This window comes from Vicia villosa, linkage group LG6 (assembly GCF_029867415.1).
Source record: "Vicia villosa cultivar HV-30 ecotype Madison, WI linkage group LG6, Vvil1.0, whole genome shotgun sequence".
Classification (NCBI taxonomy): Eukaryota; Viridiplantae; Streptophyta; class Magnoliopsida; order Fabales; family Fabaceae; genus Vicia; species Vicia villosa.
The window spans coordinates 696,654-767,398 of NC_081185.1; the positions used below are offsets into that span (position 1 = coordinate 696,654).

Consider the following 70,745-nt stretch of genomic DNA (forward strand, 5'->3'; position numbering starts at 1 on the left):
CTTCAAATCGGCAAGTATGTTGCGAGGCGCCACTTTGACTATCGTTAGGTCCGATATCACATTCCTCTCTTTGCGGGACAAACGGCACGCCATTGGATGTCCGTGTAACTTGACATCCAAGGCATGATTATGAATTCCACAAATTACGGTTAACCGCCACAAATCATCAACCCCCCGAGTAGCACGCAACTTAAACGGAAACCCGCACTTTCTCGATCCCGTGTCCTCGTGTTTTAGCACCCGGTTTGATTGTACATAACTACCACCCCGTTCGCAATTCAAAACAACGAAAGCTTTCCGCCTACTATTTCCGTTGTCCGACCTTAAAATAACAATTCCAAATCCGTGTTTGTTAGCTTCCTTCCGAACCCAATCAATCAATTGTTCGCGACTACCGAAGCTCCGATCATTTGTAAAATGTTGCCGAACATCGACCGCATCGATCATAGGAGTAACGTCAATAACCGGATCATTATTAACGTTGACAATTTCCGGAACTAATACTCCATCGTCTCGCACAATGTTGTCCGGATGCACCATACCTAACAAATGAATAAATTAGCAAAATTGGCCAAAACTGTTTTTTTTAACTGCCAGGGCATATTTCGGAAATTCATTTCCGAAATTTATTAGGTAATATATTTCGGAAATGAACTTCCGAACCATATCAGTTTTCAGCAGAAATTTCTTCAATCAATGTAGTGAAATAGGGGATGAAATGAGTGATGTTTACCTGAAATTGTAGCTTTCTATGCTCCCTTTAACGTGATCAACGGTTTGAAACTTGATTTTAGGGCGAAAAATGGATGGAGATTGATTGAGTTTTGGAGAGGGTTTTGAGATGTTTTGGAGAGAAATGGTGAAATAGTGAAGGAGGGAAATTTGTATATGCAGGAATATTTTCGGAAATGAACTTCCGAAAATATTCACGTTTTTAAATTTTGTTAACTTCGGAGATGCATCTCCGAAAACACCACTTTTTTGGTGTTTTCGGAGATGCATTTTCGAAATGTATGAAAATTCAAAAAAAAAAAAAAACTTCGGAGATGCATCTCCGAAGTAGGGGCAGTTTTGGTTTTTTGCTGGGGTGACCCCATAGGGAGGTGGGTAAAGAAATTTTCTTATGTTAACTAAGGTGATGATACTACTCTCATTTTGCTCAATGTATCTGAGCTGTTTAGTCTCATTGTTTTCGTGAATTTGTATTTTTTTTAACACACTTTATATTTTGAATAATTTAATTAATATAAATTATTTTACTTTTTTTAAAAAAATAAACAACACACTACTACTATAATTTTCTTAACAATAATCTAAATACTTATACACCAATACTTCATAAATTACTGCGGAAAACAAAAACAAAAATACAATTGAATATATGTTATTTGACAAAAACAAAATTAATAATTTATTAGAGGGGTCCTATTTTTTTCTTAACCCATGTGGCACGTGCTTATTATGAGAGAGAATTTGATACGAAAATCTATGTGTCAATTTAATCTCAGCCATCCATTTGTACATTTCATACTTTGCAAGCAACTTTGGTAGGCCCCACATGTCCTACTACCATGTTAGATGTTAGGAAGTAAAAGCTAAACCCTAACAAAACTAAAGAAAGCTGTAAAAGATAAAGACATTAAAATTAAACTAATAAAATAAAGACTTTTTCATTTCATTTGATGATCTCAAAGGTCTCTATGAGACTACAATATATACTACTCTTAATGGATATTAAACATAAAAACCCAACACCTAATAAAGGCCCAAATACAATTAAAATCCAATAACAATATTAATAAATAATAACTATTATACCCTTCTATCATTACTCACCCCTTCAAAATCAACCTTGTCCTCAAGGTTGTAAAATAATATCAAATCCAAGCCAACCCAAAAAATAAAATTTCTAGATTGTTTCTTGTAGTGGGTGAGCTATTTCGTACTGTTGTTAGCAGCTGGTAGTATCTTAACGTTGGTAACAGCTGGCATCAATTTCCATGAAGTGTCATGCTTGCATAGAGAGCTAAAAGACAAAACAATCACATAACAATTTTACTCTCCACCTACTAGTACAACTTAAATTTGACCAAAGCATTTAAAATTAGTGAAACTGTGAAAGTGAGAGTCTGAAGAAAAATTAATAATTATTATAAAAATAATAATAATCATTAATAATAATACTAATGGAAGGAGAATGGAAGGAGTAAAAGGTTCTTTTATGGGACTATCATCTTCACGTGGGAGAGAGAATTTGAAACAAACCTAGCACATTGGTTTTGAATAAGTGTTGGTAGTTTTGATAAAGGAATTGAATTTTGGACAAGTGTCGAAACCTTAAAGGTACTGAATTTGTTGATGGGATCAAGGAAAATAATATTTTCTTCTTTCTCTTTCCTGTTTCCACCCGCCTCCCTCTTTCAACTTTTCTTCTTTCTCCATTCTTTTTCTTTTTCATCAACATCATCTTCTTGCTTCTTTTTTTTTTTTTTCAAATAAAAATGATAAAATTGAAAACCATAGCAAAGATAAACGTTATAAAATCGCAAAAATGGTGGTGGTTTTGCCGGAGGCCGATTCAAATCTAATAATTTTTTCAGAGAAGATGACAACAGAGATGATATCGGAAGTGTTATCAGAGATTTCGTCAAAAATGAAGACAGAGGTGTTGCCGGAAAAGTCATCGGAAGCAACGACCGAGATACTGTTGGAAAAGTCATCGAAAGCAATGCCGAAAATTTAGTCAGAGGTGTCGTCTGAGTTCTCACGGGAAGTTTCAAAAGTGACGCCGGAGTTGTTGATGGAGATATCCTCAAAGCTCTTGCCGGAGAAAACGTCGGAGTTATCGCCGGAATTGATGTCGGTATCGTCGTCGGAAATGTCACCGGAGTTTTCGCCGGAAAAATTCCATGTGAACCAGAACTTTCTTTTTTTCTTTGTTCTTCTGTCTGTTTTTCTGCATACCTCTTGAACATATATTTTTCTTTGAATTTTTCTTGTGTTTTTTTGAATGAATCTGAAAGATTTTGAATTTGTTCTTTCAACTCTTCTCTATATTTGTTTGATAACTCATGAGTTTCAATCAAATATTGTTTTAGAGTTTCCAAATCTTGATAAAATGTTTCTGATTGTGAATTGAATTTTTGAGGTTGTTGTTGGTATGAAATGTGTGGGTTATGTGAAGGTGTATATGATGTGTATGGAGGAGATGCTGAAAGTGGTATTGTTGTGGAAGGCAAGGTGAATGGTGGTTGTTGATGTGGTGTGTATCCATGGTTATAAGAGAAGTTTTGTGATGGGGTAGTGAAAGGTATGTTAGGAGAAATGATGTGTTGTTGTTGGTATGGAATGAAGGTTGAAAATGGAGGATTTATGGATGGGTAGTAACATGTAGGATATTGGTATTCGGATGGAGGAATGAAGGTGTTGTGTTGTTGTTGGTATGGAATGTAGCAAGAATATACCATAGAAGAGGTTGAGTGCAAGAATGAAAGCACCAATGTTAGGAAGTAAAAGCTAAACCCTAACAAAACTAAAGAAAGCTGTAAAAGATAAAGACATTAAAATTAAACTAATAAAATAAAGACTTTTTCATTTCATTTGATGATCTCAAAGGTCTCTATGAGACTACAATATATACTACTCTTAATGGATATTAAACATAAAAACCCAACACCTAATAAAGGCCCAAATACAATTAAAATCCAATAACAATATTAATAAATAATAACTATTATACCCTTCTATCATTAGAATACTCCAAATAATAGTTTAAGTTTGGGTAAAATCCAAACACATCACAATCCCATTCATATATTCAATAATGAACCTCTTTAATCAAATTCTTTAAGATATGTTCTTCTAATACCTTTCTATGATATATACTTAGGTTAAACTTTTAAAAATTTAAAATTGAGAAATATATAAAAAAAATGTTTTTGAATATTTTTAAATATATTATTTAAAAATAATTATGAAAATATTTAAATAGTAAGAATTAACAAAAATAGTAAGAATTAACAAAAAAATGTAAATATTTATTAGATTTAATTGCAATTTTAGTCTTTCTATTTTGTTTTTTTTTTATTTTGATTCCTCTATTTTAAAAACTATTATGTTAGTTTTTTTTAAATTTTTTTGTGTAATTTACGTTTCCTATTTTGTTTTTAATGTAAAATTAGTCTTTATTTTTATTTTTTTCTCAACATAAATTCAAAAGAGATCATAATCGTGTTTTTAGAAATGAGACCGAAATTGAATAAAAATATAACAGAATTAATGTTGCAATTAAACCTATTTATTATTAACAATATTTCAAGAAAAACTAAAAATTAGGAATGAATTGAGAAAGATGTATTAAAAATACTCCCTGACTACCGCCATCTGAACCGTCAAATTTAATTCAGGATCAGTTCTAATATTTATCAAATACTTTCAATCTATTCTCAATCACTATTGCATAGATCTAATAGTTATTCTTTATCAAGTCTAACGTTAATATACTTTAATTAATAAGATTATTTGTTAAATATATTAAATTATAAATATATTTAATTCATAGTTCAAAAACAATAAATATTTAGTATATTTTAAAAATATTTTTTTAAATAATAAAAAATAAAGGGGGAGTAATAAAATAAAAAATAAATGAGAAATAACAAGCTTACATCATTTTCTACACTTACAACGTAACCGAATACATACATTGCACAAGTTTTATTTTTTAAAATAATTTATTTTGCCATGAATTTTGTGCAAGGAAGTTTTCCTTTGTTATAATTTAAAGTGTAGAATACGACATATCAAAAATGAGTGTGAAAATAACATGACTCAAAATAAATATAAGCAGAAATAATGAGGGAAAAGCAAAGAACAGAAACAAAGCAGTAGCAGTAAGCACGATAAAGACGTGTGACAAGTAAAGAAAAGAAAAAAAGAAAAAAAAAAGTCTCGTGATGAGTAGATAGTAAGTAGATAGAGATTAAGAATTTGAAGACACGTCGGCCATTGGCTGTACAACTGCCACCTGGCTCATCACTATCGGCCATTTTTATTTCCAGTTTTATCTCTCTCTATAAAAGTAGGTTTTTATTTCTCTCAATTTTCCACTTTACCGCTCTATTCAATTTCACTCGGAATCGGTAACAGAATCGGAGTTAGTTACAAAATCCGATGACGGTTCCGATAGCGATGCAGTCCACGCCGGGAAGTTCAGGTTACTTAGACATGCATCCTGACCGTAAGATGTCCTTTTTCAAGAATCCTTACATTCTCGGTCTCGCCGCCGTCGCCGGAATCGGTGGACTTCTCTTCGGTTACGATACCGGTTAGGTTTCATTTCGTGATTTTAACTTCAATTTAGCTTCAATTGATGCTCGTAATGATGATAATCGTAATCGTAGTTTTTGTTTTCGATCGCAGGTGTTATATCCGGAGCTCTTTTGTATATTAAAGATGATTTTGAGGAAGTCAGAAACAGTAGTTTTCTACAGGTACTCTACTATACTAGCCTTTCGGAATTCTTTGATTCTTCTAAAGTAAAATTGATTCTGTTTCCAGAATTGATTTTACAGATTTTGTAGCTTTTGAGTTTAAAGCTGATTTTTAAATAATCAGCTTAATCATTTTTGGACAAAGTCAAACTGTTTTCGATTCATATAAGCTGTAAGCTGATTTTATAAACTATCTTAGAGAGTTTATGAAAATAAGCTGAAAATATCTTATAGATGTGTTATAAGCTATTTCTATAAGCTGTCTTAAAGAGTCTCACAAGTGTTTTGTGGATAAGTTCAAATAAATAATTCTAAGCAAACCACTGATTAACACTTATAGTAGAATCATTTATTATATAAGTACTTAGGTAGAAGTTAATTTCGAAATAACATATATTAAAGTCAAGTTGCTTTCAAACTTTTCATATAAGTTATAAATTGTTTTTATAAGCTATTATAGTCTCGCAAGTGCTTATGCTAGTAGATAAGCCAATCAAAATAGGTCCAAAGTCATTCTGTTTTCTGATTCTCAATTTTGTGTTTCTCAATCTCAGGAAACAATTGTTAGTATGGCAATTGCTGGTGCAATTGTTGGTGCAGCATTTGGTGGTTGGATTAATGACGCTTACGGAAGAAAGAAGGCGACACTCTTAGCTGATGTTATCTTCATTCTTGGAGCAATTCTCATGGCTGCCGCACCTGATCCTTATGTTCTCATTGTCGGACGTCTTCTTGTTGGTTTGGGTGTTGGCATAGCTTCTGTTACTGCTCCTGTCTACATTGCAGAAGCTGCGCCCTCTGAAATCAGAGGTTCATTAGTCAGCACCAATGTTCTCATGATTACTGGTGGACAATTTATTTCCTATCTTGTTAATCTTGTTTTCACTGAGGTTAGTGTGTTAGTCTTCCGCGCTCTTCTTCTCTGTAGATGGATATGTGTGCATTTTTCATCCACGTGTTTGCTTTTTAGTTTTGTCTCATTGACCATATTTCATATTCTTAGTGACAGTTTACTTCCATTGTTTCTTGATTCCATTTCTACCGATACAAAGAACATTAGATATAACATTTTTGAAAATTTCATAAAAATTTCAAAACATTGTGTTTCGTGTATCTGTATCCAGAAATGCATTTTCTCGAAATAGCTTCCATTTTCTCTCTATTGCAATTAAAAATAAAAAACAATAACCAAATGTCTTTTCAACCATTCACATACATCATAAAAATATGAAATGTCTTTTCAACCATTCACATACAATGTAAAAATATGAAATTGAAAATGTTGTTAGAAAGTACAAATGTCTTAAATTGAACAGGTTCCCGGGACATGGAGATGGATGCTTGGTGTTTCAGCTGTACCTGCAATTATTCAGTTTATTCTCATGCTCTTCCTCCCCGAATCCCCAAGATGGCTATTTTTAAAGGTACAAATTTTCTCTTCTCAACAATTGTGTCCTAGATTTATATGTACTTCAGAAGTAACTTGTTTATAATGCCATTTTAAACTTTTGTATCTTGGTGTACAGAATAGGAAAAATGAAGCTGTTGATGTGATTTCTAAGATCTATGACTTGTCTCGTTTAGAGGATGAAATTGACTTCCTAACTGCTCAATCCGAACAAGAGCGCCAAAGAAGGAGCACTATCAAATTCTGGCATGTTTTCAGATCAAAAGAAACCAGACTCGCTTTCCTTGTTGGAGGAGGACTTCTGGTAACAGAATAAAATGTTTGCATTTAAACTGTTTTTGCTGAACATAACTTTATCGTAGTTAAAGGATCTTTGTAAATGCTCTTTTCTGTCAATTTGCTAACTATAACATTCTACTTTATTAAACATATGTAAATATGAGTCATTGTTGCAGAATCAGTATTCCGCTTATGAGAAATCATTGGCTTGTGCTAGACATGTTGGTTTACTCAAAAATAGAAGTGTGTACTTGAAATAACCAAGTTAAAATAGAATGGCTTGATTACATCGTTATAAATCATTTAGAGAGATTTATAGAAAACGGTTTTTCTTTGAAGTTGATACATATTTGGGAATATGACATGGTTAAATTCATGTAAGTGGCTTCACCTTGTCTGTTAAGGCTTGGTTGTTGTTGTTGCTGCACAGTACTTTTATTGATCTTTTCCATGCTGAGTGTTTTCATTACTTTTCACTTAATTTCATTTTCTCATGTATTCAATCAATGCCGTCCTAGTAAAATTTTGTTTTATATCTTTTCATTTCAGCTTTGAATTGAAACTTCTGTCTGAACCCCTAGCTTTCTTGTTTTACCATACTTTGTTGGAATTAGGCTCTTTATTTGAATATAAAATGACTTCGAATCTATGGTTGTGCAGGCTTTTCAGCAGTTTACAGGTATAAACACGGTCATGTACTACAGTCCAACAATTGTTCAAATGGCTGGCTTCGAGGCCAATAAGTTGGCTATTCTTCTCTCCCTCATTGTTGCTGGCATGAATGCTGTCGGAACAGTTCTCGGTATTTACCTTATTGACAATACAGGGCGGAAAAAACTTGCCCTTTACAGTTTGGGAGGAGTAATTGCATCCCTTATAATGTTGTCCGTAGCATTTTATATGCAGTCATCATCTTCAAATGCAGTGTATGGATGGCTCGCAGTTATCGGTCTAGGCCTTTATATTGGTTTTTTCTCCCCCGGAATGGGGCCAGTGCCTTGGACTGTGAACTCAGAGATATATCCTGAAGAATATCGAGGTATATGCGGGGGCATGGCAGCTACCGTGTGTTGGATTTCAAATTTGATTGTGTCAGAGAGCTTTCTTTCGATTGCTGACGCTATCGGTATTGGGCCAACGTTCTTGATTATTGCTGGTATAGCTGTGGTGGCATTTCTGTTTGTAATTCTGTATGTTCCAGAGACTCAAGGATTGACATTTGATGAAGTGGAGTTAATATGGAAGGAGAGAGCTTGGGGCAAGAACCCAAACACACAAAGTCTTCTTGAGCATGGAAGTCAATCATAAGTATTCACATGATTAAATGTGTTTTGTATTCCGATGGAGTGTCATTTATTCAAATACTTGCTTCATTCCATATGCGCATGCATCTTGGTTTGATATATTGTTATATCTATGTATGTGTATATGTATGTATTGGCATGTCGGATTTTTTGACATTAAAATTTTGATATTGAATATGACATTTTTTAGTTTGTGTTGTGAACTATTGAGTAACTATTGAGTACTTCTGAATGTATGAACTAAAGTGTTTTTTTAAGCACTTGAGAACCATTGATTTATGTAATGTATTACTATCCATTTTTTAAATGCTTGGATGATGAATAATCATATGTGTAACTCTTATAGTAACATGACAAGTTAAAAACAGAGAAAAATAAATCTGAAGATGACATATCAAACAAGAGTTATGTCAATTTTCAGCAAGAGAATATGATATTATTAATTTGTTAGTTTCCTACAGTTACTAACTATATATACTGTAATTAAAATTCAAATTAGAATATATAATTAGGAGTGATAATTATGCAATTATTTGTAGTTATTGAGACAGTCTTTTTTATTGACAAATAGAGAAGGATAGAAGGTATCAAGCCTGAATTCTTTTTACATGGAGCTCTTGAATTTGAACTGTAATTTTCTTTTTTGTTTGGGCAGTGTTTTTTAAAAAAGACAATTTCTCATCCATCTTTATACATTTTCTCAGCCTTGCGCAAAATTCCTCAAATACCCTTAGTTTTCAGAGATGTATCTCCGGACGCATCCTTTTTCTACAAAATACTTAAATTCGGAGATACATATTCGAATAAACCTTATTTTTTACGAAAAAGGGTATGTTCGGATATGCATATCCGAAAAGTTTCTTGTTTTTTTAAAACTAAATATTTGATGTACACGGATAGACACACTTAGTAGCCATGCATCAGTAATAGAAATCATAGAGGATAGAGGGACTCTTCATTTCACAACTGATTTTGCATTGATGAAAAGTTAGTTACAATATAGATGACAAGTTGTATTTATAGTTACAACTTAGGAGACCTGCTATAGCAGGTTAGCTACTGATAAAGCCTACAACTGTCTATTTATAAAAGTGTTATCCTACACTACTCTATAATACTCCCCTTTTCAAACTCATGAGGAGCAAGCAACCCTGAGTTTGTGCTGAAACTCAAGAAATTTGGTGGAGGGAAGAGGCTTTGTAAGAGCATCAGCAATCTGATCCACTTCAGGGATGTGTGCAACAGTGATATGCTTTGCAAGAACTTTTTCCCTTACAAAGAAGAGATCAATCTCCATGTGTTTGGTCCTGGAATGTGTTACTGGATTGTGTGTTAGCATCACAGCAGATTGGTTATCACAGAGAACTACAAGATGCTGAGTAGGGATACAGAGTTCAAGTAATAGGGTCTGTAGCCAAAGAAGATTAGTTATGGCCCGGGCTAGGCTTTTGTACCCTGCTTCTGTGCTGGATCTGGCAACCATAGGTTGCTTCTTGGACCACCCAGACACCAAGTTACCACCAAAATAGACTGATGCCTCTGATGTACTTCTTGTGTCATCAGGATCAGAGGCCCAGTCAGCATCACAAAATACTTAGAGTGTTGAAGGTTGCAAAGGAGAGTGGGGGGACAGATGCAGTCCATACTGAATTGTGCCTTTAAGGTACCTAAGAATTCTTTTAACTGCAACCCAGTGAGTTTCTAATGGGTGAGACATAAACTAGCAGACTTTGTTGACTGAGTAAGCAATTTCAGGTCTAGTTATGGTGACATACTGAAGAGCTCCTACTACTGATCTGTACATAAAGGGAACAACTATGGTAGGGGAGCCATGTTTGGTGAGCTTGCAAGATGACTTCATAGGGGAATTAATAGGACTAGATTCATCCATGTGAGTCTTATTCAGTAAGTTCCTAATGTACTTAGTTTGTGTAAGCAGCACAAATACCTGAGCAATTTTCTTGACTTCAATGCCAAGGAAGTAATCTAAGTCACCAAGGTGTTTGAGAGAGAAGGCAGAATTCATCTTGTGAATAATGGTATTAAGCAGAGCAGAGTTGCTGCCAGTGATGATAATCTCATCAACATACACTAGTAAGTACATAATGTGGCCTTTGGAAGCAAAGATAAAAAGAGAAAGATCACATATGCTAGGTTTTAAGTTGGACAACTTGGGAAAGTATCTTTCTAACAAAGATTGCGCTAACAAAATTTTAAGGTCTATATACAAGGAATGACAATCGAAGATTACAATCATTAAAGAGTCAAATGATATTAATAATTTGGATATTACTAAATTGTTTGGAAATTTGACCGAACATGAGAATGTTCTAAAACGATTTGGTGCAAATGAATTAAGCTCGAAAATAAAAGAGAAGGTCAAAGAAGAAAAGCATGATATGTCCTTCAAAGTTTCATCGTCAAAGACAAAGAAAGTAGAGGATGATAGTGATATTTTTGACGAAGACTCTTCCAAAGAAGAAGAGACGAGGTTATTTGTCAAGTGCTACAATCAATATATAAAGAAGCACAAGCTCAAGCATTCCAATAAAAACTTGATCAACTTTAAGAAGTCACATCCGCGTGAAAAGGAAAATAGGAAAAATAAAAAATATGTCACATGCTACAAATGCAGAAAGTCTGAACATTATCAAACAACATGTCTGGGTCTCAACAAACATAACTAGAAGAAGGATAAAGACTCCTACAAGACAAAAGGAAAATATGCCAAAGGTCGTAGGTCTTATATAGCTTGGGAAGAAGAAGATGAGAGCTCCTTTCTGTCTTCCAATATCTCAGATGATGAAAATCTATGTTTCACGGTACATAAAAAAAGTAAAGAGTCATAGGTATATGATTATGATCCTGAATTTAAACCTTCTTACAAACAATTTGTGAAACCTTTTAGAGAAACGCATGCATTCATTTTAGACGCTTTTAAGAAAATTTCTATCCAACAAAAACTTATTTCAAAACTTGAAAATGAGATTAATGATCTAAATATTGTTTTATATTCCTTAAATAAAGAACGTGCATCTCTTGCTTGTGAGCGGTTTAATGTTTCTAAAGTTTTAACTGAAAAAGGTAGTAAAAATAGATTGTGATACTTGTCCAATTTTAAAACTTGAAAATGAAAATTTTAAATGATAATTAGCACAAACTATTTCTCTATCTACTATTGTTTCCTCTTCTTCAAGTGAAAGAGGGGTTCGATTTTAAGAAAAACCCTCATTTTGCAAGGAGAGATAGAAATAATACTTCATCTAAAGCAACATATTATTATTGCGGTGATAAAAGTCACATTAAGCTTTTTTCTATATTAGAAATTTCAAAGTTGCTAATGGTACAATGCTCCGTCCCATCTCGTTTTTCGTGGATTTTAGCGAACGCGTGCATTAAATTAAAATTTTCCTTTTTTGACTTAAAAGAAGCAATGTTTGCGCTCCGCCCCCATCCCACCCTCACTTTTTGTAGATAGACCCAAGTTTTAGGGTCGCGCCCTTAATTATGTCCATCCCGTCCCACCCTATTTTTTGCCAGTTTTTGCGATACAAATTTAACAGAACGAGCATGCCCGTTTGCCACCCCTACCCCCACCCCTTGTTCTTGCGTTTTAGTTCTACCTGCGTTTTAGTTCTACCTAAACATGTGTTAGGATCAATTCTTTTTGTAAGATTCCATATTTGCAATACAATTTATTAGTAGTTTTCTCGTAACATGGTTATATCGTCCGAGCAATGACTTGGAGACTCACCGAAGGGTATCGATGACGCGTAAGGACTTTAGTTAAAAAAGAGGGAACCTCCACTAACTCATGAAAGATAAGTGGTCAATAACCTCCCCTAATGTGAAGGGAGCAATTGTCGCGACAGAGTTACTCAAACCCCAGGCCCAAAGGATATCTATAAATACTTTTCCCCCCAAGGGAGAGGGGAGAATATTTTTGACCCTCTAAAAGCATGGTGCTTAACAAGGTCACAACACACCACTTAACGTATTTATACGCTTGTTTCCAAACACCATTGGTTATTGACATAGTCTTTCACCTCGTGTGAGCAAGACACATAAACTACCTCAAAACACCACCGTACAGGACTTCTCGTTGTCGCAGGCAAGCCCTACCTAACCACCTTTCAGTGTTATAAATCTAATAAAACCTCTTAAACTCTTTACCCTAGCAGAGAATACACATGTACTTTTTAACTGGTATAATATAATTCGTAACAATAAAATCATAATTGACTCAAATAATAAACAGAACTATTATTCTCATATTGTTAGATAAACTTGACCAAATTGATTTACATTTACCGCAACTCAATTTCAACTCATAATTTACATTTCAACTCAATTTTAAATAAAATTAAATTTTATCACCGTATAAGAAACCTACACCACAAAAATACAATACACTCTATTAAATAGAAAAAACAACTAAATCATTTTTTATCACTAAAAGCCAAAAAAAAGAGTTATTAACATTCAAATAGCTTTCACTAAAATTAGTAAAAAGATGAAAAGAGACATTATCGTAACTTATTCAACACAAATACCTATACATCTGCATGACTCATACCATAAAAAATGGCAAAAAAAGATAAACACTAGCCACCACATCATAAAGCATAAATATTAATAACAAATTAACTAAAAATTTGGATTACTATTATAAATTAAATAAAATTAATTCATATAAAAAAATACTTGGCCAATTATAATAAGACTAATTCATTAGTCACTAAAATTTCGATAATTAGTTACACTTAGTGATTAACTAAGTTACTTAAGATCCAAATTAATAGCTAAATTTAGTACTATTTAAGTTAACTTGTGCTACAAGTTTGTTACTCAAATCATAGTTGTAACAAATATATAAGCATAAGCATAAGCAAGAATCTCTCTTATATTGTTTCAAGATTTGTTTCAAAAACAACAATAAAAAGTGTTGTTTAGATTGAAACTAGTGTGATCAAATAGTTTGAACCATAAATGACAAAAAGTTTATGTTGTTTTTCTGAAATTTTGTTATCTTTTGTAATTGTTGGTTCTCCTTCACCAGAGCAATCTGGCACTATTTCTGAAGAATTCACTTTATCTGTCACGAAATTTCGCAAAAGGTTTGTTCGATGAAGCCTCTTCGTTCGAGTATGATTATGGTTTACACTGACAGTGTATATGAATTAAATCTACGGAGTAACTTATAGTTTAAGTTTTTGTATGTATGTATGTGTTTGTAGATGGAGCACGCAGGATTGGTCGCCCCGAACGCTGTCAATGTCGATCTCGAAGTAGTCGAGGTGACGAGACAGAATGAAAATCATGGAGAAGTTGAAGAGGTGAAGAAGATTAAAGGAGGATGGAAAACTGCATATATCTTGTTAGGTACTCTTTAAACTAATTTTTTTTTTGAAATTTCGGTATCTGACTCTAGGACGGACTAATTGAATTGAAAGAATGAATGCAGCGAATCAAGCATTGGCGACATTAGCATTCTTTGGAGTTGGAGTGAATTTGGTTCTGTTCTTAACGAGAGTTCTTCGACAAGACAGTGCCGATGCTGCGAATGCGGTTAGCATGTGGACCGGAACGGTTTACTTATTTTCACTTGTGGGAGCATTCTTGAGTGATTCTTATTGGGGCAGATACTTAACTTGCACTATTTTTCAGCTCTTCTTTGTTCTGGTATGCTTCTATAATTCGGTTCGGTTCAGTTTTTCATGATTTTATTCGTGCTATAAACGACACTGACACATCGATATCAGTAATAATTGAAAGTAATCACATGTGTTATGTTTTCATTCAGAAGTGTTTCGAAAGTTAGGGTTTTTAGTTGTTTCTTGTTCTTCAAGAAACAAGATACAAGTGCGGAAATTGAAGATATAAGTGTGTATTGATGCAGGGTTTGGGGCTATTATCGATGACATCGTGGCTGTTCTTGATCAAACCGGAAGGTTGTGGCGGCGAACATTCGACATGCATGGAGCCGAGTTCGTGGGGAGTACGGCTATTCTATTTGTCGATATATATGGTTGCGTTCGGATACGGTGGACATCAACCTACGTTGGCGACGTTCGGAGCAGATCAATTTGATAATAAGACTATTAAAAACAATCACTCTAGAGAGGCTTTCTTTAGTTACTTTTACTTTGCACTCAATGTTGGATCACTCTTTTCCAACACTGTTTTGGTCTATTACGAGGATTCGGGTATGTGGACGATGGGTTTCGGCGTTTCGTTAGCGTCTGCTGTTATAGCCTTGATTTCGTTCTTAGCCGGACATCGAAGATATAGATATGTTCAAGCGTGTGGGAATCCGATCATAAGGGTGATCCAGGTGTTCGTCGCTACCGTGAGGAAGTGGAAGGTTCGGCCAGCCAACGGCAGCCAACTTTACGAGGTTGATGGCGTTGAATCCGCCATTAAAGGAAGTAGAAAGATCAAGTACACCAACGAGTTCAGGTACTTATGTTATTGCAATTGAAAACTAGTCCGATGAATTTATGTGATTAGATGTTTGTATATTGTCGGTGTATGATCATTAAACTCTTATACGATATGTGATCGCGTGTTGAATTGAGCAGATTCATGGACAAGGCGGCGACGATTACGAAAGAAGGGAGTGAACCTGAGAGTCAATGGCGGCTTTGCACGGTAACTCAAGTTGAAGAAGCCAAATGCGTGTTGAGAATGATGCCAGTTTGGCTCTGCACGATTATTTACTCGGTTGTATTCACACAAATGGCGTCTCTTTTCGTCGAACAAGGCGATGTGATGAACAACGAGATAGGGAAGTTTCATTTGCCAGCAGCTACAATGTCAGTGTTTGATATATTCAGTGTACTTATATGCACCGGACTTTATCGCAGTGTCCTTGTTCCGTTGGCCGGAAAGTTAAGCGGTAATCCCAAGGGATTATCCGAGCTTCAAAGAATGGGAGTTGGCCTAATCATCGGGATGTTAGCGATGTTTGCAGCAGGCGTAACGGAGTTAGAAAGGCTTAGACGAGTTACGCCGGGCGATAAATCTAGCTCATTGAGTATCTTCTGTCAAATTCCGCAATATGTTCTCGTTGGTGCATCAGAAGTTTTCATGTATGTTGGTCAATTGGAGTTTTTCAACGGACAAGCCCCCGACGGTATAAAAAGCTTCGGGAGCTCACTTTGCATGGCTTCGATTTCGTTTGGAAACTATTTTAGTAGCATAATGGTGAAGTTGGTGATGGTAATCACTGCAAGAGACGGAGAACCGGGATGGATACCGAACAACTTAAATATAGGACACATGGACAGGTTCTTCTTCCTCATCGCAGTGCTAACTGCGCTCGATCTTGTCCTCTACGTGTTCTGTGCTCGGTGGTACAAGGGCTTCGAGGTGGACGAAACTGAGAATATCGAAAGCCAAGAGGACAATGAGATGGTTAATCGAGTTTGATTGATTGAGAGAAGCTTAAGATGTTGAAACACTTAAGGTCATCGATGAGATCAATTTAACATTTGTTTATTTTTCTTTCTAAATTACAATAAGAATGTACAATGTTGAAACATTTATTTTATCCAACATTCTATATTTCATCGATATCGTAACTCCTAAACGAAGAATCAATGATATATTACATCAAAATGGCATGCAGTTTCTTCGCGGTCCATATTACATCAACTAGTCCATGAAGTATCGGAGCAATATCTTGCGCCATAATCTTCAAAAGTGTTCGGCATTCTACAAACAATTTGCAAAATATTAAACAACATAATATAATTTTTGTTCAATCGTCGCATTATAAGTGTCACGTTCAAATCGGCGATGTTGTTATCACAAACTAACAAATAAATGTCGAACCTGATATTTTACTGAAGTTAAACAATGACATAGATGCGAGAGTTTTGAGGTCGAGTTTGCCATTTTGTAGGATTCCTTTTAGTTGAGAGATGACGGCTAAGAATGCGGGAAGATGCAATCCGGCGTTATATTGTTTAGAAAGTGAGGAACTCAACCATGTGACAGATATGAGACAAGTCCTCACCAAATCTATATGTCTAGATTCTAAACATCTAGATATGGTTTTCAAAAATGGACTCTCTCCATCGCCGATAAACGATTCCAACAAGTTTATCATGAACTCTTCATTCCTTTCTTCTTCCTCATCTTCCTGCAAGAAGCAACAATTCATGATACGTCAATATCTATGAATCGTTGACACAGATACTAAACACGACACTAACACATTGCCACCAATAATATGTTCAAAAAATGAATTATTCGATAGTAATCATATGTTTCACACTTTCGATCAGAAGTGTTTGTGTTTCAAATATCAGTATTCTTAGTTGTTTCTTGTTCTTCAAGAAACAAGATAATTCGCACTAACTATTAATAAAGAAAACTTACCGATGAAATGGTTACGTCTAACTGTTGATCCTCTTCATCATAGCTAGGAGATTTCAATTCCGAGCTACCATTTTTATAACCAGCTTGCTTTAAGACGGTGGTATCGGTCATTATTTTTCCGTTGGAAGAAAAATGGCCACACAAGATTAAAAGAGCTTTGCAACACTTGTTTTGGACCTTCTCATCATTTAAGCTTGCATCAAGTGCCTCGGCAACGGTATTCACAGCCGTCTCGATGTATACGCCTAACTTTTGAGGCTCAACCTGCAGTGCAAATATCATATCTTAATTTGTTTCGATTGAAAAGTGAGTGACCTACGATACAGAAAACACAAACATTGAATACACGAGGTTTGTTAATGAAGTTCGGTCAATCGTGCCTACCAGTAGATCAAAGTGTAATAAGAGAACCGCAACGAGAGGCTTTTCAATTGGAGAACAACTCTTGAGATGCATGAGCACAGTATGCATTGTACTATATACATCTTCACCCACCAAGCCACTAAGGAAAAAAGTAACATCTTTTCTCCTACAAAATAACTAGTCTAGTTAATAATATTTCAAAAGCATAGTGATATCAATCGCGGATCGCTGAAAATAGTAGTTTGTTCAAATTTCGCTACGTTGCAGTTATAGTTAGTATTGAATCTAATATATATTGTCAATAATTTTACACTGTCATCTAATGAAAACAAAACTCGTGTTACTATATTATAAGTCCGTTTTGAAACCATAATTAAAAAGTAACTGTGAAATGGTGCATTCTTATTAGACGTAGTTTACACTGACGGTGTATGTTCCGTTTTCTATACAAAATATGCATGTTAACTAATAAGCAAAATAACTTTTCGAATAAATTGATCAAATTTACACTAGGCTAGTTTCTCTATTTGAAGAAAAAACCGAAATTTCATAAGCCTCACCTCTTCATGGACAAAAGTTCAGTAAGGAAAACTATTGCATTTGTTGACGGAGTAACCATTTTGCTATGAAGAAGCTCGAGAAGCATTTTTCGGTCGACGCTTCTTGCGATCTTATATACGCAACTAGAATCAGCTTGAATACAATTTAACAAAATCTCCAGCACATGCGATTTTTCTTCGACGTTTCCAAGTTCAAACCTCTTAAAAAGAGACGAAAAAACTCCTAAAGAGATTATATGCTTAGCATAAGTTGATTTTTCTTCTTCTTTCAACGAAGTGAAAAGACTTCGTAACTTGAAAACGATAGCCTCATCGCGCTTTTTCATCTGAAATTCCTTTAAGTTTTCCACCGTTTGAGAGGCGAAATCAAGAAGGCGGTCGAAGTCTTCTGTCTTCCAGTTATCGATCAAACGCTTCAAGATAAGGTTGGTAAACGGCATGAACACGCATTCTAAAGTATTTCCTGTTACCGGACATGTTCGGTTTCCCTTTTGAAACCATGCCTTTATAGCTTTTCGTTCGAAGGTTTGGCCAGACTCTAAGGTGACCGGTTCCTCGAAGATCTTTCGTGTCAAAGGACAAATAAATTCCGGCGGAATACTTGGAAAATATGATCCTACACCAAAATATTTATGTAAAACTCATTATCAATCGGCTAGAAAATCGATACGTTATCAAAGAAAGCTACATAATCCAACATGTTTTTCTTACCTTCAAGATTAGAGCTTATCGTATTCGGCTGCACCTTTCTGAATTCATGAGTTTGAACACTTGCAGTGAAATCTTCACTACTTTGATCAATGAACTTAACAGTTTCGGATTCGTATATTAACGTTTTTTTAACGACGGTTGAACCATAAGAGCCTCTCTCACAATTTTCAAAACTATCTTCATCCTTATCATCTTCTTCAACTTCATAAACTTCAGGTTTCCTATATCCGCCAAAGAACGAATCATATAGTTTCTTGCTTACCATCGCCTGTGGCGAGAATGGTTCGTTCGAGCTACCAGACTCAAAAGAATGACCGAACGAACTCGCCTGTTATTACACATGAATTCGGTTAATAGTTAGTTAAGTTAGTTATCTTGTTATAGAAGTTAAGTTATCAATAAATAAGATATTTTAGTAATACCTGTCGACTCGTAACTGATAATGATGGAATTCCAATAGAAGGAATAGTTGGAGTTTCGACTCCTTCACCGAGCCAATCTTTGTAATATAAAGCGAAAACTCGAGTTCCTGAATCCAAGTTTTCATTATACACTTTTTGAAGAATCTTTAGCTTTCGCGCTTTGGCTTGCGTATCTGCAACGATTTCACTTTCTTTACTATTATACCATTTCTTCAAATGCGAAAGATTTGGTGAAAATAAATGCTCCCAAAGTTCAGGCAACAATATCGTCCGCGCCTGAAAAGACGAATCGCAAAAGACTTGCAAAAGATGTTTCGCGGAAACTTTCTTTTTTCTTTGCATCAAATATACCACACTGAGGTAAAGATGAGCACAGGCCGATAACTTGAAATTCGGAATCCCGCACGTGAAATCGTATTTGAGATCATTCAAACTCAAACCTGTGATAATACTAAGCTGCATTGTTGCTCTTTTCAAATGTATTGGAGATATGGATTCGTCTTTCTCAGCGGTTTTCTCTACGCAGTCAATAGCTTGCTCGAGACTCGTGATCACCTTGGTCTCGGAGTTGTTTTCTTCCTTCTCGAGATGAATGAAGTTCAAGGAGGAGAAACAATTGTGGCGTAACGCGGACCTAAAATCTTCGTCTTTTAGAAAACTTTCTATGTATCCATTCAGAATTGAAACTAGTGCTTTTACAGCAATTTCATCAATAGCAAGATTAGAAGGATCTTGCGAATTCGTAACTTGATTGTTATTTTCATAGCTCTTTCTATTTCCACTTGATTGTCTTAACATATATGAATCCTTCATCGGCTTTTCCACGATTTTTTCCTTCTTGTCTTTGCCTCTTTTCGCATTAGACACTCGATTTGAATAAACATCTTCGAATCCACTATCACTCTCTGATGAATCGTGAGACTCGTTCTTCAATCGTTCATGACTTATCTTGTTTTGGACAAAAACATTATTGTTATTAACCCTTGGTCTTGTGTTCTTACTGTCATTTGTATTGCTGGTTTGATACCTTGAGGCTGTTTTCGACTTTGTTTTCTGTGTTTTGATTCGTTCGCTCGATGATACGCAGAGTCTGTCTTCCAAGGAATGAAGTGGATCACTTGAAGCACCATGGTGGAAAGAAGATCTTGACTTTAGCACCTTTTTGCTACTTCCTTTGAAACCTTCCTTTGCAAGAAGCTCCTGCAAAGATGAAGCCATTTATACCGATCTCCCAAGTAATCAATCTGAATTGTAAGTAAGTCCTCCTGCAAACAAACATCCGACAATATGATACACAGACACCAGACACAATATTTACTAAGAACAAACATCCGACAATATGATACACAGATACCAGACACAATACTGATATAAAGAACAAACATCCGATAATATTATACAACAGACACCAGACACAATATTAATACTAAGAATAAACATGCGACAATATGATATACAGACACCAGACACAGTACTGATACGAAGAGAAATCAAAACGTAAAAATGATACTATACCTTAAGCTTTGTCAACAAACATGTCCAAAGTGAATGGAACTAATAACAGCACAAGACAGAAAGATAAAACTTTTTGGTTTGGTTTTGAAAGAAATGTAGAATGATGGAGGTGATGATTGGTGAAAGAACATGATATATATAATATAATAAAAGGGTTGGTTGATTGGTTAATGATTATGATGAAACAAAACAAAGGAAGAAACATAAAAAAGAGTGAAGAAAAAAAACAACAACTGGCAACAAAGGAATGAGGATGAGTTCATTTGACAAATGAGTGAAAGAAAAGACTTTTGATATTGACACATATGAATGTTTCAAAGACGGTTGACATTGTTTTTTTTTTTTTTTTGGTTTTTTTGTATTTGCAGGCCATGTTGGTTTGGAATATAATAATTCTACATGTTTTATATCAAGGTGGCATGAACTTGTCAGAAGAACCGTGAACAAGAATTTTGTTCGCGATTATTCTAACAATAGACAAGGATTTTTTAAAAGCAGATGTATTTCGGTGTTTGATATGTCTCCGTGAGAGTCGGTATAACATATGTTGTTAAACTAAAATAAATGTGTCAAATATATTTTTCTATATCTACGTCTCTCTGCATAACTATCAACTGAAACAGAACAATGAAAGATCGCTGTTGTATTATTAATATATGCTAACTGTCACAATTCACTTTGTGGTCCTACCAAACTAGTTTTATAAATCAGTGGCAGTGGATTTATCCTTTGACATGTTTCTAAATGCCACTGCCACATGGAAATAAGAAGAAAAAAAATTGATCAAATCAAATTCTAAGAAAACAATGTTAAAATAATGAGATAGTTAAATGTTTAAGTACATGGAGTAAAATACAAAAAGAAATGTTTGATGCATTCTCAATGTCTCACTTGTTGGAATATACTACTATGATAGTAATGTGAAATTGGACACCAAATTATTATTATTTTATTGAACAACAAAGATAGATTTATGATAGTGCTAATAGTTGTTTGAAGTGTGTTCTTTTTTAGCATTTGAATCTGGTTGTGGAAATCAAAACGCTAATCAAATTCTTAAATGAGAAAGCAAGAAAAAATAACTTCATGTCTCTAAAATCATAATATTCATCTTGTGCATGAAGACTCATCAACGTATGTTAACATGTCCACGTCATGGTCTATCCTTTTCGGTTCTTCTTCTAGTAACTCTTGATAAGTTGGCCTATGAGGATCTTCTTTTGGCTCAGGTGTCAAGTAAGGATCGAACACTCCATAAATTATTGGATGTAACAGTATATTATACTCCATGGACAAAAATATGACATACTATGCACATCCTCGCTCGTCGGATTACCCGTGAGTGGGATAATCGAGCACTTACGTGGCAAATTCTCAATGTAATCTTCAACATAGTCCTAACCTGCAATACGTGAAAAATGCAAGAGGATCCATGTTTGAAAATGATTCGTAGGAAATATCAATAAGAATGTGACACAATTGTATGAAATTAATATCAATAAGGGTGTAAATAAATTACCTGAAATAGACATTTTCTTTATGCATGTATCTCGTCTTCCATAAACTACCTTTAGGTAACTCAGAGTAAAGGTAAACCAAATAAGATGTCCCTAAGTCCATGAAGTGTTTAATTTAGACAATATCAACATAGATCGCACTTTTGTGTCAACAAATATGCATGTACTAGCCAAAATTAGGAAGTATGTCCTGAAGAAAAAAAAGACAACCGTGTGCAAGCTTATCAAAAAAAAAAAAAAGACAATGTGTTCAACATCACACATAGCATCCACATATGTATTTAAGTGGTTAATATAATTTTTGGATAGGAATGAAAATTTACATAAATTTTTTTATTATCTTTTATCTCCCTTCCGGCTTTATCTGTATCAACCCCTAATTATGTCATCGTTAAGTCGAGTGTCTAAGATCTATTAATTCTATAGTGATCCTACATTCTTCATGTGATTGGAAGATGTGGGAGACACAATTTATCATCAGGGGTGATAGTCATCTCAGTGATTAGAAAATGAAATGACAACGTCTCTGCGTGTCATCTCTCAACAAATGCAGACAATAGACCATGATCGATATAACCATATAAGCATGTCGGGAAAACCAACCATATTTGTATCGATTTTGTTTGTCAACCATTTTCTTAAAATCAATCACGAAAATGCATATCATAATTAAAGAAGCAAAAACAATTTATAAGAAAACAAAATTAAGAAATAGAATGACAAAAAAATCTGAATTTTTTTATTTGTACTCGGGGTCGCAAATTTGAAATTTAAATACACACAAAGATCACAAATCAGACCAAACATCAACGTTTGTCCTCAAATGTCCAAATTCATACCAAATCTAGGAATGAAATACAACATCAACTCTAACTCTCAAATGTCCAAATTCATACCAAATTTAAGAATGAAATACATTTTTATTGGATGTAACCTAATCAACTCTAACTCTCAAATGTCCAAATTCATACCAAATTTAAGAATGAAATACATTTTTATTGGATGTAACCTAATGTAGCTTAACTATAACCTATTATGCCGTTAAGGAGTTACATGCATAAAGAAAATATGTACACAAGTTGAAGTTGATTAAGTGATTGATTTAAATGAAGATGAGGTTATGCCGTTAAGGAGTTACATGCATAAAAAAAAATATGTACACAAGTAGAAGTTGATTAAGTGATTGATTTAAATGAAGATGAGTAGATATTGATAGCAAGAATGAAAAAGATATTAGATTTACGTGAGTCAAAGCTCTCTGTTTTCATTCTTCATAGAAGTTGAGAAGTTGATTTCAAATATATTCTTCATAGAAGTTGAGAAGTTGATTTCAAATATAACGGAATAGAGATTGTTTGCCCACACTTAAATGTGTCCAAATTTCATTTCAATCCAGATTTTACTTGTATTTCATGTAGTGTTGAGATTGAGTTTGTTGTTTTTAGAGTGCGTCAAATTCCAATTTCCAAATTCTAAAGAAATTTTGCCAAGGGGGGGAAGGGGAATAATGTATGGGATGCAATGAACAATGCCCTAATTTTTCTTTTCAACTCAATCTCCTCTTCACTTGAAAATCTATATTATCAACAACTTTAACAATAATAATCCTTACTAAATGTCACTTGCAATCCAAGTGAACAAATGGAAAGAATGAATGAAACGTGAGGGATAAAACAGAACGTGTGGAAATGATCGTGTTGCTCTTCTATATTGTATGGTTTGTACATTAGTTTGATTTTTACAATACAAATAAATTTATTATATTGTGGTTTAGCTATATTCCATATAACATCTATTGGGACTGTTGCACAATGTTGGTTAGATAAGAATCAATTTTGGACTTGAACATTGCACAATTGAACAAAATGCTTGATAATTTTGATACACCAAGGTACTAACTACAACAACAACAGTTTTATTCCACTAAGTGGAATCGACTACATCGTTAAAAAATTAAAGTAATGCAAAGATATCAGTATCAGATGGTTGTGGAATAAAAAAAAGATTAATCCTAATTTTAAATTAAAGCAAAATCATCAAATGCTAAAGCCTAGAATTAGTGAGTTCATAATTACAGCTACTTACAAACTGCAACAAAGGATGTCAGCCTCTTAATATCGAAGCCTTTTGTAGCCAAACTATTCTTTGTTGCGAGAAGCGCGCTCCTTCCTTTGACCTCCAAGAATACGAGAAATTTGCAAACCTCTGCTGAACGCTTGGTTGAACAGCATTCGGGTTTGAAATTCTGAAACAAAAGGAAACCAAGCCAGAAAAGCAACAGGAGTGAACAAAAGCAAACCCATGACAATCTCATAACCGCGAGCAAGAGTTTTAACAGATCCCCAAAATCCAGCTCGGCGTACTATAGGTTTTAATGCTTGTGCAATCTGTAAGAAAAAAAAAAAGTAACAACAATGACAAAGAAAAACAAAAAACAAAAAACAACCAACAAATCAAAGGCAATAAAGATAACGGAATGATACAATAAATCTACCCTGCTATACGAAATGATGTTTATTGACTATGTAGGAAAAAAAGGAAAGAGAGCTCACCTGTAACATTCCCCAACCTGTTGGCATGAAGGCTAGAATGCAAACAACAATGTCTTGCAATGTCATATGTGGAAGGGCAATTAAAATGACAAGAATTGCGACAAAAGTTACGAATATCATTCCCTTGATTAATCGGAAAACAAGCTGAAAATTTGCACTGAATTTACGCCTCCCAACAGATACGGTCTGAAATAACCCGGAAAAAAAAAGAAATTTGTTAAACTATAAGAAACTTAGTATTTACATTTCATACATGTATAAATTATAGCATAATCCTAACAGTTAGGAGGCAGCTAGCTACTAACCTTCATCACGAATAATATTACAAAGATCACCAACCACGAAATGCCATAGACCTGTTATAGCCAAGGAAAGCTTTCCATTATTCCATTCGATTCAACTAACAAAATAATGGATAGCGAAAAAAACGAAGGCAAAGGTAGACAACATAGATGAAGACTTACCAGAAAACTTTTAGAGCCCTTCTTTGTAATATTCAAGTGATATACAAGACCATACTGGTAGATAAAAAATCGCAGCGATAGCACTATCTCCATTAGGATTCCCCGGATTCCTGAATACTGGAGATGATCTTGTTCCTCTTCCCACCAAGATTCCCAACTTTTGTCCGGTGGTACACCTATACCTCCTCGGTTACTAATCCATTTATTCCAATCAGTCCAATCATCAACAATTTTTTGCCATTCAAACCCAGAGGGATTGAACAAAAAGGGAGCAAACAGCCAGGTTCCCACCATAAACCACATTGATACGGTAATCAATATATATGCAACAGAACTTCTGTAAGAATGACTAAAAATTTCGTATATGACAAGTAATATCATGAGCTCAATACCCTTGACAAAATGGCTTCGCGAATAAAGTCTATAATTGTCAGCAAACTTAGCATGGAAAACCACAAACCCTCTACCAGTGGATCTATATTTTGCACCTCCATGGAGCAATGTCCTTCCAAAATAGTGAGTCTTGGTGCCTAGGGAAAAGGTGAAAAATACTGGAGCAAGCTGCAATTGCATCAATATAAACTCGCTAAGTGCAGTTCGAAAGCCCCTTTCCAAGCCAATTTCCATAAGCATGGGCAAGGCCATTAAAAACCCAATTTGAACAAATGACTGAGAAGCAAGAGCTACTTGAAGAGGCTTATTGTCCCGGATGGCTTTTTGTGCACTCAAACCTTCTTCGAGCCCACTGAGAACAAGATAGAGGCGACCATAGAGAAATACGTATACAGTGAGAACAGTTATCTGCACAAAATTGATGTGGAAGAAAGAGATTCAGAAGCAGATGATATTAAAATTAACATAATATGACCAGACTCTATAGATCACATGGTACCTCCCCAAGACTTCAAGATCAGGGGGAAGAAGTTAGCTAGGGGGTACAACTACCCACCTGCCATTTCCTATTCCCCCATAAATCCAACTAGCGATATTTAAGGTTAAAAATAAGAAAACAAAACAAAAACTCAATGCACGTAAAAGCTAACTACGGGGATACATACAAGAGTGCTGAAATAAAACCCAATTGTAGTAAAATAACAGGACAACATTCTGAAGAAGTCAAATCGGTGCCCAAGCCGGTACACGTCTCGACTTAGAGTCTGCTCTCCATTTCCATTAGCTATCTTTGCTTCAAACATCGAAATTTGGTTGAGACCCACATCTCTTCCCTTCCCAACTTGTATGTACTCATGATGAGTAACACTTCCTTCACGGAGTGTAGAGTTGAAACCTGAAAACAACAGAAAAAATTCCCATGAATATACAATCATGAGTATACTGTACCAGCTAAAATAAAGAGGAAGTGGACTATACTGTACCAGCAAAAATATCTTCACTTAGATTGATAACCTTAGAGGCTTTACTGACGCCCCCTCTTGTCAGGTGAAAAATCCTATCGAAGACATCAGGATGACCATAGTGGAATCGAACCCTGCATAAGCAGAAAAATGGGAAGATTAAACTTTCAATTATTTTTAGGTACTCAGGTTTCCCATGAAGATGATCACATCCTGAAGAAATTTTGTATTAATTATTATAAGAAAAGTCAGTCAACAGAACTGATTCAAATTAAAACTGTAAAGATTAAATTGATTTCAGTTGAGATAAAAAATTACAAAAAACAGAATCTGCAATAATCTATATTAAGATCAATCAACCAATTTCTAACAAATTTTAATATTCATTCGCAGTATATTTTGAAGCTCGCTCCAATTCAGTAATTCTATTTCTGTGACATTTGAAAGCCATGGGTTTATTACAAATCTAAATTTGTGTCCATATTATCCTTTACATGAAAAAGAACCAGTAGAACTTACCTCAGGGGATTAGCTAACAATCTCTGACCAATTGTCACAAAACTTGTCTCTTGATTTGACATAAACCATGCAAGAGAAGAGACACTAAAATCAAAGCAAGACAATAGTAAGAAGCATAGAAAATATGACTTGTAACCCAAAATATATTTTGATGAATCTACCTTCCGGTAAATATATGCTCCCTAAGTCCAAGAATACTTGGGAACCTCACACCGTCATGCTTCTTAAGAAACTCTTGCAACAAATTTCTCATTTTCAAAGCTTCTTCCATGTAGTTATCCTATAAAAGATTTAACTTAGTTGCATGACATGATAAGACTATACAATGATCAGCTTCACTCATATCACCTATCATCATCATACCTGGTTCATATCTATTGTTTGCAAGCCTTCTCCACGTGTGAAAATTATGGCATGATTTTGATTTTCAGGCTTACCCTCTCCTAAAATCGCTGGTCCAGGAAGCTTTATTTTATATATGACCTGATTGTGCAAATAAGATACAGTATATTAAGAAGAAAAAATGGCATCTTGGTTAACAGTTCATATCAAGAATTTTTTTTTTTACCAAATCAAGAATTGTATTTAGCTCCATAGAAATGGCATAAATCACTTTTCCTTATCTTCAATTAAATAAAAATTGTTTCTTTTTTCGTGTCTATATTCCATTTTATTAAAATGAAATTTACAAAGCAGATCGAAGTTGAATGAGTTAACTAAGACACTGTTTCTCCATAGAAAATTTTACATATGTTTTAATCATGGAGAAGTTTCCTCAAAATAAATAACGAGAAGTTTATCAACAAGTACTTAAGAAGTTAATTCACTCATAAACGCTTAAGTAGAGGTGTCCTTTCGTAATTTCTTTGATAACATAAACAGCATTACCAGTAGGAAAAGAAAGTAACATACACATGCCTCAATAGCCAAAATCCAAATACCTGATCCAGATTCTGCTCGGGCTCTGAAGAACTACTGGATTTCGGCATAGCCTTCACCAAGCAAGAGTAGTAAACCTTGTTGATCTTTTTCTTACTGTTTTTGATAGGTTCCTCTACCTCATCAATATAGGCAACTCTAAGTGAAGGATATCTACCAAATGAAAAAATACAAGGTAATTCTAATAGGCATGATACAGATATATATAAAAAAAAGGTAGAAAAGAACAAAGTTTTAAATTAGAGTCCAATGTTTACCTTGTCATAAGCCTTAATATATCCTGTGCGCGGAGAGAACCAGATCGCTTGTCAATGCCATATTGTTGGCATGATACAACATAAGTGAATTTCATATCAGCTACCGCTTGGCACTGTGTCCACAATGACCTCTCCCCCTGTGAATTATCATCTGAGTTTTCCATGGCTTTGTAGCCTTCCATCAAATCTAGCCAATCATAACAATTAGGCAAAACAAACCCAAAAAAAGCTTCAAGCTGTATGTTACATTAAATAGTACATTGGTAACCAAGGTAATGAAGCTAAAGAAATTTCATTCAATCATTTCTAAGAGATGGAACAGTCACCTTCGTCTTTGGCCATATCAAGAAAAGCCTGAAGCTCCAAAGCTTTTCTATAATACATCATACCCCTTACTGCATCAATAATTATTAATGCAATGGTGAGCTAAATTATAATTTTTGAGGCTAGAATACAACTCTATATTAAGTAAAAAAATACACTTGAAACCATTTTATAAGCATGCTCTTGTGTGTGTGTGTGGTGGTGGTGGGGGTGGTGGTGGGGGGAGAGGAAGAGAGAGGGAAAACCAGTTCTTGTCAAAGTCTGCCCTCTATATGATGCCCATAGACGAAGCTCTTCTTCCAACTCATCAGATTCATTCCCTTTAAGTTCCTCCTCACTACGGCACTTCACTCGCTCTAGAAAGTTGTTCCACTCATCTGCGCATCAATAACCCAGATAGAAATAATAAATGCTTCCATTTCTCATCTCACAAAGGTATGCATTTATGCAGCAAAAAGGTTTGGGGTTAATGGTGAACCTGGAAATATCTTTTGCAAATAAAACAGTATTGAAACACCGTCTTCATTTGGAGAATCCAAATCAAGCAATGAGAAGAGAACCTCTTCTGTGTAGTATGGTGTTAAAACCCTAAAAACAAAATCCACAATAACTAAAATATTAGCAAAGATGTAAATGAACTTATAACAAGGGATAATAATCAATAGAAACTCTAGGTGCATCTACATATCAAATTAATACTTTTGATGAGTTACAAGCACCATCTCAAGCTGAAATACTACAAAATAAAAGACTGCAGTTTTTAGTGAGACACTTCCATAGGTAACAGCTATTTATCTTCTTTGACAATCAACCAAGAAAATATCTTGTCCTTGAGAAAATTTAGAAAACTAAATTAAACATTCAAATCTAGCTTCATTGGCCTTTAACATTGGTAAAATAGACCATTATATTTACTAACTACAACATTTTGCCAAAAAAAGTCTTAACAAAACTCCTTTAAATGCACCAAACTGAAGAGTTAATAATACATATTGTGAAAGATTGACAAATTTAAGGCATGGTTTTAGGGAAATGAACTTGAAAATTGCATGTTTTTAAAGGTAGGGAACTTGCGAATCGCATGTTTTTTTAGTCAATAACAGATTCATAAATTTCAACAGGAAAACGAAGCATGCTATTAGGGACTGAATGATAGCTTACGAAAATGAAAGCATGTTGCGAACTTTTGGTGCCAGAGGCATGTCCATAAACAGTGAATTTGAGAAGAAAGAAATACGTCTTCTTGCTTCTAAGTTAGAAGGTACATCCATGGCAGATTCTTTTGTTGTCAGCAGCAAGTGGAGTCGTTTAATCTTCCCAAAACAAATTGAAAACAAGTCATTAAAAATTCTTCAAAAATTAAACTTTAAGTAGAATAGTTCATTAGTAACCTTCTCTGTCCAAGCTGCCGTAACTGGTTCAATTGGAAACCTAATAGCGCCTTCAGATGCAAATAGCTGGTGATGTGGCTCAGGCTCAAGTGGAAACATCCCCTCACGTCCAACACCACCATGAGTTGAATCTACAAACCTATATAAAAAATATGATAATGATCAGGGGATGGAGGAAGAATGTAAAATTGATGGTGTAGAGACAAAGATTTACATATGCACAACCTAGATATTTGATCCTGATCCTCCATTATATCTCTTGTCACGACTTCCAGCATGTCCTGGAATAGAATTACAACTTGATCCCTATCTTTCGGATTATTGTCCAACTGCATAAATTCCAATAATTAGGTAAGACTTTAAACCCCACAAAAGAAAACAAATCAAATGCACTCTCAATTGCATAAGAGTTCAATATTACCAAATATTTGATTAGCTGAACAAACTGTTCGTAGAGGCTAGGAAGAGCACTCATTGTGAATTCCTTTATTAGCGTACCTGCCGCTATATGAGTGTCTACCTCATTGAACATTTCCTCTATGAATCTGAAATATGCAGACAAAATTTAAAATGAATTAGGTAAAGAAAAATCTTTAAGAAGTCAGTTTGAACTTGAAAAGAAATATCATTGAATTCGAAAAAGCTAGCTGTTCCCGATAGTATTTGATCGAGAGCTCCAAAATCCCTTAACCTTTGGAGCTATATAGGTAGGAATACTACACTAGACTGACACTCATATAAACAAGTTACAATTCCTTCTATAAAGAACTACATCAAACCACTTACGGTTTCTCTCGTGCCCCTCGAACCAAGTACATAATAATGCTCTTAAAAGAAGCATAGCACTCACGGACAGCACAGGACATGTAGTTGTCAGCATCAATTCTTTTTGTCAGCTCTCGATCCTTTCCATTACTGTCTTTCGCCATATCTAATGCAATTGGGATCTAAAGTGTGTATATACACAAACAGAATTACAAAATGATTCAACAGAAACTGTGATAGTAGTCTCATAAAGAAGTATAAAACAAACCTTGCTAGCAAGTAGAAAGGGGGGCCATTGTATAAGATCCAACTGAGTATCAGCCCAATAAGGTACAAGCAAAAGGTCCATTTCCCTGAAAAGTATAACCACCTCAGCATACTACCAAACAAAAGAACACAGTTCCATTGAGAGGGAAAGAGCAGATCATAAACCAGAAACATTATCCCGCACATCACCTATCACTAATAAGATCTTCCTCCCTAAAACTAGTAATTATTTGGTTCCACAATTGTGCAAATCTTGCCGCTTCCTTTCCTTTGTTAGATGGGACCTGCAACAATCTGTCTAAGTAACATAATCCAGTGTAAAGATGCTTAACTAACTCAAATAATGATAAAAGTGAAACAGTTAACCTCAGTAAATCTGCGAGATAAAGTAGCTTTCAATCCCTTTTTCCTTGGTACATCTGTTTCCTCAGGAATCAAACTGGCATTGAAGGCACCAGGCAATGATTGAAAGCGAGACCTAAGCATTCCTAGTGTTCGTATCTGCAACCATGTTAACCAGTGAAACAGATTATAATAGAATACTGTAAACGGTCTACCATTAAATATGAATTATGATAGAATGTTTGTTTGGTTGATTGATCTAAGTAAGCGACCCCTACAAGTGGACAAAGGCATTGGTCGTTGTTAAGAGAAAGGGATATTTTACTCACAGGTCATAGTTCTATGCATTAAAGTCTCGAACTGTTCAAGAGTTACAGATACAAAAGCTATTGTAAGCACAAGACATGTAATTGTCAGGGAATGTCCCAACTAACTCTTATTCACACTTCTTCTACAACCCCCTTCTAGAATATGTCTAGATGTCTAGGTATCCTATCAAAAACTCAACCACTTTTTCAGAATTTCACATATGTGTAACCTACAGAAAAATATTTTGTTGCTATATAGATGGCAAACCAGAAATAATTGTTTATGCACAGACATCTATTGCAGCAACACCTTCAAAGTATATCCAAAGAATTAAAAAATAAAGAAAAATAAGATCACTAATAAAAAAATTAAAGATCAAAAAGATATCAGTATACAAGTTTGTCATAGCAGAGGACAATTTGCTTACCTCGCCCAGGCGACGGAATGCCCCATAAATCCCACCAAATAAGGTTGAGAATATTGCATACCAAATTTGAGTATCCATAAAGTATACCTACAATAGAGGAGTTAAATGAGTATGCCGCAGATGCTAAAAGTAGGATGTGAATCAGATACATCATAAACCCATACCAGAATAATTGGAGCCCAAAGAGCAACTACAACACCGATATTGTTCCTAGCTGCAGAGCACACAACCAATATTTAAATATTTTATGAGAAAACGGAGTAGCAAGAGAAACTTAACATTCAGGCTTACTACCATGGGGAAAGAATTCATGCCATTGAAAAGTTGATATTTTTACTCTCATTATAGCTTTTGAAGGTCCAACCAGAGGTTTTATCTATAGAAAGAATAAAAAAATGTTAAAAAAACAAGAGGGGAAAAATTGATAGAGAGAGAACATTAGAGACAATGGAGAGCATGAGACCCTCCAGGGCATGCATGCACATAAACACATAAGATTGTTCTGTTTCTGATTAAATGAGGTACAGCTTTTGTCGAAGCCAACTTCATTTATTACTACAGAGCACGTGACTAAGCTCTGCGTTTCAGAATGAATGAAAAGTGAGAGCGCATTACCTCTATATAATAACTGAAAGCCAACTTCGTAAATAAAAGAAGGACCCAAAACATTGTGTACCTAACATAATAAACAATGACAAATTAATATCAGAGACCTTGAAATATCGTATCATCTACATAAAAAGAATCTTTTCATCTTCACGTTCTTACTTGAAAAGGGAAAATGTACTCTCATGCATTCCCCTACCAACATAGAGGCGAGGCTGACATGTAAGGCACCATAAACACCAAGTTAGAATCTAAATATCTCAGTTGTTACCATACGAAACAGTTGCAAGTATATGAAAATAATGAGGAAAAAGGTTGAATTATTGTGTACCTGTGACCACCACATCATAAGCATCACAATTCTATAGTTTGACCTCTCGAGATAACGCCGAATGAATGGGAACATAAAGAATATCGCAGCGAGCATATTTGGTGACAGGTAAATAACAACAGCCAAAATAAACAATGAAGGTGCACTTGATTTGCTACCAAACCAACTTTTTATGGTTTGAGCAAACCCAGGAGGATTGTCCCAAGTATATGCATAAGTAACTGACAGAACAACCACCCATGCTGCAGCTGAAATAACTTTTAGAATATATCTTAATTTTACATACAGCGACATACTCCGCCGTGCTTTCCAACTTACGATTACACCAAGAACAGCTGCTCAATGAGAGAGAAAAGATCAACATGAGTATTCTCCACACTAGGAACTAACAGAGCATTTTATAAATTGTAAGTTTCAGGAGAAGGGGAAGGGGGGGTATACATATTGACAAACTCATAATTTTCATATTTAAATCAAACCATATCTTAGGGGTACACATATTAAACAGCTGCTTGTGCTAACTATTCAGTAAAGGAAAAAAGCATGCTTCTGTTTTCTATAATAGCTTTCCACAAAGATTTTTAACCTGACACCTTGAACACAGCACCTTCAATTTTCAGTAACAACCAAGTTGCTACATAAACTGAACATTCCATTTATAATCAGGAAGTCATATAGAGGAACAGCATACAACTGACAGTTCACTTCAGTCAATAACACTTACTGTAGAGGTGGTTCATTGTTATCACATAAAATCTTCAAGTCTCTCATCCATTTCATCCACCCAGCTTGAATGTTGGGGTTTTCGTCTCTCTGCTTCTCCATCATTTTGTACACAATGAACCCATATTTAAATTGTGTATCGGGTGGTATATGGCATGTTTGTTATGGGTCATTAAAAAAAGTGATTTTTAAACTCAACAATTTAGAGATTCTAAAATAAAATAAAAACATTAGTTGTTTTATGTTTCTTTATCAAAACAGAAAATCACTTTATATGTAACGAACAGCTTCTCATTTGAAGTAGTTTTTAGATATATATTCAAACTCTCATTTTTTTTTAAAGAATATGTAACGAACAGATGAAAACTTCCAAAAGTGATTATATTTTTTACAAATAAGTTGTAACAAACGGGCTCATATAGTACAATTTTCGTCTTTTTACTTGTAACCTAGGTAAAGTCGTCTTCTAGCTCTCAATCGAAAGAACATTCAAATAGTTAACAGGATAGAAGTTACTGATTTAGTCGTCTTCCAGCGGTTACAACTTAAGCTAATGCAAAGAATGTGAAAGTGGGTCAAAATAGCTTATTAGGTTATAATTTTACGGATGAACACATTTGACTGAATGAATAAAGGATAATGTATGATCTCAAAGTAACTTGGTAAGCTGCAATCTCATAGTAGATATAAAATATATGTGCAATAATATTGTATATCGCCTACCTTGCCCAAGCTTCAATATAGCTGCTGTAATGAACACACTTAACACCTTCTTGAAGACATCCCCTTGAAAGATCACAGTTGGATCCCCAGTTCCATTCCAAGCAATAATAATCATAGCCTAAAAACATATACACAATTCTCATATAGATTTTATTTTGCAAAGTACTAAAAGGAGAAAATATCCACATAGAAGAATGGCAACAAAATGCAGAAAAGATTTGATACCTGTAAACACAGAATGAAAAAACTCCACATGCGATCAAAACTTCTGAAAAGATGCCAAAATGACCTAATCTCAACGAAATTCACTTTCCCAACCCATCCGTCTCTGTTAGGCGGCTTGTCATCCTATCCATTTAAGTTACAACAAGGCTTTCAGACTGAGTGGCATACACATTCTTATAAATACTTTATATTAATCATAACTAAGGACAGAAGATTTCCTCCTTGATTTCAACTAAAATTCAAAGCATAGAGCTTAAGTATCTAGATTTTGTTTTTCAGAAAGAAAAAAGGACACGTCTGAACAATAAATAACCAATATAACATTGCAGGAATCACTTCCTGTTCGAACAACAGCATACAACGAGTATCTTTTCCAGCACTATTATATTATTGTGAATCCTTGTTGTAGCTATTCACAAAAATTAAGGCAATCATGAACAAAGTTCTTAAGTCCCACATCATATGAGATATGACCCGAAAATATGTTTATAAATGGGGCAACCCTCATCTCACAAGCCATCAATTTTTGTAAGGTTGAGTTAGACCTATTGAGATATAGATATTTATTGTTGAAATATTAATATTTATTATAGGAAGATTTCTTAGTATCTTTCGGGATTATGATAGGATTACATTCTTATTTAGATTATATATCTCTCATGTATATAAATAGTGTTGACACCTTTTCATATCTATAAGAATAACTCAGATTCAAGTAGGCCCAACCAAAATTCTAAGAGAGATGAACCCCAAAAAAGACATGTAATTTCTCATTTTAATACTTTAGAAGAAAAAGAATTCTCACATTTGATTTATCAAAAACCGCCCGCTCAGGTTGCAGCAGGCAAAAGAAATCAGCATCAGCACGCATCGGCCAACCTAAGCGAAAACAATCAGCAGACCTGCAAATATGTAATTAGCATTAACTTCTAGACTGACATTGACAACGAACTGGAGACGAATTAAAAGCATAAATTGTACCAGAAATATTCATTTAAATCATCATAATTTCTCCATTGTGAATGCTTTGACCTTCCCCTTTTGCTTTTCTTAGCTTCCTTTTGAGCAAAAAAACAAAAATTTATTTTCATATTCAATTCAATATGAAAGAATTCACTTTGTCTGGATGTGACAGCCACAAAAAAGAAATAAAGAAAATAAAACTATGAAAAGGTGGGAGAAAAACCTCTGCGATCACGATATAGATTGGAGTGACCACTTTCCTTAGGAAAGCCTCTTCTTCACCTCCATACGCTGGCTTGATATTCTCACCAGTCATTGGACTGACATTACCAGCAAGCATACCGTACAATTCAAAAGCCATCTATAATTACAATGAAAATTTTCAATGAGTGTCGGTACCCAACAAAAGTAGTTAGTCACTATGAAAATAATTAGTTGACGCATATAGTTGTTTATAAATGGAAAGGGGTAGACAAGAGCAACTATCAAAAACATTGTGAGAAAACGCGCGCGGGCATGTTGCCAACCCAATTTTAATGCGTACAATTATGAAAAGAAAATTGTGAGACATATACATGAGAATTCATATTCCAGCACAAACAGCCATGAGCAGAAAACTACATTATATGACATAACAAAGATACAAAACAGCATTTGAAAGAAACATTGTATCATTTCCAGTTCATATGCGTCCATACTCAATAATAAAATTTTATTTTAAAACTCGGTATTCGGCCCTAGAACCGACCACTCCGAGGGACCAATACCACCATCCACTAGCGGGGGGACAATTGAAGCCTATGGACTGGCCCAACACATGAATTGTTACTTGTTAGCACCTGGCGGAATTCAAAATTGAGACTTGAGAGGAGCACAGTCTCAGGCCACAAGCCTTCATCGACAGGTCAGCCCCAGGGTAACATCAATAATATAATGATAGTGATGCTCCTAATATTGAACCAGCTAAGGTTTAAACATCAAGAAGGTACAAAACAAGCTCCAGTTTCTATGAAGCATGGGCAATATTCAGATTAAGCATGTCCGGGCATGAGACAAGCGTCGACACCCATACATGACTTCACAATAGGCAACAAAGAGTTATCAAACAAATGGTCAAACTCCCCGGCTATAGCTCAATATTGATAACCATATGCGGAAAGGAGGGGAATAAGAGGATTGAGGGAAAGATGAGTAAAGAGAACCAAAGGATTACGTAGGCGAAAGAGGCAAAAAAGTGATACCAAAATAAGTGTTGGTTTTGTTCGTAAGTGAAAACAGTCACAAAACAAACTATTATGCACGTGCAAACACACAAATATACAAGGAACAATTAATTTAACTAGGTATTTACACTGAGTATGCAGAGAAAACAATTATAAAAATCCAAGTATTGGAGCAAACAAAGTTGACACGAGTACTTCGGAGAAAGTATATAAATATAGATTGTTTAAGTGACGAAGCATACATGGTGATATATATAACAAAGACATTCTGGCATGAATCTTAGATTGGCGGCTTCACCCCATATTAAAAGATATAGACCCATATATAGTAGTTTGCGCTGCTGCACTTCTTGCTGTATGGTTGGTAACCTGCAAGGTTCATTCACTAGACATGTTACATGGAAAACCCAGACATTTCTTGACAAAGCCCAAATACAAAAGTCAAAAAATGCTACAAACAAGGATCCAGTCGCTGAATTAAAACTCTAAATTCAATTCAAATATCCATATAAAGATTTAACATTATGTCGTCAATAGCGTGCTATAGCCTAATAGTATGGCGGTGGTAGGGTTTGGCGCGATGATTTTGGCCGTGAATCACCATTAGCAACAGCGGTTGTTGCAGCTGCTAATTTCTGTGCATTGCAGCCCCAAACCACTATCGCGTTTATTATTAGGGTTTCGGGGATAAATTCCTCAAATCTTTTTTTTATAAATTGTTGTCTTTTCTTTAAGAATATAAATTTCAATCCGAATTTTATAAGGGTAATAATAGGTTCTTCATTAGATTATGTTTATGCTCACAAACAATTGTTATGTTTTTCTTCTTATTTTTAGTGTAGTTTTGTTATGTTCTTGTTAGCTAAAGTTTTATTGCTCTATATATTAAGTTCTTCAACTATTAAGTATGATGGTCTCTTTAATTGTGTAGTTTTCTATGTTTGAGTATTTATGTTTACTTTGTATTTGAACATTAATTTTTAGTCTTTGCAGTAGCGGCTATCCTCCTATCTGCTGTAAATTTTAGGGGGCTGGTGATGAGCAACGCTATCTGAGATTAACAACATAGGGTTAACAATAATACTGGTCAAACTTTATTGCTAAAAAAGAGAGCAGTTCCAAAATAAGTCTTGTCATCATGTAGACTTGAACAAACAGCTTAGTCAGCAAGACAGAAACTATAGTATCTTTCAACATTGGGAAAACAGAAAAACTCACCAGAGGCTACTTTTCCGATCCAAATATTTGCACCATTTTTTGTAGTTCTTGAACAGTTTCTTCATCACTTCTGTCAGAGCACACTCGTCCAACTAATCAAACAGATATACTAGTCACAGGCAGATCTAATTCAAATTGCTGCATGTATATATGAGTTGATTAAAACTGAAAAAAAATTATAAGACGTTGTTCGGTTTGTTTTCTGTATTCACTTAGTTTAATATGTTTTCACTAATAATTATATAAATGCCACTTTGCTTTCACTATGTTTCTTGTTTTCAAGAACTTGCATAGGAATTGGTAACAACCAAATGTAGTTCTAACCATTTCCTTCATAATAACACAGAAAAAGTAAACAGCTGTGACATTATTCAATTATAAATAAGAACATGTCAATAGAAAATAAAACAAAAAAACAAACTAGTAAATGCCACTTAAGTTCTTAGCATATGGTTCCCAACAGTGTTGTCGATGGCGGGTGGCGGTCCATGGTTGCGAGCCAAAATCCCACCATGCCGGCCGATTAACAAAGTACATGTAGGTATTGAATGGAACCATGATAAATGGAATCAGACTTTGAGATTAAACTGTAAACAAAACAGTAAAACCCTCGTATGCTTCACAAAATATCATAGCAGTAGAAACAATGAGGTACAAGAAGAGAAGCAAATTCAACACAGTAGCTTATAGTTCTACCATAGGAAAAAAGGATCGGTCAACTAAACACGCTCTTCATTCTTCATTTGTTTTTTTACCTTTGCTTTACATTTTCTTGAAAAATTAAATAAATTAAAACAGTTTTCTACAAAAGTTAAATTGAAATATGTACTGTACTAATGCTTGAAATCAAAAACTGACCTTGGGCTGCTGATCAGGCTTTGGAAATTGTCTTATGTGAACATTAGCAAGCAATAAGATCAAATGCTCTCTCTGATTTGCAACATTGTGCTTCTGAATTACGTATAAAAATATATTAAAACCAAAAGGATAAACAAACAAATCCAATTCAATTAATTAGTGGTGAAGTAGTTTTGAAAAACAAAATTGAAGATTATTTAAAGAAACAAGTAACTTCGCATTTCCAGATTTTGTTTACCTGAAATCCGAACATCGACCCAAGCCAATCCAAAATGTCTTCGTCTTTTTTTTTCTTGTAGTCGTTAGGCCAAGGAAGACCCCTAGTGTTACGAAGAGCATATACAGCAGCTTGGATCTATATAAAAGTTACGGATAAGTATTTTCATTAGAAGTCAGGTGGGGCCAGAAGTACAAGTGTATGAAATTAAAGATTAAAGATTGTGCCTCGGGAAATCTCATTATCGCTTGATTTGCACTATCAGGATCAAGAGGAAGAATATTGTAAGGGACTAAGATCTCTGTCTTTTCAGCAACTTTATCTTGTGTCTCCAAAATCTACTACAATGGCAACACAAATCAATCATACGAATAGTACAACAGCCAGTATAAAGCTAACAAGCTATTGAATACATATAGATAATTTAGGTTCAGACAAAAGGGAACACCAAAAAAAGAAGGAAAAAATTCTTAGGAGCCATAGAAAATAACCTCTCGATCAACTTCCATAGATTGGGTCATGTTAACAGCCTTTAAAACTTCAAAAAGAACATTAGCAGTCTGATATGCCTTGGTAAGCTGTGCGCTGAAAGAAGAGACAAACTATCATTATTCATCATACAATTTTTAGAGAACATAACAAACTCAAAATCATCTAGAGAACCTACCGGTCAGCTTTATCAGCAGCATTCTGTAAAGCTTGGATATATTTTTTGTAGTAATGCTGATAAAAACTCTGCATCTCCCGAGCATCACTTTTCTTTACCCTTCCCTTCAAAGTTGGATCGTTTTCCTAGCAATTATGGGGCAAAAAAAAAACCAAAACTTAGCATGAAACTACTTAAATCACCATAGAGGATCATGCCCATCAAATCAAATATTATTAGAGCTAACTATTCATTCTATATAGCATCACATCTTACTAGAGACAACTACCAATATTACATATACAAGCAAGACAAATGCACTATAGGTTCAAGAGTAGAACACTGCACTCTCAGTAAGGAACGAGTGAAGACACTTGCTAATCTATTTCAATGGTCTCCGATCAGATCCAAACTAGAAAAAATTGCACGGAAAGACAATTGATGTTTCAGTTAGCACATTTCCTTTTACATACACTTGCAAGCTTTGTCAAAGAGGACAATGCAAAAGGCCAACACTCACACAAAAGCAATCATTAAATCATTAAAATGTGTTTCCAAAAATGAAGGGAGCAATGCAGAACAAGTTATAAGTGGAAAACAGTGTTATATTATCAATCTGTTTGTTCAAATTACGCTAAACAAAGATGCTATCTATAGCACATCTATTAGACAACATTTTATACTAAAGTATACGCTATATCATAAAACAACAATGATTTGGTTAAATTCTACTTCCCAATAGCACCACCGTAGCTTCTATATTTAACAACATTGTGCAAAAACAAGAAGCAGAAAAAATATATTACTCTTTCAAGTCGTTGAAGAAGCGCGGTTTTGAATTGTCGAACACCACGACCACTTGAAGTAGGATCCAACCTATGAGCTTTCTCAAACGCATAAAACCGACCTAAACACAACAAACAATCAAGATCACTAAACACATCATAGCATAGCATATCATATCATAACAATGAAGAATGAAAAATGAAAGTTGAAGAGAGAAGCACTTACATAAATAAGCAACTCTAGGATGTGTTTTTTCAACTTCATTAGCAACACGAAGAATCGGTGCAATTTCAACGAGAGAAGAAGGAACAACCTCACTATCAAATATCGACTCTCCGAGATTCCCAGCCGTCTGCGTCCGTACAAGCCGCCGTGGAGGTGGCTCCGACGGTCCCGGTCCTCGTGAAGTGGACGACATTCGGAGATTCAACTCTCCTTATCCTACATTTCCACAATGAGCACAAATATCAATCACAGTACAAAATTTGTACTACAAATCAGTGGAAATGGAAATAGAGAAAATTGAAAATGCAGAGAAGAGAAAAAGTAGCGTACCGTGAGAATGAGAAATTGAGAATGCAGAGAAGAAGAGAGAAAGTGAAAATGTAGGGTTTGTTATGTTAAAAGGAAGAAGAAACCCTAGACGAGGGAGAGTGAGAAAGAAGAGATAGAAAGGTGTTGAGTACTTGGAAGCTAAGGAAAAGAGAGTATGGTGACTCACTGAGTGAGTTACTATTGTCGGTTTTAGACACCGGTCACAATTCAAAAACTTTTCTTTTCTTTTTCTTTTCTTTTTCATTTCTCTTATTATTTTTTTACTCGGTAAACAACAAACACTTAAGTTTTAAAAAATTCTTAAAATTTTGAAAAATAAAGATTAAAAATAAAAAATAAAAAATCTTAAAAATTAATATATCTAAAGAATGTGAGAAAATGGGCGATGGACTGACGGTGTAAAAAAGTTTTACACTCTTAGTCACTTACGATCATGAATCAAGACAAATTAGACTGTAATTTAAAAAAAAATTACTCTATGATATGGTAAAACAATTTGTTTCTATTGGATAACAGTTTAAAATTTTTTTACACAGTTAATGCACTACCTTTAACCTCAAAGAATATAGGAAGTAAAACTTATCTGATTTAATAGATTTTTTTTAGAAGATTGATTATTTTTCAAATGTATCTATTTATGGTGAGAGATTCATTTAGAAGATAAGTTTCTTTTAATAATAGTTTTTTTTTTGTTTTGGTACAATAATTTAGTAGATCTATATCTATATGAATGTGAATTTCATTCTTTCCTAAGAAAATATGATTATTAATTAAAAAGAGTATCTAAAAATATACTCCGTCTCATAATAAGTGTCTTATTTGAGTTTTTCATGGTTCTTAAGAAAATGATTAGATGTGTTGGTTTTAATGAAAAAATTAGTATCATTTACTAAAATATCCTTGTTTATTATAGGTAGTAGAGTAGTTAAAAAGCGTGAAAGTTAATATATAGGGGTATAGTAGTGGAAAAAAATAATAAATGTTGTTTTATTTTGAGACGTAGAAAAAATACAAATGAGACACTTATTATGAGACGGAAGGAATAATTGTTTGTGAGTATGATTCGTCCTTGGCCCACATGTACACACACTAGCTTAAAGGATGTTCGGTGGCGTCGAAAGGGACAACGTTCTCTTTCATTTAACGCCCATGCAATTGCATTCCTATTATGCTCCACAGCTGTTTTTTTTTTCACTCCAATTTTTTTAACAGCAATAATATTTTCACTCAAATATTATATATAAAAGTTAAAGCATGCAAAGATTCCAGTATAATAATAGTATTAGTAGTAGTATTATTCAATGAATCAACTATCTCATATTCTTTTTTATTTGCGAAATATTCTATCACATGATCTCACTACTTTATTATTATGTGTGTATTTTGAATAGATCTTTCACGGGGAAAATATTATTAGTACGTGGATCATTTTGTTTTTTTTATGCGATGGAATTTATGTCTCTCGATTTTTTTTTTTGTATAGAAAATAAAGTCTATTTTATTTATTTTTGTAAAAACGTCTTTCTATACGAAGATTAATATTGGAAACAGTCCAAAAGGCGATGCTATTATATAGACGGCCAGAGTAGCAAAGCTCTTTCGGTGATTTTCTAAAAGAAGTATAATTAATCAAAACTTTCGTATTATGAACTATTTTTAAAATTTTGAACTAGTTTTTGCTGAGTTTTAAAAAATTGGAATAATTTTAATTAGTTTTAATTTTGAATTATAAATTTTACAAAAATTAAAATCAATTCTAAATATAAATATTTGTTATAAACATATCTTAATTCAAATAATTCATATTATCAAGTTTGTAAAATAATTAAAATATAAATATATAATGTATTTATTTAGTAGATAATAGCTAAGATAATTTGATGTCATTATATTTTTTAAATTATCCTTCCTTCATTTTTAATTAACTATCTGCTTAACATAATTTGATGTCTTCATATTTGATGTCTTTATTTGGTAGTTAATAGCTGATATAATTTGATGCCTAAACTAATTATCTATCCTTTATCTAAGAGCATTTGGATGAGATGATGGGTCTCTTTCAACTTAATCAAAGGTATCAAGTTCGAATTTATTCTTGGACAGTATTGTTAAATCTTTTAAAGAAAATTTGTCATCTATTATGGTTCTACAAAATTCGAGGAATTAGTCTCTGCAGTTGTACACAGAGGATATCCAATTTATAACAAAAAAAATTATCCTTTCTTCATTTTTAATTTGTACATCAATGTCACTTGTCTCCAATCTACTGGATCATCACGTCCTTTCATTTTTTTTTTCTAATTCCTTCTTTTCTTTCTCTCCCTTTTATTCAAAATTTACATTTCCTTTCTTCCCCCTCTTTGCAGGTTGAACAAATCTTAAACCAAAAACATTAATTCGAAAAGTTTGAAAGAGGAGAAAACAATTTCTAGGTTCGCGTCTTTCTTCTCTCTATTCTCTTTCCCTTCCTTATTCTTTCCTTATTTTCTTCATCATCTTTAAATTCTATCCCCATTCTTTTTTGTCAATGAACGGAAATCTCATACACATAGATTTAGACATCTCAAAGCTGAATATTGTGAAGTCACATGAGACTGTGAAGTATTAACAGTGAATGATTTCATGAGCCTTAGAAACTAGGTGAACGACTAATCTTCTTTATATTCTTCTTTCCGTTATTTTCTTCTCTAAAAAAATGCAATGTATGTTGGTAGTCTCGAGCATTTTTGTTGTGATCACTTGTTTGAACACACTATATTAGCTTTTGATGTTGAATTTTGATTTTGAGTTCTTACTTATAATGTTAGTGATTAATGGAAGGATCTAAGTAATCTATTGCATTTTATTTTATCTCTGAATTTTGATTTTGATTTTGAGTTCTTACTTATAATGTTAGTGATTAATGGAAGGATCTAAGTAATCTATTGCATTTTATTTTATCTCTTTAGTTCAATGCATGATGTAATGTTTTTAGCATTTTCATTTGAACATACACTGGGTATGGGTCATCAATTCTTTGGGGGTTAACATGAGGGAGCATTTTACATTAAGGTATTTTTTTATGGGCAAGCACATCAAGTGAGAGATACATTATATATTCATCCAAAATCTTAAGGTGATAAGTGTATGAGTTCTCTCACTTATAAAATGTTTAATCTTCACTTTTCGAACCAATGTGAGACTTTCCCACATTTTGTTTCTTAACACTTCCTATTAAATGTACTGAGTTTAACATAAAGAAAAACAATATTGATATTTCTAAAAACGTTAAAATACATGAAAAAGCTCCCTTATTTATAAGAGATGAACCAAGTCAACATAAAAGCTAAAAATCAAGGGGTCAATAATAGTAGGTCAAACTTAAATAAAGACAATAAGCTCAATACAAAGAAACCAATATAAACGATATGTCAACACCCTCTCAGACTGAAGTGAATATTCTTCAATTCAAGTTTGCTCAATAATGAAGAAAACGATCCTCGCTGAAGGGGCTTAGTTAGGATATCAGCGACCCGTTCCTTTGTGTTGATTGGCATAATATGAATAATATTGTCTTTGATTTTGTCGCAGACAAGATGGAAATTCATTTCTATGTGTTTAGTTCATTTATGGAAAACCAGATTATTCGTGATGTGAATAACTCTTCTATTGTCACAAAATATAGATATAAGTTGGTGGTGAAAAACTCCTAAATTTGTTAGCAAGTAAAGTAACAATTGTGCTTCGTAAGAAGCATTTGCTACAGCTTTGTATTCAACTTCGAAGGATGACCTAAAGACAATTTTTTTCTTAATTTTCCAGCTCACAAGTGAGGATCCTAAGTAAAAACAAAAATCGATTATACATCAATGCGTTTCTTTGCAAGCTCCCCAGTCTAAGTCGCTGAATCCAATGACAATGAGGTTAGAATCTCTCTGAAACATTAACCCATGTGATGGTGTTGTTTTAAGGTACTTCAAAATATGAATAGATGTGTTAAGGTGCTCATCTGTAGGGTGTGATAGGTGTTGCCTGAGTCTGCAAATATTAAAACAAATGTTAAGACGAGAATGAGTTAAATAAAGTAATTTGCCAATTAAACTTTAAAAAATGGAGGGATTAGGAGGGATATTGGCATATGTAGCAATAAGATTATTGTTGGGATCAATGGGAGTTGAAATCGCTTTAACGGAAGGAGCTCATATTCTTGAAGTGCATATTTCCTTTGGCACAAAGAAATGCCTTGAGAGGAGCGTGCCATTTCAAATCTAAAAAAGTATGTTAAGGCTATGTTTGGGAGTTTGGAGGGGAGGGGAGGGGAAGGCTTCCAAAAATAAAATTTTAAAAAAATATAGAAAAATATTTGACATTTTTTGAAAAACTGATTTCTTTTAGAATGATAAAATAGTCATTATCATTATTAAATTTTTAATTTTCAGAATACTATAACAACCTAAAAGATATTTGGAAAATTTATGTAAGCCCTTCAAAACTCTCCAAAACCCTCCTTCAATACAATTTTTGAGTTCCCCCATTTTATGGGGTTTTTGGTGTTATGAATAAACTCAAACTCTCCAAAACCCTCCTACCCAAAATCTTTTTATCCTTTTCACCCAATTCTTCTTATTTTTCAAAGCCCTCCCCTCCCTTCCTCTCCAAACTCTCAAACATAGCCTAAGTTACCCAAAAATTCTTTGTTAACCCCCAAATTTTACCTTTTAAAACATGTTACGATTATTTTGTTCAAATACAATAATTTATGTGGAAACAAATCAATTTTATTACTTGAGATAATTTTAAGTACACTTGCTAAAAGTCCATCAAAAATCAGTCTACCAATTGATGACTCTAATGCCTCCATTTATACTAGTTCAAACCATCTCTTTTCATATTAAAAGCAAACAAGGGCAAATAATTTTATGGCGGTAATCGATAGATAGTAAAAAAACTACTCAATTCGGGTATTTTTAGGAATTGATGGTGATGAGTTTTAATGAAAAAGAGGAATATTATAAGGTTGAGTGGTGTGTTTTGATAAGTACTTTGGGCAAACGTGTAAGATATTTTTCTAAAAGATGGTGGTGGTGTAGTGTTTCTAATAACGTGTAGGATATTTTTCTAAAAGGTGGTGGTGAAAAGGATGGTGGTGGTGGTGTGTTTCTAATAGTAGTAGTGAGAATGGGTAATTTTTGTGATTTGAAACCAAAGGTATCTACATATGTTGGAATAATGTGGGTAGGGAGAGAGCAAACAAAGATAAAAATAATGCAATCAAATGTTCAAAAATAGAAAAAATGAGTTTGGTTAGGTATACAGATGCTATTGTGTGAACGATGTAGTTTTGTTATTGCAATTCAATTTTAGTTATCAAATTTAGAGGTAGTAGCAAAACAGATTCGGTTCATTGAACATTTCCGTTTTGTCTGCATTTTTTTTTTTGCAGGACGAGTTAAAGTTTAAATCTGTACAGGCTAATATACCCCCTCATTTTTTCGCGGAGCGTGGACATTAATATAAATTTTTTGCAATTTTTGATTAGAATTTTCTAAACAGAGTAGACTCAATAGCAATCCTTAAGCCATTAAAACTTTTTGATTTCTGTTCCAAGTTTTTTGGACTTGAAAGCTTACCTCCTAATAGTACAACACTCTTTAAGTGAGAACATGTCATATTGTTTCTCAATTTTTTTTGGCTTTCCAAAATAAATCGTTTCTCATGTACTAGTCATTTATGTTAATGTTATACTTTCTACATATTAAGTTAATATGTTTGCATATATTTATTTGCATAGATATAAACTTGATTAACGTATGAACTGAAATACTAATAAGAGGCCTTGTTAACATGTGCAATGCCTCAAGCTTGTTTCTAGAAAAACCGTTCTTAAATTTCCAACTCGAGCAATATGATACATTTTGTTGGTCCCATATTAAGTGAAAGGTTAGAGCCAAAAGGAAATACGATACAATTAACATTAAGAAGAAATAAGAAACATTAGACAAGTGCATCGTTTCTATCTTTTTTTACAAAGACAAGTACATTGTTTTAGTGTGTACAATTGCAGTACTAACGAAGCTTCGAGAAGATGCTGCTATAGTTGGCGCATCAATGAAATAGTTCATAAAAGCTTCAAGAAAGTACTCATTCATCTCGAGTAGCAGGGTCCATTCCAGTAGAAGGGCTGTCGGCGAAATATTCTTGGTGCCTTATATTCACACCATACTGTTCATAAAAGATAACAAGAGAATAATATGTAAGGAAACATTAACATATCGATACAATCGATGAATCAATTTTATGCATCCTTCAAACGTGAAACTGAACATACTTAAACCTCCAAGCTTATCTAATGGTAATTATAGTCTAACTTAAAAACCTTAATGAAAAATAGGCTTTTAAAAGACATCTATGTCAAGTCTCATCTATAAAGAATCAGATCATCAGACCCTAAACAAAAGCCTAATCAGATCATCCATCCTGATGTCTCATAACCTTCAATGGGTGTGGTTTAAATTTTTGTAATTTGAAGTCTATTATTATTACATAGGATTAATCTTCATCGGCCTGTTAATAATTTAACCTATTCAGAGATAGGTTAATGCCTTACTTAAAGGCATTAACATGAAATAGACCTTAAATTAAAATACACTAACAGGCCATACTAGACTCATAAATAAGTAGCTGACTTCACCCCTTTTAAAACGAAACAACTTTTCTTACCTCACGTAGTGCCTTCGATAGATCTTCCATTGTCATAACTAGGCGTCTCTCCTGCCATAATGAAGTGTCAGGACTAGACATACACACAATGAACGTGTATAGATAAAACCAGATTTAAATACATCAAAATACTCAACCTTCTGTTGCCTGTCCCTTTTGTCTTTTGGAATTTGTGCTTGCCTTGCTTTGCAATGCCTACAGGTAACCCAAGGTGAAATCACAACACTCGCATATAGACACGTAAAAGATAAACAGAGCAACTAAATGTCAATTAATAATGTACTTCAGTATTCATAACTAAGATCAAAAGAGATTTTAACGCACTTTCAAAAGAAGGGGATAGAAACACAAACTATATTCTTGAGTGTGCATTGATTAGTGGACCTTTACAATAGAAGGGAACAGAAGCACAAAAATTAAGTTCAATTATTCAAAAAAAATTAAATTGAGTTTTGTTGTGTGTTATCCTATAAAGTGCCGTAGAAACACAATCATAAAAATTAACAAAAAAATTTCACCAGCCATTCATCGACTTCGTCCGCATGCATCAACAACTTTTTTTGCCAAAAGTAAAATACTTCTTTCAAAAAACTAGAAAAAGATTTACAACGCACATAAATAATTGGCTGCAATGAAGTTATTCAAGGTAAAATAATTTTAAATAAAACAAGATTGAGATTTGTCTACGAGAAAAAGCAAGAAGAATATACTGGAGAGCATCGCCTGCAACTTCTGCAACAAACTTCTGAGTGGCAACGGCTACTAATCTAGTCCTGAAATATTGGAATATGAACAAGAAATACAATAGCTAAGATTCAAACTTGAGTAAAAATAAATCAGTCAACAACACCAGTCAACCAAAAGGGAAGAAATGTTGAACCCCTATGAGTGGAGAGAAAAAGAAAACAAAGGCTAGAAACTCAGAGCAACACCATAATTTGCATGAATCATCATTCTTTAACATTAGTTAAATGGGTTTAAACTGATAACTCTCATTTCACATATACTGACTGCAACATGATCAGATAGAAACTCCGAGCAACACCATGATTTACATACATCATCATTCTTTGACATAAACTAAACGGGTTTAAAACAGACAACCCGCATTTCTTTCACATAAACTGACTGCAACATGATCAGATAGATTCCATATATGCAACCAAATAAAAAAAAGATTTCCATAAAGATTTAGGATTTCAAATAAAGTGTAAGAAAGATTAACATAAGACGAAGCAACGTCTTACGAAAATAACATATCATAAAAACGAAAGCTAAATGCTAATATCATGCACCCATATTAGTTTCGAAAATCAAATATCCAATATTTATATACAACACAAATACTCTGAAAATGATGGTAGATGCTTCAGAAAGAGGTTACTTAGATTGCATAGGGTCCTACCCTAAGGCATACTTACTAGAGTGTTAGCCCTCAGCTCCTCACACTCACACAGAATAAACCCGAAAGCATGATAAATAACAGGTTTAGATTGCATAGGGTCCTACCCTAAGGCATGCTTGCACAAAAATCCCATGATAAAGCATAAAACTCACTAACATAAAGTTAGTACTCTCTCATTCTTATGTTAATAATTTAAGTATCACAGTAACAAAAGAAATATGTCCCAAAATAAGTGTTATTTTATATTTTCAACATTACAACAGACAAGCCTTTTTCCACTAAGTGAGGTCGGCTACATTAATCAACTTCCACCATAATGTTCTATTCAGCACGGTGTTTTTATCCAGATCGTTAATCTTGAGATATTTCTTAATACCTTATCTTATAGTTTTTCTAGGTCTTTTTCTACCTCTACCTGTTTGACTCCTCTCCATCTGATTTACTCTCCTTAGCACAGAATATACAAGTCTTCTCTCTACATGCTCAAACCACCTAAGTCTATTTTCAATTTTCCACCACCTTTTCTACTATAGTTGTTACCCCAACACTCTATCTAATATTATAATTTCTAATCTTATCTTGTTTAGTCTTACCACATATCCAACGCAACATCCTGATCTCTACTACACTTACTTTATATTTTCCACATCGCATTAATGATTTAATCTCATTTCCACTCTCAAATCAATACTATGTACAACAATCTCAAATTCTTTACAGTCCATTATGCATTTATGTCAACAGATAATACTCAACAATTAACAAGATTAACCTAAAGTGACAAACAATATGAATATAAAAAAGAAAAGAGACACTCACAATCTAACATCAGGACATTGAAAGCCACTCTTAGCCAAGTAATGCTCAACCAACTCATCAGGTATCTAAAACAATCACAGTAATATGGATATTATATGCATTATTATTTGAACATATTCAAATGAAACTGAATTGAAGAATTAAGTAAAAACTGACAGTGGGAGTATAATCGATCAAGGAAGCTAAGAATTCAGAGAGTGAAGAATCATCATCTTCCCTTCCTTCGCTAGAACTCGATTGCGGCAGATTCGAATTCATCTTCCAACCACTGATTCACTGTTTCCATCAAGATTCAAAATTATTCATCAAATCGAAATCTATGATAAAAATCACATCGATGAAATCAAATCAACGATAATAGAGCAATTTAGAACACTATGAGATTAACGAGTGGGAGTGAGGTGTTGGTTGTAGGATTACCCAGAGAGAGTTGCGCCCGTGTGCTCGGTGACGGAGAGAACGGTTGCGTCGCCGGAGATGGAGTAGCGCCGTCGCGGAAGAAAGAAGCGAATGTTTGTCAGTTAGGTTTGTCTCTAGCCGTTCATTTGATTTGGGCCACAATTCATCTCGGCTACCAAAACAAGTCCGACCCAATATTCTAGAATATTTTGAGGGGAATTGTTATTCCCACCCAAATGAAAAACCAAAATTACACTGGAATTCGGAAATGCATATCTTGACGCACTCCATTCATACATAATATATTCCTTTTTTAACCTGACTCTAAAGTTATGGCAAAATATAATTTGGAAATGCATCTTTTAGTACCTACAGAAATGCATATTCGGAATTCACTAAACCAAGAAGAAATGCAGAAACGAAACATATGCAAAAACACAGATAAATTAGCATTGATAATTGTTATGACATACATAAAAAAAACAAACTATTACATAGATAATCGTTAACGTAAATTGAACAATACATTTCTTCATGAAGTAGGATGTTTCAACATCTTCAGAATATCTTTGATAAATCTCGCAATTTTCGCATCCAACTCGATTAGACATTTTTGTTTCGTGACAGTGAAATGTACTTCACATAACTCTTAAATATTCATCTGTCTTCAACTCAAACTTAGTGAATTGAATATTTTCTTTGTTGTCAATTGTGTGTGAACAATACTCGAGTTTTACAACTATTCGATTGTATGAGTATTCTAGGAGATTCTATAGTATGTGTTTCAGATCTACAAGAGAGGTATACTCCGTGACTCTGGATTCAAGTGAGACCTTCATGCCATTGAAGTAGACAAAGGTGACATACTAATATATCCTCATTCTGGTGTGATGTGATTTTCTTTAAAAGATGAGATGAAAGACCCTTATTTATACAAGTTTTATGCCAATAGAGACCTTAGAAATATGTAGTGTTATATTTCTGAGAGTCTTAAACAAGGGAGAATCATGTGTTCGCAACGTCCTCAAAGAACGGAGGAGCTTCCCCTTGGGACCAATGATATGTATAATACTGTTATCTTATATTAGTCAGGGGAAAAAGAGTCCACTAAGATTCCCTTGAGAATCGGGGTCAACAGTCTCCCATAGTCACGAGGGAGCAGTTATCGCCCTAGGGGTTTTCTAAACCTTATGTCCAAAAAGCCTCTATAAATACCTCTCTCCTAAAGGGAGAAAGGACAACTCTTAACTGCTACATGACACACGCAGTGTTACCGTAAAGTCTCACGTTACGTTTAACGCCTCTCACCTCACATGAGCAGATCTTTTGAACCACCAAAAACACCAAATGTACAACTTTTCTTGCCGATGAGGGCAAGTCCTAACCATTATTATTTTTTATACATCTACTAAAGCCTCTGAATCTTCCTGCCCTCGCAGGAGGAACATGCACACCATTAATTTTTGGCCAGTACAGTGGCGCCTCGGTAATACTAGCATAGGCCACACTTTTGTCGAACCCTGTTTTGCTGGTGATATTTTTTTTAACAAGGAAACCAACTTTTGATAATGACGACTAATGTCTTCTGATAAGTCAAGCATAAACGATTAAGTGGATAAAGATGCAAGCCTAAGTATTAGGGTGTGATGGGACTTGACTATCCGATGATGGCAATCAAATGCAATGTAACTAATGTCTCATCTCAGGCTACTCAAGTAAGTGTTTGCAAAGAGAAAACATCTAGCAAAGTCTTGGAGTGTTAAGAATCCTCCTAAATTAGTAGTGAGTGAACCAATTGTAAAGCATAAGAGTTTTATCATAAAAGTGCATGGCTAAAGCGCACGCACACACTAAAATATATTTTCAAATTGTTTTTACCAAAGAAAATATCTTCAAAAACATCTTGAAGTTGTGTGAGATGAGTTAAGAACTGCCAAAATAGCTATAAACACAATTTTGACCTATCTAATTGATTAACACTTTTTCTAATCGATTAACTCAATTCAAAATTTATTCCCAAGCGATTAGGACAATGCCTTAATGATGTACAACATTTAGATATCTTTTACTTTCTTTTTTAAACTTACAATCAATTATATTTCAAACTTCTAATCGATTGTAATCAAGTGCCAATCAATTAGATTGTCATAAAATACTTTTATTTGAAATTCCTTTTTGAGCCAACCTCTAGCCAATAAATAGAGGTCCATTCTCTCATTTCATTTCATACAGAATCGTGTTTTGACACAACTCACACTTTCTCTAAACTTTTTGTTTACTTTCTCTCACTAATATTTTAGCCATAGTGCCTTTGTGATAAAAGTCCTTTTGTGAGTGAGAATATTCTATAATTTTGAAAGGGTAGAATTGTACTTCCACCGTCCCAAATTATAAGAGAAAAAAACAAAATAATGCTTATTAAGAAAAGTAAAAATACAATCATTTGATTTAAGGTTTTCTTGAAATAAAGTGTTTTGAAAGATGTAAAAAAAATTCTAATTGATTGTTGGTTATAGAAATGATGAGAGAGAATGTAAGTTTAATGCAATTTGCATTGAATTTTACCTTGAAAGAAATAAAAGATGATTTTTTTCTCTTATATTTTGGGACAAGAAAAATGCATTTTTTTTCTCTTATATTTTGGGACCGAGGGAGTAAAATTCACCAAGGATTTGTTTTATACATTAGTTGAATAATATCCATTTAGAGATTTTTGTTTGTGTTAGAAGTTAAACTCGTAAAAGTTTTGGTTTAGGAATTGTGTGATTCATTCTCTTTAAGTTTAAGATTAACTTGTGGTAAAATCTCATTAGGTTTTTGGTCAGCCTGTGAGGTTTGAGATTAGGCCGATATTCAAATCTTATAAGTTACTGGTCAGCCTGTATAAAACCAAGACTTAAGTTTCGTGAACTCATTCCATGATAAAAGTTTGTAAGATTTAAGAGCTTAAAGACTAATCGTTTAAAAGTTTTTGTTTGCGAAGAGAAGATTAACTGTTTTAATCTACCGTTTGAAAGGAAGAGAAGACTATTCAATAATCCAAGTCTTATATTTTTATTAACTAACTAATAATAAGATGTTGTAACCAAAAAAAAACTAATAACTTGTTGTTGGACATAAAAAGTGAAAAGTCCACCATACCAATTCCCAAACCCTATTAAGAATAGCTTATGCTGTTTCAAAGTATTAGTATTTGTATAATTCTTGCCTGTCTAGTATTTTGTGAGATTCTACAATTATGATTGAGAGATTTAATGCTATTTGAAACACTTATATTTGAAAGAAAGCATTTTCTTTTCTGCACTGAGTGATGAGTATAAAGTGTGTGAAAATAGCCATATGATTTCAGAAAACAAAAAATGGAATAATTTTATCAAACAATGCATGTTTGCGAGTTTGGAGGGGAGGGGAGGGGAAGGCTTCCGAAAACGAATTTTTAAAAAAATATAGAGAAATATTTGACATTTTTTGAAAAAATGATTTTGTTTAGAATGATAAAAGTGTCATAATCATTACAAAATTTTTAATTTTCAAAATAGTATAACAACCTAAAAGATATTTGGAAAATTTATATAAGCCCTTCAAAACCCTCCAAAACCCTCCTTCAATACAATTTTTGAGTTCCCTCATTTTATGGGGTTTTTGGTGTTATGAATAAAACCAAACCCTCCAAAACCCTCCTACTCAAAATCCTTTTATTCTTTTCACCCAATTCTTCTTATTTTTTAAAGCCCTCCCCTCCCCTTTCCTCCAAACTCCCAAACATAATCAATTGAGAGACTCACTGATATTTTTGCTAACATGCCAACTTGTCATTGAGAGACTCACTGATATTTTTGCTAGCTTGACAAGGTTGATATATAGTCTTGATGTCTCTGATGAAATTGTCATGGAATTCTATCAGAACATCACCGGCCAGAATTCTAAATAATACTAAAATCGGTCTAATAAATAAATTATAAACGACTATCGTCCAGACGTGTATAGGAGTGTCCGTCTGTTTATTGTTTTAGTGTCCACGCGCATAAAATATAAATCGTATTATTATTATTATTTTTGTTTTATTTTAATTTAACTTAAAATTACTTATAAAATAATAAAAAATAGGTGAAGACTCCGGTACCCTTGAGTTTAGATGGGTACCGATACCTTCAACCAATCAAATGCTATAATTTCATGCCATGTCACTTATTTATTTTAAAATAAATTAACATTTAATAATAGTTTATACTAAAAGTATCGGTACCCAACTTGAATTTATGGGTACCAAAGAATTTACCTAAAAAAATAATGGAATGAAAAATATGTAAACCACCATATATAACCGTTAGTAAAAAAGAGAAGTTAAGGTTTAAAATAAAAAACTAAAGTGAGTATGCAAATATGTGGCGATTTCTTTTTATTAAGTGGTACTAGAGTTCTTGAATATTGGATATACACATAAACGACATGTCATAACTAGACATGTTTTTCTTTAATAACTATATTGCTTTGTATTGACAATATATATATATATATATATATATATATATATATATATATATATATATATATATATATATATATATATATATATATTAAAAGATTAAGTCATGGAGTATGAATCCACAAACATCAACTGCATATGAGCAAGGGATAAAAAAAATCCATTAATTTTGCATTTAAAGATGCATAAAAAAATGTAGTAATATGTCCTTCTAAACATTGTGGCTAAAAAGGAAAATTCTTTGGCCACCTCCCAACCTTCTAGGTCACCTCTGGTGAAAAACCCAAACTACCTCTGACTTCGGAAATGCATTTTCGAAATGCAAGAAAAAGGTGTTTTCGGAGATGCATCTTCGAAAGCGCCTTTTTTTTTGAAAAAATTGTGTTCTTTCGGAAGTTCATTTCCGAAAACAGCATTTCGGAAGTTCATTTTCGAAATACTGCGCGTTTTGCAGATTAAGCAAAACAGTCCACCTCCCCCATTCATTTACCCTAATCTTCTTCCAAACTCATCCTCTTTCAAAATTTTTGCAACAAGCAAGTGTGAAGTCAAAGAGATTGCCAAAGTCTTCTTCCAATCTCAACCTAAATAATCTCAAACACTAATTGGTAAGTTTATCATTTTTTTTCAATTTTTAGATCCATTATTCATTACTCTATTAGGGTGTTTAGAAATTGAAAAAATCACATTAAGATAGGTTGGTACTGATATTAGGTTGTTTAGTAGGCATAAAAGTAGTTTTGATTTATGATTTTGGGGTCTGCCATTGGAAGTTGCAGAGAACTTCTTCGCAGGGGTGTTTCGGAAGTTCATTTCCGAAAACACCTCTATTCCCAGTTTCGGAAATGAACTTCCGAATTGTATCAGAAGTGCAATTTTTTTTAGTTTTTTCTGTTGTCTCGCATATTAATCGATTTCAATTGTTTACAGGAACATGTCAGGCAACCAACCAGCACGCATCAGACAGGGTAGAGAGACCCAGACTGCGTCGGCTAGACGCGAGCGGGCGGCGGCGCAGCTGGCGTCGACACAGGGACGGGGGCAGGGCCGGGGACGACGTGTGCGAGTTCCCGTGGAGATGGGCGAGGGTACCTCTACATCTGGATCTAGGAGTCGGCTGGCTCGGGTATCTTCTTCCCGCCAGCGAGAGGAGGAGGAGGAGGTGGCAGTGCCATACCACGAGGCGGAGGGGGTACCGGATGTTGACCCTCCACTCGGGGAGGAGGATGAGCAGGAGGACAGCTACCCGGGAGGGCCCATTGACACTTCCGTGCTGATTACCTACCACGATCACGTCGCTCGGCGTATCTGGGAGAGAGAGGTATTTTTTATAATTTGCCTGACTACATTATTTAACCGTTTATAATTTAGACGTTTATTCGATATTTTCTTAACGGTCTATTTAACATACGCTTTTATTTGTTTTTTTTGTAACAGGAGAGAGAGCCGTTGAAAATGGTGAACCACGCCCGGAAGATTTTCAATCTGTTTAAACCGACTGCTGAGTGGTTTAACGACTCGATGAGAGCTTCAGGGCTTAGTGGGCTCTGCATGACGGGGTACACCACCATCAGCCACGGCATGCAGGGGGCCTTTATGGAGTGCTGGCACAAGGAGACGTCTTCTTTCCACTTGTCGGTTGGGGAGATGCCAATCACCTTGCATGACGTGTAGTGTCTTCTCCACCTGCCGATCAGGGGTCCGCTGTTGACCCACTCCCGGATCCAGAGGGTCGAAGCCAGTCAGTGGATGGCGCTCTATTTGGGCAAGGAGCCCGAAGTTGCTGACTTCGAGTGCATCACGACATCTGGGCCTCATATCCGGTTCACCATACTGAGCCGCTATTTCGAGCTCAACCTGGACGCGGCGGCCGATGCCGAGCAGGAGGGTGACGAGCTATTTACACAGTATCACCGTGGCTGCGCTCTCCGGTGCTGGTACATGCATGTGGTAGGCGCTGTAGTCTTTGTGGACAAGAGTGCAAGGTACGTCGACGTGACCTACCTCCGCTACTTCATGGACCTGACTACCGTTCACTAGTGGAACTGGGGGGCAGCTACTCTGGCATACCTATACCAGAAGCTGAATGAGGCCTCCAACTGGAGGACGAGGCAGTTGGTCGGATCCTGCACACTACTTACGGTACGTTTCATTTTAATTGTTTTGTATTTATTTATGTTTCGTATTTATTTTTAATACATTATCGTGTTTGTGTTTCAGAGCTGAATCATCTCCTACTTCTCCCGCATCCACGGCTTCCACATCGATCCTGCGTACGTTGACGCCATGCCCAGGGCCGCCAGATACGTTCTCCAGAGGGGGAACAATGCGGTGGGACCATACCGTGATTCACTGTTTTAAAAATCGGATCGGACATCAAACCGATGAGGGTACTGAGTCACTGGTTTATTGGTCGAACCACTAGGTCATTGGTCGAACCGCATGACTAAACCGGGTTAAACCGGATAACTCGGTTGAATAGACCGGTCGTTATAACAAAATTATATACGTATAAAATCTGTCGAACCGGATGATTCAATCCCTACAAAATATAACTAGTACTTAAATTTTTTGAAAACATCATATTATAAAAAAATTCACAAGTTCATAATTTAAATTTAAATTTTACACACAAGTATCACACACAATCAAATAGTACATAATTATAAAATATAAACAAAAGTTTAATCGCAACAAAATTTAATTGAATAATTTATAACAAAATAATTTCATTGTCTACTAAATTTAATTTCAATAAAAGAAAAATTGTTTCAATGTTGAGATCTCCTTCTTCAATATCAAAATCATCTGTAACAAAATCAATTGCATCTAGAACCATTTTTTTAAATTTTTTATTTTAATTTTTAATTAAAATAGTCAAAATGACATTGTTTTAATTTTTTAAAATAAAAAAATATAAAAAAAAATGAAAATGCATTTAAACCACCGGTTCACAAAAATCGCCGGTTTTAGCGATTTACACCGGTTTTGACCGGTTCACACCGGTTCAATGACATTTCCGATCCAGCTATTGAACCAGATCGATTATCTAGCCGGTTCCCGGTTCAACCGATCCGACTGACCGGTTCGGTCTGGTTTTTAAAACACTGCCGTGGGTACTTGGACCGCACGATGCACGATGACGTCCCCTGGAGGCCATTCAGCGACTACACTCAGATTGTCCCCTTTAACGACATATCTCTATATTCTGGCTGGTTGGCATGCGGGACCGGCATCATGGTCCGGTATCTCCCTGAGCGGTGCATGCGGCAGTTCGGATTTGTGCAGATGATACTCAGGTCACCCTTTGAGGCTGCTCCCGACACAGTGACCCAAGTGCAGCTCACTACCATATTTGAGGATTGGGAGCGTCATGTGGTACCGGAGGAGTATCGTCGCACTCGGGTCACCCAGGACTGGCACAGTGTGGAGGGATACGTCACATGGTTCTACCGAGTGTCACATCCTCTGCTGAGACCCGACGTTCCCGGCGCTCCTAGGCCAGCACACAAGGAGATCTTGGAGAACCAGCAGGCCGAGGATGACCACGCCATTGACCTCCTGCCCATCTGCCAGCGGATAGAGATGCTTGGGCGGGACGCGTTGGATCGAGGTGTCGTTCATCAGGGCGGTCCAAAGGCAGTCGCCGTGATGGAGATGATCGTCACTGATGCAGGCCGTGCGGCGGCATATAGGCGGCAGAGGAGGTCCCAGGGAGAGAGGGTTATGCATACCCAGTAGTGGTCAGGTTTATTTCTTTTTGTTTTCGAATTGTATCTTTAGCACACTATTATTATTTGGATTTGGATCGGTTTGTATATATTACTATTTTTATCATATTAGTAGAATTCTGTTTATATGCGCTTATTTTATTTCCCGGCTTCCTTTAATTAAAAATACGAGACTATTTCCAAAAACATAAAAAAAACACAGTTTCTGCATAATTCGAAAGTTGATTTCCGAAACCCCCCAAAATCTGAAAAAAGGTGTTTTCGGAAGTGCATCTCCGAAAACACCCTCCATGAGGTGTTTTCGGAGATGCACTTCCGAAGTCTGAAATTTTTTTTTAAAAAAAAAAACTTCGGAAATGAACTTCCGAAGCAGGGGTAATCTGGGGTTTTCGCCGGGGGTGACCCCCATAGGGAGGTGGGTAAAGAAATTTTCGCTAAAAAAGCACAAAGTAAGAGTGTCATGTTTGACCAAATGCGTCACAATTTCCGAAAGGATTCACTATGTGGATTCATCATGGAGAGTCTTATGTAATTCCTAGTACTATCTCCCTTAGTACTATTTCAAATATGATCGAAGAAACTATCATGTTGAAGATTTTATTTAGAACACGATCAAGAATGCATTTGGCATTGATAAGGATCAAACAAATGAAATATCCACTTCATCAAATTTGGAGATTGACTGAGCAGATTATGTGATGTCAAGTGCAACTCCGAAAATGAAGGCAAAGAATATTATGAATTGACTAGAGAAGGATAACAACTTTTATACACTACTATAAAATGCGCAAACAACAATATCCAAGTCACTACGGTTTTTCAAACACCGTGGTGACATCTCAACTCTCAAGCGCTAACATTTTTTTTTAACTTTTAAATTAAAAATTCTTAGGATATGTTCGCAACGAGCAGTTGGGCTAGTCCAGAACAGGATACAATAATAGTTGTTAGGCTCACCGTGGTGATAAAAGCAAGCTTTCATGAGTTTGAACCTTAGCGTCCTAAAATATTTTATTCCTTTAACGTTAAGGCGCACCTTTTCTTTTTTATTTAGTTTAAAAAAAATAAAAGGGATATCATCACTACGGTTTTTTTGTACAACCGTTGTTACAAGTTTATCTATATATAAGCGAATAAACTCTCGCTTCTTGACATTATTGTAGTAACCTTCACAACAAAACCCTAACACTCATTTCTTCTCTTTTTCTTCGTCATTAGCTTTCCTATTCTACAGACTAGCTGTCAATCTTGTTCTTCGTCATTAGCTTTCCTATTATATATGAGTGTTTTTCAGATAAGTGATAACAATTTATCTTGTTCGTCATACATGAAGGTATTCTTCTATTTTCTCGTTTTCGTATATGTTGTTGTTGTTATGTTTCACATGATTTTCGGGGAGAAAATTACCCACCAAATAAAACTTAACTTAAGTAAAACAGAGGGTTTTTTCCAAACTTGTAAAAGTTACAATTGGATTGAGTAATTTTCCCTATAAACGACCACCTCCAAATCAATGCTTTACTGTTGTTGTATGTTGTTGTTGATAAATGTTTGTTGTCATGATTTTTTCATATTCGTCTTCACCACCTTAACAAAGCGCATGCGTGGCTATCGTACATATAGTTTGCGTAACTATGAAAAAAAAGAAGAAGTATGAAGTTATTGTGGAAACTTCATCCACCTTTGTATTTCTTTTTCATAGCTTCACAAACTAAAGATGATGAAGAGGATCAAAGAAGGCGACAAAATGAATAAAACATCATCGAAAATGCAATAAATAATTAATATTTCTCATGCAAAGTTAAAAAAGCATGCCACATATTTAAAAAATAGTACACAACAATATTTTTTATTTAAAAAATGGCCACGGGGGACCAAAACTATTTAAAAAATATATAAAAGGATTGATTTCGTGAATTGACCAAATTAAAGGACCAAAACTGTAATTTAGCCAAAAGCGTATTACTAAATCCATTATCATCTATGTAATTGTTTAACTTTTGAATAATAAGATACATATAATTAATTATATTAATTTTAAATATTATAAAGTGCATTTTTATTAATTGATTTCGATATTTATAAAGATTAATGTATGATTAGGGTTTTGAGATATATTTTTATTAATTAATTAACGTGTTGTAAAAAAAACATAACTAATAAGTTGTTGTTGGGCTAAAAAAATTGAAAAGTTCATCATCCCAAACCCTATTATATGTTTCAGAAATAGTTAGAACCCAAAATAAAATAACTACTTTTTCCTCTCCTTGTATATAATAAAACCATAGTGCCTCTAAATCCTACTTACTACTTCACCGTCAATACTAGCATGACTCCAATGGCTTCAACCGAAGAAGATAGGATTAGTGAACTTCCCGATTCAATTCTGTGTCACATTCTCTCTTTTCTCCCAACCGAATTAGCCGTAAAAACAAGCGTCCTCTCGAAGAGATGGAAACCAATATGGCTTTCTGTCCCCACTTTCAATATGTTTGATTACTTTTCAGATCATGCTGTATGCTCAGTCATGCAATCTCGTGACGACAATTTGCCATTACTATTATTCCGTCTACTATGCTCCGATCCTGAAATTTTCAATAGCCTTATCATCTCAGCAACACAAAGAGGTGTTCAAACCCTAGAATTTGACCTCTTGTTAGTATCTTTAGAGATGAAAACGCTTTCTAACATACTCACTTGTAAGACTCTCACCGTTCTTAAGCTGACAATGGTTTCCATTAAGGAATACGTTCCTGAAATAAATGTTTCTTCCTCTATCAAAACTCTTGATTTGGATTCTGTCCATTTCAAATCTGAGAAACATGTAATCAGCTTTTTCTTAGCCTTTCCCGGTGTAGAGGAATTGCGAACAAATAAAGTATGCGTATATGGTAAGCCGAAAGCTATTCTATCAACAAGAGGGATTATTAAATATTTTCCCAACTTGTTGAGAGCTAATATTTCTGATACTCAACTTATTCCATTCTTTTCCCATTCCAAGGAACTTGTTCTCAATATAAACAAGGTATGATTTTGTCACTTTAAGTTTTATATATATATATATATATATATATATATATATATATATATATATATATATATATATATATATATATATATATATATATATATATATATATATATATATATATATATATATATATATATATATATATATATATATATATATATATATATATATATATATATATATATATATATATATGCATATCAAATGAGAGCATTTTTAAATGAGAGATGAGAGGAAGAAATATCAACCGATGGATTCATCAAGAGAGAATGTTAATACATTAATGAATGAGACTATTAATTTCTCTCTCTTGATGAATCTATTGGTTGATATTTCTTCATCTCATCTCTCATTTAAAAATGCTCTCACTTGATATGCTCCCTATATATATATATATATATATATATATATATATATATATATATATATATATATATATATATATATATATATATATATATATATAAAATTAATTTCTCTTTCTAATGTTTTGAGTTTGTAATTCATGAAGAAACCGCGCCTCAAGAATGTCCAACTCCCCATGTTTTTCAATCTAACTCAAATGGAGCTGGTTTTTAAAAGATGGCATTCCAAGTGGGAGTTGATAGTAAAAATGCTTCCACAGAGTCCAAACCTTCAACATCTTATCATTCATGAAGAGGTATGTATTATACATAATTTATTCGACTTCATTATTAATTAATTATTATTTTTTAAATCTTTGTTTTGTTTTGCCTTAGGAAAAAGAAAATAAAAACGGAATCAATGACAAGAATTGGGAGGACCCAGAGATTGTTCCGGAGTGTCTTTCATCTCGGCTAAGAACTTGTTTGTTTAGATGTTATAGAGGCTTAAAGTGTGATGTTAAATTTGTAGAATATGTTATGCGGAATTCAAAAGTATTAGGCATCATGACAATTCAGTGCTCATCTAGTATAGATGTAAACAAAAAGAATGAAATATTACAGCAATTATCAGTGTGTCCAAGGGGATGTAAACTTTTATTTGATTGATAATGACAGGCTAAGATATGAATATGTTATAGAGGTTTCATGGTGTTTATCATTTATCTTACTGTGTTTTTTACTTTAGCTATCTTTATCATTTATCTTGCAAGTGTTTCTTAAATACTGATATTGATGCAAGGTAGATAAATAGAGCACAGAGCACTTTTGTAATAGCTTGCATACACAGTTGGATCAGTATATATATCATGCTGTCTTGTGTGTATTCATTCCATCTTCTAAAAGTTTCTCTGCATTCGTATAAAACTATTTCAATCTCAATGTATATAATTATAACAGGCTCTTCTATTTACTACTCTAAGGATTCAGTCGAGAAACCATCATAGAGTTATTCAAGAATAGATATACACCTAAATAGGGTGATCAAAACCAAACCAACCCAATAGAAAACCGAAACCGCAAAAAACCGCATTTGGTTCGGATTAGTTTGAGTCATTTTTTAACAAAACCGCACGGTTCGGTTTGGTTTGCGGTTTGTATTTTGTAAACCGAACCAAACCGAATCAAACCGCATTATGTTACAACCTAACTTTTACTTAACTCACATCCAACCCAAACTTAAATTTATAATACCTTAACCTTATGATTACGAACAATTTTCTCATCCTTACACACATGATTTTAGTCCCGATCTTCTCAAATCTCTAATAGCATTATCGCGCATTGTTTGCCAAATACATCTTCCCTCTTTTTCTATAATCTCTACTCTCTTATATTCTTTCTTTTTCACTTTCTCATTTCTATATGCAAATGTTATCTATTTCAGTTTCGTTTTTATCGCACATCTTCTTCTCTAATCATTCAACTCTTTTGTTTTTTCTTTTTCACCTTCACTAATCTCTCGGCTCTTCTATTTTTTTGTTTCATTCTAATAATTTTTATATTGTTTTATACTATTATTTTATGTTTATTATTCCACTTTTGTCTAATTTAATTTTTACAAATTAAATAGAAAGTTATTGTCAAAATATGACGAGTTTTGTTGTTATTTGATAGTGTATGAATGTCTAAATACAAAGTTATATTGTCATCTATATGTATATGTATGGTTCAATAAAATATTTATAAAAAACCGAACCAAACCAAACCGCATTAGTTTGGTTTGGTTTGGTTCGGATTTTTTTTAAAAGCCAACCGAACCAAATCAAACCGCACAATTTTTTCTCTTGCGGTTCGGATGATTTTTTTCGTCAAAACCGCCCAAACCGCACCGCGAACACCCCTACACCTAAACGACATGTACATAACTAGACATGTTTTTGCTTTAATAACTATTGCTTTCTATTGGCAATATCTATATTTTATTTTTTTTGAAAAAATATTAACTCATGGATTATGAATCCACAAACATCGATTGCATATAAACAAGGGACAAAAAAATATATTAATTTGTATTTAAAGACGCGACGTAGTAATATGCCATTATAAAAACTCTGGTTTAAAAAAAACAAAAATTTCGCAAGACAAGTCATAATTAGAGAGATATTAATATAGATGGTAAAGAGCAAAATAAGATTTTTAGATGTACATCTTCGGAAATTTTCGAAAATGTGTATCTGAATTAAATTTGAGTATAATAGGATGGTTCACTCACAAAATACTGATGTGTGTATTATAGATATATCATCAGATTCATTCAATTTTTTTACGTGAATCTCAGAAAAACACAGACTAGTGTTCTTTTAGGTGCGTCCGAAAATGTATCTTGTGACACATGATGGGCATGTTTAAATTTTCAAGGGTGTTGAACACACCTTTAAGGTTGAAAAGAGAATTCTTTGAATATTTCGAGGGGAATTGTTTTTTCCACCCTAGTGAAAAACCAAAATTACTCATAGAATTCGGAAACGCATCTTTGGACGAACCTCATTCACATGATTTTCACATGATTTTCGGGGAGAAAATTACCCACCAAATAAAACTTAACTTAAGTAAAATAGAGGATTTTTTCCGAACTTGTAAAAGTTACAATTGGATTGAGTAATTTTCCCTATAAACGACCACCTCCAAATCAATGCTTTACTGTTGTTGTATGTTGTTGTTGATAAATATTTGTTGTCATGATTTTTTCATACACTCGACGGGTGGAAGTGTGTTTACAAACACTCCAACAATCAAGTCAGTGACAACCGTGAGTATATACTTTAGACTGATTGGTAGTCTCGACTTCGTTGTGAAATTTTAAAGTTTAGAACTCTTAAACTTTTTTTTTTAGTTTTATCTTAAACTTTGATTGTATAGTTTTGTTTTGTTTTTTTATTTTTAATTTTGGATTTAAAGAGGAGGTAACACTATAAATTCAACATGCGGAAGATGATAGTAGCGAGGTGCAGCGAACCTTGTTGGATTTTTGCGCGACTCTCAACAGCAATCCTCTTTTAAAGGAAGAGGATGATACGTTCATATGGAGGTTGAACTCGGAAGGTTGTTTCTCGGTTAATTCTTGTTACGTTTTCTTCAAAGGAAAGCTATCGAGTCCGCCGATGAATGTTGACAAGGCTAGGGCCCTTGCTAATATTTGGAACATAAAAGTGCCATCCAAAATTCTGTTTTTTTGTTGGAGATTCATCCACAATAGAATTGCTACTAAAGACAATTTAGTGAGCCGGGGTATTTTAAATGAAGAAGGAGACTCTTTTTGTGTTTTGTGTGATTCGGAGGAGGAAACACTCGTGCATCTCTTTTCGGAATGTGAAATGACGCTTAGCATTTGGCGTAGAGTTTTTATGTGGCTTGGAGTTGGGGAGTTTTTTTCTTTTGAGGAATTCTTAGAGTTCTTTTACAATTGTGCTAAGATCAGTTGTCCTTCAAAAAGAGCCATGGTGGCGGTGGTTTGGTTGGCAACTATTTGGACAGTGTGGCTTAAGCGTAACACTATCATTTTTAGAGACGAGTCCTTTAGTTTCATAGAGTGTATGTCGGGGATAGTATTTGTGTCTTGGAGTTGGCTTAATTCTTTTTACAAAAAGTTGCCGTTATGTAATTTCTATGGTTGGAACATCCAACCTCTTTTACGCTTTGTAGTGTAACATTTCTGTATTGGGGTGGAGCATCCCTTTTGCTCCCGTTAATTCCATTGCTTATTGAAAAAAAAACATGCGGAAGATTATATCATTTTTTTAATAGGCAAGATATCTATTAATTTTTAATTCTAATTTTTTAATTCTTAATTTTTTTAATAGGAAGATTATATAATTTTTTTTAATTCTTAATTTTTAAATGAATAAATTCTTAATTTTAATATAGCATCAATATTTGTTTTGGATGAGATGTCAAGATATAAAAGGCAATGCGAGAAAAGGGTATGGTTTAGACCAATTCAAATAAAAATGAATACATTACATATTGTTAGGCACCCATTTATATCTCTATATTCTATTTATTGTTTCTTTTTTGCATCTTTTATTCTTATCCTTTAATTTTCAATTTGATTTAGTTTCATAATAACCATTGTGCTGTTTCAAACGTAGAAACGTTATTTTTGCTATTCCTAACTTCTTCATTTCACCCTCACATTTTATTTTTCTATAATTTCTTTATTTTTCTTGTGAATTTACTAATTACTACTTTTTATATATTAAAAAAATAATATCAATTGAAAACTTCTTTATACCTCTCTTCTAAGATCAAAGAAATCATATTCTTAACTTAGTAAGGATAATATTGTCTTTTGAAAAAAATGCATATAAAACTATAATCCATTACTTTAACTTTCTTCACCATTCATTCATTTCTATCCCTTATTAAGAAAATACAGAGAGAAAATAATAGTGAGTTTTATTCTTAAGCTTCTTCTTTATCTTAATAACATTTTCATAATCAATTCTCAATTCTCAGTTACTATTTGGTAAGTTTATTTTTTTTTTCTCATTTCTATTATTTTATTCATTTAGTCTCATTCATTCAAAAACAAATTTTGTTTCTTTTACATTGCTTCTTCTGTAAATTCATTATCTCTCTTTATCATCAATAATTAAACATTGGTACAAAAATAAATAACAAAACACCATTTAAAAGAAAAACATAATGAACATTGCAAATTATAATAAATTATATTCCCATTCACATCTCTTCTTTATACTTCATTAGTGCAACACTAATTATGATTATAATAAATTAAATTTGTTGTGTTGGTGATATGGTATGATGATAGGATGATATTGAAGGGTTTGGAGTTTTGAATTAATGGCATCAACAACATGTTTTGTGAACAAGAATGAATTCCCTGTGAAAGTGATAACTCCTATCTCTCATTCATATCCTGAACCTATTGCAAAATATGATGATGTTGTGGCAAATCCAAAGCTATTCATGGTTACTTTGGAGAAGCTTCATGCTTCTATGGGCACCAAGTTCATGTAAGTTCTCATATTCATCTTCAATTTTAATTATACTATAATTGCTACTTTGCAATTTACAATTGTTGGTTCCATTTATTATAAGAAATTATATGTTGCATTTTATTTTCCCAAAGCATATATACTGTTAATATATCATTGACACTTCATATAAAAGCCGGTCTCATATTCATATCTGATACATGTCAATGTCATGATGTCTGATATGTGTCAGTGTCTTACATCTAAACACATGAATATATTTTGTCCTTTTTCAAATGGTTATCGATGCTACATTAACAACATATCACCGTGTTACTCTAAAGTTGTATTAATTTAATATAGATATATATTTTGATGTCTGATATGTGTCTGTGTTCTCATGTATACAACACCGATACATGAATATATTTTATCCTTTTTCAAATTGTTTTCGATGCTATATATTAACGACATATCATCGTATTGTTCTAAACTTGTATCCATTAAATAAAGATATATGTTCTGATGATGTCTGATATGTGTTAGTGTCTTACATCTATACAACACTAACACATGAATACATTTTATCATTTTTCAAATTGTTATCGATGCTACATTAACTACATATCACCGTATTACTCTAAAGTAGTATCCATTGAACATGAGAAATATAATCATTTTTGAAAGCGGCTCTTTTAGTCATGATGAGGTGATATCAAATATTTTGTTTCTTTCTTGGAGATGGATTAGCAATAGGGAATCTCCGTGTAGGATCAATTTTTATGAATGGTATAAATTACCATTACTTTGTAACAAAGCTACCTAGTGAGTTCTCGTTGTAAGGGTTGCACCCCTAGTGCGATATCTTATATTCAATTGCTTATTAAAAAAAAAGTATCCATTGAACATAGATATATGTTATGAGGTATGATAGGTGCAGTGTCTTACATCTATACAACACTGACTCATGAATACATTTTATTATTTTTTTAAATTGTTATCGATGCTACATTAACTACATATTACTGTATTACTCGAAATTCGTATCCGATAAATATTAGTGTTTAAGTGAAATTTTATTTCAGGATTCCCATCATCGGAGGAAAAGAGCTAGATTTGTGTCAACTCTTCATTGAAGTGACTTCTCGTGGAGGGATTGAGAAGGTAATTATGACGTCAATTTATTTTTTGTGAGTGTTTTGTTTTCAATATTTCAACCTAATAATTTAATTGTCAAAATAACTTATGCGCTGATGTTTCTGTCTGCATAACTATCAGCTGAGCTGATTTAATTGACTAATAATATCATTTGTGTTGCAGCTTATGAAAGAGAGAAGATGGAAAGAAGTAACAGCGGCTTTCAACTTTCCATCAACAGCTACAAATGCTTCCTTTGTTCTCAGAAAATACTATTCTTCACTACTTTATCACTATGAACAAATCTACTATTTTAGAGCAAATCGTTGGACTCCTGCACCTTCTGGTTCGTGTATTTGTATCGAATTATTTATTTATGAATTATTTTTTAATTAATTAAGCCATGCCCTAATTTACAAAAATTGAAAATTTCATTTTTTTTCCAGATACTTTGCATAATGAATCAACCATGTCAATTCCTCCTTCAATAACACAATTTTTGCAACCTTCTCCAATAACACAATCAGTTATCTTTCAAAAACCAGGACTTAATAATGCTTCTGAATTGCCTCAAGGTAACTTTATTTTTTCTCTTGTAATAAAAATAGCTTAAGAAAATAAGCACTTAACTAAATTGTTTTGCAGGTTCTTCACTTGCTGGAGTTATTGATGGAAAGTTTGAAAGTGGATATCTAGTTTCGGTTTCGATAGGATCAGAAACACTCAAAGGTGTACTATATGAGTCTCCGAAAAGCATTATGATTAATAATAATAGTGTTGCCTCTACTGCATTGGGTGTTCAACGTCGCCGGAGGAGGAGGAAGAAGTCGGAGATAAAAAGAAGAGATCCGGCTCATCCAAAACCTAACCGAAGTGGTTACAATTTCTTCTTCGCGGAGCAACATGCAAGATTGAAGCTACTAAACCAAACTATGGACAAGGATATTAGTAGAATGATCGGTGAACTATGGAACAATTTGAAGGACTCGGAGAAAACGGTAAGCTACTCGATAAAGTCTTATTACTTGTTTTGATGTATGCACCGATCAGACAGTTCATATTGAAGACGTGTCTGAAAGAAATTTTACGAAAAAAAAGATTGAGTCCTTAAATTTAACCTAACCGCGCATGAAAAAACCAAATTGTTTCAGATAGTTCATAAACTGAACTAAACCACTTTTATAAAGTTCGGTTAATATCAGTTTGTGAACTATCAATCACAGTTTAGTTCGGTTTAATTCAATTTTTAACTATGATGTTTGATTTGGTTTAGTTTTTAGTATTTTTTAGTAGTACTAGTTATTAATGTGTTAGTGTTAGTATCGTGTCAGGTGTCTGAGATACTATACATCTAATATGATAAAGTTTCATTGGTATTAAGGTTTATCAAGAGATGGCTATTAAGGATAAAGAGAGATACAAAGCGGAAATGGAGGATTATCGCGATAAACAAAAGACAAACATTGTAATCGATGACGCGATGCCAATGCAACAACAATTTCCGGAACCAAACTCGTCTTTGGTGGATGTTGACATAAAAATGCATGATTCATTACAGACTCCTGAAGAAAGTAGTTCTGGTGGAAGTGATTATGTTGGAGATGATATCAACATGGATGCTTCTTTGGATTCAGAAAAGGTTTCTAAGGATGGAGTTATTGACATTGTTAGTCATTGTGAGGGAGAAGTGGATGCTGGAAGAGTTCAAGTTCAAGAGAATCAAAACATGAATGAGAATCAAAACATGTTAGCATTACTTTAGTGTAGTTAATGTTTTTTGTTGTTGTTTTGTTTTACATGTTAAAGTTTGATGTAGGATGTTTTTTATTTCAATGGTTTTAGATTTTTCAAAGTGCAATTTGTACTACTTTTCAAGATTAAAGATCTATTTGAATTTATTTATTAAAAATCTCTTTTGTTTTATTTTATTTATAAAAATAAGTTATGCACAAACACTTTTATAATAAATACTTATATTATAACCGTTTAATAAATTTTACTCTATTCAATCATTACTATAAGAAAAAATTTGTTTTTTTTAATACAATAGATAATCAATGTATTTGAATTAAATACAAAATAAATACATTGTTGATTCAACGAATCTAAAAAGAAAGGTGAATTTTTTTTTCAAAAGGCAATTGAATTAAAGAAATCGCACTAGGGAAAAGAAAGATAAATTTAAAAAGTAAACTTTCTTCTTTTATAATAAGAATCAAAGAGTATATTATTTAAATAAAGTCTAATTTCTAATTTAGAGGTTCTTAACCTTGTTGCAATTTGTTATGTTAGCATAGACAATGGTGATAAAATAATAATAAAAATTGGAATATTGGTTTCTCATAATGATAGATTAAATATTACTATTTGTGAGATATTGGATCGAATTTTAGTATAGTTGAATGGTAGCTTTTAACATGTCGTCGAAGTCTCTTTACATGTTGTAATCGAAGGTCTACAATGCTGTAGTCGAAGTATGCTCAAGTATGCAGTAGTCGAAATGCTAGGATTGTTAGCATGTCAAATTGAGCCTGTTTTTTTTAACTCAATTGTTTAAGTTAGTTTGTTCCCTAAGTTAGCTTGTGTAATGGGTCTGCATGTAAAAGCCCATTATTTTAGTGTATTAGTTTTATTATAAATAGCATACTAGTCTCTCATCATTGCACACTGTAAATCCTAATCAGGGTGAGAGAGGTTATTTTTTTTATTTTGTAACACTTTTAATCTTGTTTCAAAGAGAAAGTAAAGAATAG

At 33.9% G+C, this 70,745-nt stretch overlaps 8 protein-coding genes across 9 annotated transcripts; 4 read left to right on the plus strand and 4 right to left on the minus strand.

Moving 5' to 3' along the window:
• Positions 1-5,076: 5,076 nt before the first annotated feature.
• Positions 5,077-8,686, plus strand: LOC131608699 (inositol transporter 1-like). Its single transcript, XM_058880211.1, has 6 exons — positions 5,077-5,326; positions 5,422-5,492; positions 6,047-6,382; positions 6,809-6,916; positions 7,019-7,204; positions 7,840-8,686. Exons 1-6 carry the CDS (start codon positions 5,173-5,175, stop codon positions 8,485-8,487), a joined length of 1,503 nt encoding a protein of 500 aa, XP_058736194.1. The 5' UTR covers positions 5,077-5,172; the 3' UTR covers positions 8,488-8,686.
• Positions 8,687-10,203: 1,517 nt separating this feature from the next.
• Positions 10,204-10,587, minus strand: LOC131611029 (uncharacterized mitochondrial protein AtMg00810-like). Its single transcript, XM_058883155.1, has one exon. The coding sequence runs from the start codon at positions 10,585-10,587 to the stop codon at positions 10,204-10,206; it is 384 nt and encodes a 127-aa protein (XP_058739138.1).
• Positions 10,588-13,385: 2,798 nt separating this feature from the next.
• Positions 13,386-16,058, plus strand: LOC131608701 (protein NRT1/ PTR FAMILY 7.1-like). Its single transcript, XM_058880214.1, has 5 exons — positions 13,386-13,600; positions 13,721-13,865; positions 13,948-14,165; positions 14,383-14,942; positions 15,065-16,058. The coding sequence occupies exons 2-5, from the start codon at positions 13,721-13,723 to the stop codon at positions 15,912-15,914; spliced, it is 1,773 nt and encodes a 590-aa protein (XP_058736197.1). The 5' UTR covers positions 13,386-13,600; the 3' UTR covers positions 15,915-16,058.
• On the minus strand, positions 15,666-20,676 carry LOC131608700 (putative E3 ubiquitin-protein ligase LIN-1). Its single transcript, XM_058880212.1, has 8 exons — positions 20,440-20,676; positions 18,925-20,189; positions 18,503-18,830; positions 17,792-18,407; positions 17,253-17,397; positions 16,869-17,132; positions 16,320-16,629; positions 15,666-16,199 (listed from the first exon to the last, which is right to left on the minus strand). The coding sequence occupies exons 2-8, from the start codon at positions 20,140-20,142 to the stop codon at positions 16,093-16,095; spliced, it is 2,988 nt and encodes a 995-aa protein (XP_058736195.1). The 5' UTR covers positions 20,143-20,189; positions 20,440-20,676; the 3' UTR covers positions 15,666-16,092.
• Positions 20,677-23,804: 3,128 nt separating this feature from the next.
• Positions 23,805-41,121, minus strand: LOC131608702 (callose synthase 3-like). The gene is made up of 43 exons (XM_058880215.1): positions 40,942-41,121; positions 40,612-40,827; positions 40,407-40,507; positions 39,622-39,746; positions 39,446-39,539; positions 39,182-39,292; positions 38,976-39,092; positions 38,738-38,830; positions 37,880-37,971; positions 36,904-37,030; positions 35,662-35,799; positions 35,457-35,533; positions 35,281-35,377; positions 34,476-34,598; positions 34,251-34,368; positions 32,805-33,139; positions 32,636-32,688; positions 32,483-32,543; positions 32,162-32,243; positions 32,032-32,081; positions 31,868-31,954; positions 31,156-31,290; positions 30,979-31,073; positions 30,791-30,875; positions 30,544-30,704; positions 30,179-30,302; positions 29,983-30,086; positions 29,758-29,896; positions 29,528-29,679; positions 28,845-28,954; positions 28,612-28,743; positions 28,369-28,437; positions 28,043-28,229; positions 27,788-27,938; positions 27,210-27,329; positions 27,008-27,126; positions 26,847-26,930; positions 26,349-26,461; positions 26,031-26,260; positions 24,973-25,773; positions 24,814-24,864; positions 24,509-24,694; positions 23,805-24,343 (listed from the first exon to the last, which is right to left on the minus strand). Exons 2-43 carry the CDS (start codon positions 40,802-40,804, stop codon positions 24,095-24,097), a joined length of 5,871 nt encoding a protein of 1,956 aa, XP_058736198.1. The 5' UTR covers positions 40,805-40,827; positions 40,942-41,121; the 3' UTR covers positions 23,805-24,094.
• A 5,740-nt stretch (positions 41,122-46,861) lies between these two features.
• LOC131608703 (transcription initiation factor TFIID subunit 10) lies at positions 46,862-50,473 on the minus strand. Its single transcript, XM_058880216.1, has 7 exons — positions 50,285-50,473; positions 50,021-50,140; positions 49,865-49,929; positions 48,351-48,413; positions 47,778-47,835; positions 47,641-47,691; positions 46,862-47,142 (listed from the first exon to the last, which is right to left on the minus strand). The coding sequence occupies exons 2-7, from the start codon at positions 50,120-50,122 to the stop codon at positions 47,062-47,064; spliced, it is 420 nt and encodes a 139-aa protein (XP_058736199.1). The 5' UTR covers positions 50,123-50,140; positions 50,285-50,473; the 3' UTR covers positions 46,862-47,061.
• Positions 50,474-60,809: 10,336 nt separating this feature from the next.
• Positions 60,810-62,524, plus strand: LOC131611030 (F-box/FBD/LRR-repeat protein At3g52680-like). Its single transcript, XM_058883156.1, has 3 exons — positions 60,810-61,505; positions 62,023-62,172; positions 62,252-62,524. The coding sequence occupies exons 1-3, from the start codon at positions 60,810-60,812 to the stop codon at positions 62,522-62,524; spliced, it is 1,119 nt and encodes a 372-aa protein (XP_058739139.1).
• Positions 62,525-66,273: 3,749 nt separating this feature from the next.
• LOC131611095 (high mobility group B protein 15-like) lies at positions 66,274-69,842 on the plus strand. Of its 2 annotated transcripts, XM_058883216.1 has the most exons (7): positions 66,274-66,383; positions 66,690-66,894; positions 67,941-68,019; positions 68,176-68,338; positions 68,439-68,567; positions 68,638-68,990; positions 69,374-69,842. In XM_058883216.1, exons 2-7 carry the CDS (start codon positions 66,722-66,724, stop codon positions 69,752-69,754), a joined length of 1,278 nt encoding a protein of 425 aa, XP_058739199.1. In that variant the 5' UTR covers positions 66,274-66,383; positions 66,690-66,721; the 3' UTR covers positions 69,755-69,842. The 2 variants fall into 2 exon arrangements, with proteins under 2 accessions (XP_058739199.1, XP_058739200.1); XM_058883217.1 differs by lacking the exon at positions 66,274-66,383 and having other exon boundaries at positions 66,591-66,894.
• Positions 69,843-70,745: the final 903 nt, after the last annotated feature.

Coding starts and splice junctions, on each gene's coding strand:
- LOC131608702 (XM_058880215.1), bottom strand. CDS start 40,804: ATGTCGTCCACTTCACGAGGACCGGGACCGTCGGAGCCACCTCCACGG. Junction 28,230..28,368: donor TGATATGGCCAAAGACGAAG/GTGACTGTTCCA, acceptor ATGATTGGCTAG/ATTTGATGGAAGGCTACAAA. Junction 27,330..27,787: donor CCGAGCAGAATCTGGATCAG/GTATTTGGATTT, acceptor TTGCACAATCAG/GTCATATATAAAATAAAGCT.
- LOC131608699 (XM_058880211.1), top strand. CDS start 5,173: ATGACGGTTCCGATAGCGATGCAGTCCACGCCGGGAAGTTCAGGTTAC. Junction 5,327..5,421: donor TCTCTTCGGTTACGATACCG/GTTAGGTTTCAT, acceptor TTTCGATCGCAG/GTGTTATATCCGGAGCTCTT. Junction 6,917..7,018: donor CAAGATGGCTATTTTTAAAG/GTACAAATTTTC, acceptor CTTGGTGTACAG/AATAGGAAAAATGAAGCTGT.
- LOC131608703 (XM_058880216.1), bottom strand. CDS start 50,122: ATGAATTCGAATCTGCCGCAATCGAGTTCTAGCGAAGGAAGGGAAGAT. Junction 47,836..48,350: donor GTTGCAGGCGATGCTCTCCA/GTATATTCTTCT, acceptor GGTTACCTGTAG/GCATTGCAAAGCAAGGCAAG. Junction 47,692..47,777: donor AAAGGGACAGGCAACAGAAG/GTTGAGTATTTT, acceptor TCATTATGGCAG/GAGAGACGCCTAGTTATGAC.
- LOC131611029 (XM_058883155.1), bottom strand. CDS start 10,587: ATGTACTTACTAGTGTATGTTGATGAGATTATCATCACTGGCAGCAAC.
- LOC131608701 (XM_058880214.1), top strand. CDS start 13,721: ATGGAGCACGCAGGATTGGTCGCCCCGAACGCTGTCAATGTCGATCTC. Junction 14,166..14,382: donor TTCAGCTCTTCTTTGTTCTG/GTATGCTTCTAT, acceptor GTATTGATGCAG/GGTTTGGGGCTATTATCGAT. Junction 14,943..15,064: donor AAGTACACCAACGAGTTCAG/GTACTTATGTTA, acceptor TGAATTGAGCAG/ATTCATGGACAAGGCGGCGA.
- LOC131611030 (XM_058883156.1), top strand. CDS start 60,810: ATGACTCCAATGGCTTCAACCGAAGAAGATAGGATTAGTGAACTTCCC. Junction 61,506..62,022: donor TTGTTCTCAATATAAACAAG/GTATGATTTTGT, acceptor TAATTCATGAAG/AAACCGCGCCTCAAGAATGT. Junction 62,173..62,251: donor ATCTTATCATTCATGAAGAG/GTATGTATTATA, acceptor GTTTTGCCTTAG/GAAAAAGAAAATAAAAACGG.
- LOC131611095 (XM_058883216.1), top strand. CDS start 66,722: ATGGCATCAACAACATGTTTTGTGAACAAGAATGAATTCCCTGTGAAA. Junction 68,020..68,175: donor CTCGTGGAGGGATTGAGAAG/GTAATTATGACG, acceptor TTTGTGTTGCAG/CTTATGAAAGAGAGAAGATG. Junction 68,568..68,637: donor TGCTTCTGAATTGCCTCAAG/GTAACTTTATTT, acceptor ATTGTTTTGCAG/GTTCTTCACTTGCTGGAGTT.
- LOC131608700 (XM_058880212.1), bottom strand. CDS start 20,142: ATGGCTTCATCTTTGCAGGAGCTTCTTGCAAAGGAAGGTTTCAAAGGA. Junction 18,408..18,502: donor GATAAGCTCTAATCTTGAAG/GTAAGAAAAACA, acceptor ATTTTGGTGTAG/GATCATATTTTCCAAGTATT. Junction 17,133..17,252: donor TATTACACTTTGATCTACTG/GTAGGCACGATT, acceptor TTTGCACTGCAG/GTTGAGCCTCAAAAGTTAGG.